The sequence below is a fragment of the Nicotiana tomentosiformis genome, chromosome 1 (assembly GCF_000390325.3).
Source record: "Nicotiana tomentosiformis chromosome 1, ASM39032v3, whole genome shotgun sequence".
NCBI lineage: Eukaryota > Viridiplantae > Streptophyta > Magnoliopsida > Solanales > Solanaceae > Nicotiana > Nicotiana tomentosiformis.
In genome coordinates this window covers 98,574,116-98,646,204 of record NC_090812.1, presented here as the reverse complement: position 1 = coordinate 98,646,204, position 72,089 = coordinate 98,574,116, and the positions used below count along the sequence as shown (strand labels likewise).

General features: G+C 38.9%; 2 protein-coding genes and 2 pseudogenes across 5 annotated transcripts; 1 reads left to right on the top strand and 3 right to left on the bottom strand.

Annotated features, from left to right (window-relative positions):
- Positions 1-3,343: 3,343 nt before the first annotated feature.
- Positions 3,344-3,442, bottom strand: LOC117273732 (small nucleolar RNA R71; annotated as a pseudogene).
- A 34,635-nt stretch (positions 3,443-38,077) lies between these two features.
- LOC104121550 (zerumbone synthase-like) lies at positions 38,078-53,079 on the top strand (annotated as a pseudogene).
- LOC104121549 (auxin response factor 2-like) lies at positions 52,852-67,017 on the bottom strand. Of its 4 annotated transcripts, none has more exons than XM_009633566.4 (15): positions 64,949-67,017; positions 59,432-59,544; positions 57,976-58,071; positions 57,840-57,890; positions 56,890-57,051; positions 56,190-56,274; positions 55,924-56,014; positions 55,676-55,840; positions 55,415-55,549; positions 55,221-55,296; positions 54,964-55,126; positions 53,759-54,106; positions 53,535-53,620; positions 53,200-53,390; positions 52,852-53,115 (listed from the first exon to the last, which is right to left on the bottom strand). In XM_009633566.4, exons 1-15 carry the CDS (start codon positions 64,965-64,967, stop codon positions 53,040-53,042), a joined length of 1,857 nt encoding a protein of 618 aa, XP_009631861.1. In that variant the 5' UTR covers positions 64,968-67,017; the 3' UTR covers positions 52,852-53,039. The 4 variants fall into 4 exon arrangements, with proteins under 4 accessions (XP_009631861.1, XP_009631862.1, XP_009631858.1 ...); XM_009633567.4 differs by having other exon boundaries at positions 53,535-53,617; XM_009633563.4 differs by having other exon boundaries at positions 53,535-54,106.
- Positions 67,018-70,220: 3,203 nt separating this feature from the next.
- On the bottom strand, positions 70,221-71,213 carry LOC138907419 (uncharacterized). Its single transcript, XM_070198017.1, has one exon. The coding sequence runs from the start codon at positions 71,211-71,213 to the stop codon at positions 70,221-70,223; it is 993 nt and encodes a 330-aa protein (XP_070054118.1).
- Positions 71,214-72,089: the final 876 nt, after the last annotated feature.

The window sequence follows — 72,089 nt, the reverse complement described above, 5'->3', positions numbered from 1 at the left end:
CGCAATTTCTTCTGCGGCCGTAGAATTCCTTTTGCGGACCGCACATTTGTTCTTCTGCGCCCTTTATTGCTTTGTGCTTCGGAACACCCCTTTTTGAGTCGTATTTCATCTCGGGAGACCAAACTTCTAGCATTCCTATAATTTTGCACAATTTCATTAGTTTTGAGAACACAATTCAATTGCTTTTGGACTAAAACATAAGCTAAAAGGCGCTAATAAGTAGTCAAAATCCTCACTTATCAACTCCCCCAAACTTAAATCTTTTCTTGTTCTCAAGCAAATAAATTAGTTCCCACCTCCAAAAGTTAAGGGACATTTCAGCGAGTCAATGGTGAGCTATCCACAAATCAGTTGGGACCAACAATTACCCACACTACTCATGTATTATCAACAAGGCGACAAGTTAAACATTCATGCACATATATTTCTATTATAACATTCGAGCTTCAAGTATTGACTTTACTCATCAAGGACTCTTGCTCTATCATGTAGGTCATGGTGGACTCCAAACTATTCCTCCTCTACTTTCCATTTTCCTAGGTCACTTAAGACGTTTAGCACTCAATCCAAAAATTTATGAAAGGTTCACTTATCTCTCTCAAGAGAATGTCGCAAGTACGGCTTCAAGTACCATAGGCTTGCCCCTCATGTAGATTGCCACTAATGTAAGCTCACTCGGCTTGAAATCAAGTAGGACTTCTTTCAGGATGTAATGAAGGCTTTTGGATTAGGGTTGGATATAGTATGGGTGAGTGGTTACACCATTCCTTAAGCACTCTATTTTTTCATTTCTCGGCTCACACTTTGCCAATTCTTAGAGGACTTTCTTTTCATTGGGGACTAGAGAGACTTAACATCATTCATTCTTGATCATTTCAATCTTTTTCTCCCTTTTTGATTTCTCCATGTTTGGGATCATTACCTCTTTTTGAATTCCTTCAACCCTTTCACTTATTCACTTCTTGCATTCTTCTTTTTGTTCTTTTCTTTTCTTGCCTTCTCTTCGCATTGAGATCATTTCTTTTCTCTTTTTGTGCCTTGATACCTTTTTCAAGTTCCTCATCTCTCCCACAAACTTACGTTTTTAGCTATTTGCTACACAAGAGTGCAAAGAAAAGCTCGGGTGCCAAGAGAGGGTTGATGGTAGGCTATAATCTCAGGTTTTAGTCGCTTATTACACTCTAATTTACTGCACTTTACTCGTTTTGAGCTTTAATTGATAGTGTTTTGCACTTATTGTGTGTTTTATGCCTTGTAGGAGTGATTCCAAGCTATGTAGATGTTATAGAATGAATTTGAGTGATTTGGAGCTTTAAAGTCTGAGTAAAAGCCCAAGGGATTAAGTCGGGATCGTGTTCAGGGTCGAGGACCAAGTCTGGACGTCAAAAATCGAGATTTAATACGTACTCCGAGAAAAGTCCACTACCGCGGTGCATGGGGCATCGCGTCTACCCCAAATCTCTATTGCCTGTTAGAATCAACTCTCTGGATTTCCCCACTAATTCCCTGGATGGCGCTTCGCCCCATGCGGCGCGCCTGTGCAATTTTTACAAAGTGGAAATCCTAATTCGGCTAAGAGATGGTGATTTCATCTGGGCCCGACCCTACTTGGTATAAATACATGGAAAAATATTATTTTCTGGACTTTTGACACATATTCGACCTAAGGAGGCTAAGAAGGAGTTGGAAGAACACGAACACAAGGATTTCATCATTCCTTCCTCACTCAAGACACGAGTTTGGATTGAATTTATGTTTTTCTATACTTTATATTTATTTGTGATGAATTGCTCTGTATTTATGGAGTAGTTCTCCTTAGGGTTTGATGGAGTTGGTATATTGATGATTCTTTGTGGATTATAACTCTAGTTTTATGTATTGAAATATTCTTAGATGATTTAACTGTTGCATCTATATTTACTAGTTCATATAATCAAGAGAGGCATAACTTGTGATATCTTTACATTATATTATTGGTCGAGTTCATTAATTCTTCTTAGTAATCGAAATAGGCTAGTTGAATCATTTATTAAATCTAGTTAGTAGAATAATCGAGAGAGGTTCTCCTAAAGACCAATCCACTACGCATTGCTGCATATCTTCACAGGGCTTAAATTGGTTCGTCTTGTGAGGTTGAGACTTAATCGAGAGAGGAGTTTCTACTAAACGTTTGAACTAGTAATTGAGTGAATTCGAAAGACTCACTTGAACATTAGAAGTGAATTATCTAGAGTTAGATTCAGAACAATTATCTTGCACCTATCCTATCAAAACCCTATCTTCTCCCATTTATAACCTTCTTTGTTTATTCCTTGTTTAGATAGTCATTAGTCAATAGATTTAGATTCTTAGTTAATTTTAGTTATTAATCATATAAATTTCAATTGTTGATTCTCATGGATAGCAATCAAGCTAGAAACTACGAAAATATTGTTTAACTCCAATCCAAGTGGATACGATATTATATTATACTATCTTTGACTAGCGAGCATAATTTAAGTGTGTGTTTCGAGCTCGTCAAATTTTGGCGTCGTTGCCAGGGATTGGCAATCAATAATGTTTGAAATAGTTTTTAGTGCTAATTCAGGAACTTTTCTTTTTATTTTATTTTATTTTTCCCTTTTTACGTTTGGTTTTCTTTGACTGTGCGCATGTGACAGGTATAGAGTGGTGCATGACTCAAGCTTCTGCGAAAGAAGTGCTACCATATGAGCCAGAAATTGAAAAATAACTGCGATAGCTGAGGAAGGAAAGGTTGGGCAATCCTCAACCAAAGAAACTATGGTTGGAAACGGTGATGATAATGTAGATATGGCTGCGATAGAAGGAACCCAACGACGATAACAAGTTGCACGGGATGCTGAGGAAGCAGCTATCAGAGATGCACAGATTATCTATGAAGAAGAGAGGTGTCGTAGAATTGCTCAAAATCAACCCTTGAGTGCAGACCAGTTCGAAAATATAGCTCCCATGCCTTGGAGACCACTTGGAGATTATGCTAGACTGGTTTGCAATCAAGGATTATCAAGTGAAACCACCTCCAATTGCAGCTAACAATTTCGAATTGAATAAAGGGTTGCTTCAAACTCTTCAAAATTGTTGTGTCTTCAGAGGGAAGCCAAACGAAGATCCAAACACACATCTAATGGACTTTGAGGAGATTATGAACATCTTTCAATATAATGGTGTGTTACAAGATGCAGTATACTTGAGGGCATTCCACTTTTCTCTTAAAAATGATGCAAAACAGTGGCTTCAAAGCTTACCCACAGGGTCGATTAGAACATGGGAGGAGATGACCGGAAAATTTCTTGATAAATGTTTCTCCTTAGCTAAAACGGGTAAGTTTAGAAGAGAAATCCATAACTTCTGCCAGAAAGATACTGAAACTATTTTTGAAGGATGGGAGAGGTTTAAGGAGATTACTCGAAAGTGTCAACATAGAGGAATTGAACTCTGGATGCAACTCCAGGACTTTTGGGATGGATTAACACCGGGCTCGCATAGAATATTGAGCAATGCAGCTGGACGCCCATTGATGAAGAAGACTCCAAAGAAGATAGTTACAATTCTTGATAAGCTATCTGAAGATACTAATCAATGGCCCTCTGAGAGTGCGGAAAGAAGAAGATCAACTGGTGTTCACCAGGTTGATGCTAACACATCTGTGCAGGTACAGCTTTATGATATGGCCAAAGAGATAAGGAAGCTGACCTTAGCCTCGATACAAAGTGAGTCTCGCGCAGATTGTGATATATATGGAAGATGACACCCCACTCATGAGTGTCAAGCCTCAACTAAGGAAGTAAATGATGTGGGAAACGACAATTTCAATGCAATGGGTCAGAGGCACCCTGATTTTTCATGGAGTTCACCTGGAAGTACTACGAATGCTTGGCAGCAATATAAATCTAGATCATAGGGACAAGGAGCTCCAACATACCAAAATCAGCGAAGGCAATAATTTTCGCCTCAACAGCCTGTTCAGCCTGGTCTAGAGGATCTAATGAAGGCTTTCGTTGTCAAGACAGATGAAAGGTTGGACGCTCAAGGAGCAGCTATCAAAGAATTGGGAACTGGTCTTCGAAACCTGGAGAGACAAGTGGGACAAATTACAACAATATTATCTGAGAGGGTTCCAGGCACTCTCTCCACTGACACTGAAAAGAATCCCAAAGAAACGGTGAATTATGTAACTCTGAGAAGTGGGCAAGTGTTGAAAGATCCCATATCGGTCCAAAAAGAGGTGATACTTAAAAAAGAAAGTGGGGAGTAACTAAAGAATGATGTTGATAAAAAGAAGAAAGGCCCGATGAAAGCGGAGAAAAAGAAAAAGGAAGAAAATTCGAGAAGGGAGAAACATGATGAGAGCGAGCATATGCCTGCTCTACCTTTCCCTCAAAATCTATCTAGAGAAAAGTTAGACAAGCAGTTTGGGAGATTTCTAGATGTGCTGAAACAGGCTCATGTGAACTTACCATTCACAGAAGTGCTCTCATAGATGCCTGCTTATGCTAAATTCTTTAAGGATATCCATACAAAGAAGAGGAAGATCCCTCTTATCCTAGGAAAACCATTATTAGCTATGGGCATAGCGATACTGGATATACACGAGAGAAAACCCATGCTTTGAGTGGGTGAGGAAATTGTGACGTTTAAGATGCATGGAGAAAATAGGGTACAAAAAGGAAAACCAGTTGCAAGTGTTGAGTGGAAAGTGAAGGGCTCGAAAGAGAAGGTTGCAGTGAGCAAGGAAGAAAAGTGTGGGGTGTACCCCAAGAAAGCAGAGAAGAAGTTGTCTGCATGGATGTGCGCATAAGTTCGAAAGCGAGGAATGGAGCCCGACTTCGACTCAGACCCTGACAAGATGATCAGGGAAGTTTCCTTTACCTTATGCTTTTTAATTGTGTGTCATGGGGACATGCCACAACTTAAAGTGTGGGGTGGGGGATAAGTTGTATGTATGTAAATTAGTTTTATTTATAGTTTTTGTTAATTGTAGTTGTTAGAGTCATGACAAAACGGGTAAAGGCTTATAACATGGTTATCAAATGATAAAGGCTAGAGACTCAAAGTGGTTGACTAGGGATAATGACATTGTTTGGCAATAGATGACTCAAACGGGCCAAGGAGGGCCTACAATCACTTGTCAAACCAAGCAAACTTAGGATTTCGCCTTGAAATACATTCGGGGCAAGTTCTAGACACTTTGCACGGATACTTGGACTAGCAACAATTAATCTCACCCCTCACGCAACCGGATTGCTAAAGAGGACAGAGTCGAGAGCCCATAACGACCACACTCAAGTTTAAAAATCACTATGTTCCAATTGAACCACTCGATAATTTCCAAAGTCAATACAAGAGTCACGAAGTCAATAACTAGAGTTATTTCTTTCAGAAAACTTGTTTTTAACCATAATCACGTAGTTAAGTGTGTTGGTACCAATTGAAGAATATTTGACTCTTCGAGCATGAATTAATTAGGTCTTTTTATTCATTACTACTACTATTATTACCAAAAGACCAAACACGGACTCATTCCCTTAAGAAGGTTGTCACGCCATCAATCGTTGAAACGAGTCACTCGGTTCATACAAATACTATCTTTGGAAATAACCGTGGCATTAAGAAAATCAAAGGCTTATTATCTACTAAAAAATAAAAAGAAGCTACTAAATCAAACAAAGAAGCTACTAAATCAAACAAAGAACTAATAAAGAAACAAAAATAAAGAAGCTACTAAGCAAAAACTACTGAAGATAGAATGAATGTACATAATGAGAGAAAGAGAGAGACTATATACATAATAAGAAAAGATAGAATAACATCAAGTTATTACAGGCCAATTATCTCAAAATGTATCAAATTTGATCAATAAACGCCACCCCCACCCCCTACCCTGAATAAAGATAAGCATTGTCCCCAATGCTTAATAAAATAAGATTAAAAGAAGGGAAAGAGGGAAGAAAACTCCCTATGGCTCCTTGGACATCTCTGTGTCCCCAGAAATGTCACCGCCCTCAGTCTCATCCAACTGAATCTCATCATCTTCAACTCTGGGTGGGCTGGGTTGGTGAATATCTGACTACCTCGACAGTATCGGTAGCAAGATTTGGCTCCTCAGACTGGCCAACTGATGCCACCGGTGTTGTTGGTGCTGTAGGATCTGGGCCTGAATGGTGTGGGTCAATCAGCATGTTAAATGGCAGATCTCCCACTGTACCAAGCCTGGTCACTTGTCTGCGGAGCTTTTCCACTGACTTCTTGCTAGCTTGGGACTTTCTCATCTTCTTTACTTCTTTTCCCAGCTCTTCGATCACTGACCCGTGCTGCACCAAGGTCGCCATAATGGTGTTCTGGTTCTCTAGGATCTTCTTCAATGTCTCCTCAACTGTCGGGGGAAAATGAGGTGCCTGAGTAGTAGACTATGCTGCAACAGTACTAGATAAGTCAGACAGCTTTGTAGTTGCTGTCTGCATCCAGTTGTTGATGTTCGTCGATGTTTGGGAGACTGGCAACGCAGAAAGAAGCAAACCAAGACTGTCCGAGGAATCAAAAGTTAAGTCTCATTCTGGGACGGGTCCAGTCTGCTGCAAACAAAATTTTTCCACCCCTTCGCCTCACAACTCAGCGTGCTCCTGTGAATAGGAACCCCAGCGGTAATCCATGGTGATGGTGGCCCTGGTGCTGCTAGAATCTCTGGTAACCAGGGTCGGGCTGCATCTCCCATCTCAAGCTTCTCCAAATATTACTTTGGCTCAATATCTTCAAAACCCAAGTATGTGTTGAGTGTATGCTGATCAAATCTTAATTTGAGGTTACACATTTTGGTGACCGTTGTCCCATTTTTGATATGCGCCACATTGGCGTAGAATTCACGGACAAGGTACTTTTTGACATCCACGACACTCTGGGTGCACCACATCTACCCTTTGCATTCCTTAAACTATCTCAACACTACTGGGTTGTACCGCTCCAAATCTTTCAGCTGAAACTGTCGCTCAAGAATAAGCGACCTCACTGGCCACCATGTACGAAAGTTAGTCGTGTATATGTGGGTTTAGGATAGGGAAAATATGAATTGCCAAATCTGTCCAGAGCTGAAGCCCGTTGGCCGCACCTGCGGAAAAACCCTTGCAGGTGCGGTTCCGCAGATGCGGATGCCTGATCGCAGAAGCGAAGATTGGTGGAAAATGGCTATTCCGCAGAAGCGGCCAAAAGAACGCTGAAGCGCGTCCGCAGAAGCGGTCTTCAAGCGCAGAAGCGGTTCATCAATCGCATATGCAATTTCTGTTTTGCAAGTCTCATTCAGCAGATGCGGACCTTTTCTCGCAGATGCGAGACCGGAGATGCGGACCTGCCTGCGCATATGCGATTCCACTGGAAATATTTTCACTTCTTTTACTCGTTTTTGCAACATTTCACTTCATTTGATCTCAACTCTCTTCAAGGTTCATTGTACCTAAAAATCTAGCAATGTACACTATAAATCACCTCATTTTATAATTAAAGGACACAAAAATAAAAGAAAATAGACTAGAATAAATGGTAAAATCACCACTCATTAACACCCCCAACTTAAAGCTTTTGCTTGTCCTCAAGCAAATCAAAACCAAATACTCAATGAGGCTCTAACATTTAAAGCTCAATTAGCATCGCTATCATCTTCAAATCACATTCTCTAATTAAGCACAATACGTATGGTTTTGGTTGGTACTAATAATTAGACTCAAGCATGTGAACTTCAACCAAACAACTCCCTCATTTAAAACAATCTCAAGAATGCAATAGAGTTTCAAAATAATCAAGTGACAACAACCAAACCTCAAGAAGTGACTGAAAAGTACTAGTCTACTACATATGCTCAATTTACTTAATTCGGAATATATCAATGTCACCAATCCATCATAATCCATGTGCCCTCAAAAGAATGAAAGTCCCAAAATCACCACATTTACAATAACAATACAAGGGACAAATGCACAAAGACACTCACTCTCAACAAAGAGTTTCAAGTGTTACAAAATATCATGCCATAAGCTTGCCCTTATTTTAATTCGCCGCATATTCAAGAATATTCGGTTAGAGATCCCATAAGGACTCTTTAAGCTAGTAATGTAGGCTTAGGAAAGGGTATAATAAGCATTTGGGATACAAGTGACTACACCCTCCTTGAACACTACTCACATTTGTCTTTCTTTTTGCACTTTGCTTCTTTTTAAACCACATAGACCTTATTGACATCTAGTTACCCACATAGAACCACCTTAAAAGTATCTCTCTTATTTTCTCAAGACTCCATATTTATATATTATTTTTATACAACTATTTTCTTTTGGAGCTTGAGTATCTTCCTATAAACAACTTTGCGTTATATGTTTTTACACACAATGTACATCTTCACCATTTCCCAATTAATACCAACACCTCCAACTTAGGCTTTTAGCCTCATTCTTAACATTCAAGGAGGGACGGGTTCAAAAGAGGGAATTATTTCACAAAAAAAAGGTAAAGGTTTGTAATGAGGTAGCCAAAGAAAAGGTTAAAGGCTCAAATGGGGTTAACTAGTGATAGTATTTATGCAACAGTAGGCTCGAAAGGCTAAAGAGGCTTTTCTAAAGATCACAAAGAATTCCTAAGGTCATCCCTCCAACCAAACATAATTAACATTAGCATTGAAAGACAACCCGGGCAAGTTCTAGATGATAAAAGTAAACACAAGAATTATTTTTTAACAAAAACTAACACACATGGCACATGAACTAATCAAGACGGATAAATTTCACTTCTTAATAAGAACAATTAGAGCAATATCATGCCAACTAGTGGGCAAAGAGTCAAAAAATGAGCCAAAATATTATCACAAAAATTATTCTTCCCCATGCAACTTACTTTTCCAATTTACATTCAAAAGTTGGAGAGGTATTCTTAATTCACACATCAAATACAAAAGACTAATTTTATTAGTACCAAATAATCCAAAAGTCTCCACATAAAAAAAACAAGACTAATTCCCTTAAGAAAGTTTTCATCATAGGGAAAAGTCACCCGCTTCAACACAAAAATATTCCTCGGGAAAGAATCGTAGCATAAAAAAAAACCAAGGAAATTTATTGAAAAGTATACTACTACTAAAGAGAAAAAAATAATATAAACTAAAAACTACTAAAGAAATAAAATAAAAACTAAAGGAATAAAAATAAAATAACTAAAAACTACTAAGAAAATAAATTTAAAAAAATAACAAAAACGAATAATACTAAAGGAACAGAAATAACATAAACTAAAAACTACTAAAGAAAATAAATAAATAAATAAATAAAGAAAGAAAGAAAGAAAAATAAAATAGACTAACAAAAGCAACTACTGCCTGTGAGGAGGACCCCTCACCTACAACAATCTCCATTTTCCTCTTCTTGCTTTTTACCAAGCTGCCTTCTCCTATTACTCTCAATGGGTGAAAGGGCTTGTCTGCCAGTATCAAATGATCTCCATTCCATTCCTCAACCTGCGCACGCTTGCACAACTCTGTAATCATGCAAATATCAATGTCGAGCCACCTTGAAGCACATACTCGTTCAGCTCCTGAACGATGTAATGACCAACATTCACTGAAATTCCATCAAGTATGCAAGCAATTATCAGGGCCCTAGTATATGTGACATCAGACACGTTCCCACAAGGAGATACTCTGCTCGCAATGATATACAACCACATTTTTGCTTCAGCTGTGAAATCACCACATTTGATGCTTTTTTTTCTTTTTAGCCCAAGTTACTGTGTGACCTGTAGAATGAAGCTTTGAGACTAGCCAATCACCATTGTTGCATGTATCTCTTTCTCGCATTGGCTCGAGCGGATGATTTTGAAGCCCATAGACATCATTTATCTCCTCAACTCCAAATTTTACATTCTTGCCCCTTATTGTAAGTTCATGATTTTGGAAATGTGTATGCTTTAAGTTGGCATAAAACTCCCTAATCCATTCTTCATTGGCCTTGCATGGAGTGGGGATGAAGCAGGTCTAGCCACTTGAAACTAGCCGGCGATGGAATCCGGAAGGAGCTCGGCTACTTTATCATCGGCAATTTCTTTCTCAAGATTGAGCTTCTTCGTGAGGAGATCATCATAATACCGGTTTTGGCACTCGGAAGACATGAATCTGCTAGCATCATAGGTCAAATCCTCAACAACTTCTTCAATTTCATGATTAACCGCCGCATTATCGTTCATGTCCGGGTCCATTTTAAGTTCAAAGTACCTTAAAAAATCAAAATAAAGTTAGTCGGGCAATAGAACCATGTTAAGAAATTCAAAACAATGCAATTAGGCCAAATAATCAAGCCAAACGGGCTCCGGAATCTCCAGCTGCAAAGCTACTGGAATTGCAAATTTCTGCCAGCCATCGCACATGTGGAAGGTTTGTTACAGGTGAGGGTGTGCGTCTGCGAAAGGTTTTTCACTTATGCGAACTTCCACTTTTGAATAGAGATCGCACCTGCGGAATAGGCATCGCAGGTGCTAGGCCACATTGCGGCCCTTTTTGCGCATCTGCAGTGTTCATCATAGGGTTCAAAAACCCAACAACTGCCGAATTCTTTTACTTTCAAACCTGATTTTGGCACATAATTTATACTCAAAAATTCTAAATTAGTGCACTACATGAATATACGACTTGATTAAACATGATTTTAAGGTACTTAGCAACAAAATTTATTTCGGATAATTTGTCGAACACATGACAAGCACTGAGTGATTTTAGATTCTTTGAAGCAATTGGGTACTCAGACTTCCCCAATTTATTTCAATAATAACATCATACACAACTATACTCAACTAATTTCTCTCACCCCTAAAGCTTACAATAATCGAGAAAGGAAAACAAGGGCCATGGAAAAATGGCCATGGAAGCCCAGAAGAAGAAGAAGAAGAAGAAGAAGAAGAAGAAGAAGAAGAAGAAGAAGAACAAGAAAGAAGAGGAACAAGAAAGAAGAAGAAGAAGAAGAAGAAGAAGAAGAAGAAAGAAGAAGAAAGAAGAAAGAAGAAGAAGAAGAAGAAGAAGGAGAAGGAGAAGGAGAAGGAGGAGGAGGAGGAGGGGGAAGAGAGAACTGAAGATAGTACCTATGTATCTTGTGTGAGAGCAATAGAATCTGAGACCAGCAGATTGTGTGAGAGATGATAGGGAGTTTTGAGTTTGGGGGAAAAGGATTGTGAATTTTACTTGATGAAAGACCGTGGATCTTTAAAATTTACCTAATGGACCGCATCTACAGAAATTATACCGCTTCTGTGACCACTCTTTTGCGGCTTGCGAACCGCTTCTGCGAATTTACCGTATCTGCGGTGTAAAACATGCTTCTGCATGAGCGCTCCTGTGAAGAAAAGATCGCTTCTGCGATAGAGGCGCATCTGTGATGCCCTAGGCACTTCTGCGGGGCTGCATCTGCGTTAAAAGTTTTGCAGATGCGGGTTCGCTAGATTTCTCAATGCCATAATTGGGCAGCCACTGTTTTTGTTCACTCCAACACTTCAAACTCCTCAATTCAACTCTAGAAAATCTGAAACTTGGCAGATTAGTCAAAAATAACATAATAAACTATTCTAAAAAAGAAAATTTAACGACTAAAAATTTGAAAATGATGGGTTGCCTCCCACAAGCGCCATTTACTGTCGTGGCACAACGTGAATCAACTTTATCACTTTTCTCCACACTTGGACGATATGAATTGGGCACCTAACTGGGAATCAAGCTTGTGAACGCGAGCGAAGGGAGGTGGTAAGTAGATGATCAAGCCAAAAATCAATTTCTTCATTTTGCACTTATTGGCTTTCTTTTGAGGAATGTCATTTTGCGTTCTTGAATATTCAAATTGCAAGATGTATGGCTCTTGTATTTCTTCTTTACACTCCCACATAGATTCACATGGTTCAATTCTCATATTACCATACAAGTCCAAAGTTGAAAAATGCATGGAATGAGATAATTGTCTCCCAACTTGTAACTTTTTTCGAATTTTGACATCCTCTTTTTCCCCCGAACTAGAGTCATTTTCAACCATCTTTTCAACTACATTGGTTGACTCTAATTCCGTATTTTTCTTGGCATCATCAACAAGCATGGAGTCGGTTGGTGGATGTTCAATTCTTGATTCCTCGAAATAAAGCTCACTTTCTTCCTCGAAGTTGGACTCTTCTTGACCACTTTCCACACTCTCAAGTTGGTGGGCATAATGAGCCTCAACCAATATTTTCATTTGATCTTCCAAGGTACGGGTATTCTCATCATTTTGAGTTAGTGTTTATTTTAAGTCCTCGAGTGTCAAGTTGTGCTTCTCCTCATTTTCAAGAATGGCCTCCAGCATGAGCATCATCCTCTCATTTTGAGCATTTGAGAGTTCTTCTTGATTTTTATCAAGTGCCAAAGAAGGATTTTCGGCTTCAACCTCTAAGAAGGTTCTTGGCTATCATTCACTTCCGAGGCTTTTTGGACCTCTAAAGCTTCAGGCATTTCTCCCATTTGTGAGCTCAACCTTTCAAGCGTCAAATCATTTTGGGGACTATTTTCCAAAAGCTCCTCCAAGGTATTTTGCTCTATGTTTCCTCCTTTAAGTAGGCATTCTATCATGATCTTGAACTCTCCATTTTGACTATGCTCACTTTCTTCCACTCCCATATCCATATACTTGTTATCACAAAAAGTAGAATCATCATAGCAGGGGTTCGGGTAAGGGAAGGACAAATAAGTACAATTATCCCAATGCCCATTTTGACCATCACACATATCACAAATACTCCACTCATGGGTTTGAGATTGTGCGCACAATCCTCCCCGGGAGAATTTAAACAATTATCACGAATATGGTCCTCCACAATAAGGGCAAGGGTCATCAAAGTATGAATAACTACCATCCGGCTAATTTTCATTACATGATGCGATTTTTCAAAAACAATAAGAAAATAAACAAGAAAATCAACAAGAAAACAATTAAGAAGATAAAAAAAAAGATAAGAAAATAATTACACAAATATTCACAAGTTTAGACCAAAGCACATACGCTTATTTTTCAAACAACATAAATACGCCAAATTGTTCCCCGGCAACGGCGCCAAAATTGATGACGTCCAAATCCACTACTAAAAAGTAAATGGACACTGTCGCATGCAATATAATTTACCCAACTATGAGTCGGGGTCGAATCCCACAGAGAATAATATGTAGGTGATTAGGCGTGTAAGAGAATTACCACTTATTATGCTAAGCCAAACACTTAGAAAGGTTTTGAGAAAATATTTAATAACTAATTGCGAAAATATAAACTAACCTAGAAAGGAAGTAAAATGATCAATGGCTACAAGCATGGATGCATTGGGAATCATACTCAAGTAACGATCCAATGTATTTCACGATTTTATAAATATGAGCGAGTTTATGTTAATTAGCCTCGGGTAATAAGTCTATATTAGCTTCTTCTGAAGACTAACAAGACTTCCTAATTGAATTATCCCTAAAACAATTAAGAGATTAAGCACACCCGAATATGGATACAAGTAGTTCAATCCTATCCCTAGGTAGAATATATAAAGTGAGGGTTAACGCCTCAAGTTCTTGTTAATTAATCTTTTCCAACCCCAAATTATCTTTACCAAATTTAATTTGAAGTGAATGGGCGAGTCCTAGGGTTAGCTAATCCCTTTGGAAATATTAAAGAACAAGAATAATTAAAGAAATAATAACTCACTTCATAATAAATAAAAATCGTTCAATACATAAGCACAACAAGATATTTAATCCACACTTTAAATATGAATATTCCCATAAACAAGATTCAAGTGTTGGAAAAAATACTACACACTTAGATATTCAATACAAAGCAAGGAAATGAAGAAAAGAACATAAATGGGTAAGAAATTCTCAACCAAAAGCTTCAGATCTTCAAGACTCAAGTGTGTGTGAAAGAACCCTAGCTCCCAAAACTTGTGTTCACTCTCAAGAGATGTTAAAGATGTGCAGAGACGGGCCAAATATGCCAAAGATATTTTACAAATGAGCTAGGTCGTGTATTTGTGGGTTTGGGATAGGGAAAATGTGAATTGCCAAATCTGTCCGGAGTTGAAGCCCGTTGGCCGTACCTGCGGAACAACCCTCGTAGGTGAGGTTCCGCAAATGTGGATTCCTACTCACAGAAGCGATGATTGGTGGAAAATGGCTATTCCGCAGAAGCAGCCAAAAGAACGCAAAAGCGCGTCTGCATAAGTGGTCTTCAAGCGCAGAGGCGCGACAGCAGAAGCAGTTTATCAATCCCATATGTGATTTCTGTCTTGCAAGTCTCATTCCGGAGATGCGGACCTTTTCTCACAGATGCGGACCTGCTTGCGCAGATGCGATTCCACTGGAAATATTTTCACTTCTTTTACTCTTTTTTACACAATTTCACTTCATTTGATCTCAAATCTCTTCAAGGTTCATTGTACCTGAAAATCTAGCAATGCGCACCATAAATCACCTCATTTTATAATTAAATGACACAAAAACTAAAGAAAAGAGACTAGAATAAATGGTAAAATCACCATTCATCATCGGCTGCTCTTGAACAGAGGCTGAGTTTCCCTTTGATGCTTCCCTAAGCAGGACATAAGAGCTCGTCTCGGAGAGATCTGCACCTCTCCCTCTGCCGGTTGTATCTTTCTTTGTTATCGTCCTTTGTTGGCCAAGGGGTAAGGCACTCTTGCCTCAACCCCTAGAAGGTTCACCCATCCCTTTAGAAGTGTCGCCTCTGCCTCTAGATCAAACCATTATCTGTATCAAGCAGAAGCGATTGTTAGTTGCAATTCAATGTTCAATCAAACAAGGAGCTATGCAAGTATACACCAAGAACACGGTGGGGGCCACAGTTTAATCATGCTTGCTGGATAAGGATCTGTGGTCCGCACAATTTTCTTGTGGCCACAGATGAGGCCTTGCGGACCGCATAATTTTGTCTTGCGACCGCAAAAAGTGAAGTGCGGTCCGCACAATTTAACTTGCGGCCACAACTTAGAAGTCCAAAATATGCCAACTCCCTGATGACATAGAATTGGTTGTTATGTGGCTGCAACATGATTTCTGCGGTCCGCATAATTAGACCTATGGTCGCACATTTGAGCCACAATTTTGTAGACTCTCTGATGATAGTAAAAGGGATGTTTTGTGGCCGCAATGGAAATTTTGCGGTCCGCACATTTTACCTTGCGACCGCATACCCCTTCCTCACTAATGTTGCCCTAGATCAACTTTTGTGGACCGCACAATTTTAGGTGCGGCCACAGAATTCAAAAGAACTACGAACGGTCCAGTATATCTATTTAGGTTTTGTAATTTTTTTGTGCAAATTTTGATATGGTAACAGCACAAAGGCATGAAAATACATTGACTCATTCCTCATAGACCATGTACTAGTTAACCCACTACAGATTTACCCCCACATGAATGCCCAACTGAATTCTATTGACAAATGGCCAAAAAATGACTAAAAATATACAAATTAAAAGAAAACGATTAACAAGAAATTGAAGTATACCAGATGAATGAGTGTGAGAAATAACTGATCAAAGATGTTGTATGTGTGTACAGACAGATTCACCAGAAAATTTCAAGAGATTACTGTGTTTGTGCTCAGAGAGGGGAAAAAATGTAACAGTTGCCCTTAGCCCTCTATTTATACTACTTGGTTTTCTAAGGGAAGGAGGGGAGAGTGCAGCCACACAAATTCATGTGCGGTCCGCACTCTGCTACCTGGTGAGCTTAAGTCGGCATCTTGTCTGCGGTCCGCAAAAATTTTGTGTGCGACCGCAGATTTCCTTTTGCCGCCGCAGATTGACCTTTTCTCTGACAGATCAAACTTTAGAGAGTTAAAATTTTCCACCTCCCATTTGTGCGGTCCGCAAGATAATTGTGCAGCCGTAGTGCACTTTTGTTGCAGTAACTATAAATGTGTGGTCTGCACAAATCAACTGCGGGCCGCAATTCTTTCAACACTTAGCCATATTTTTGTCCACAGTTCCTGTAAAACACACTCAGCCGTGTAGCATACTTCAAATCAAGTTAGCACAAAAATAAGACCTAACTACAAAAGAAGAAAAGAAACATGAGTTGCCTCCCGAGAAACGCCTGATTTGACGTCGCAGCACGACGCAGAATACCATCAATTAAAATGAATGACCGCCACGACGTGGCTATCTCCAACTTTTCCCAAATAGTGTTTCACTCGGTGACTATTGACTCGGAATACTTCATTGTTTTTGTTCTCCATGTCCAATACACCAAAAGGTGTCACACCCAAAATTTCAAAAGGACCGTTCCATTTAGACTTTAGCTTCCTGGGAAACATCCTCAACCTTGAGTTGAATAATAATACAAGATCGCCCACCTTGAACTCTTTGTTCCAAATGTATTTGTCATGAAGATATTTCATCTTTTCTTTGTATAGGGATAAACTTGCATAAGAATGGTACCGGAACTCATCCAATTCAGTTAAATGTGCAACCCTCAAGTTAGCGGCTACATCCCAATCAAGATTTAACTTCTTTAGAGCCCACATGGCCTACTGCTCTAGTTCCACAGGAAGATGACAAGATTCTTTGAACACCAACCAGTATGGTGACATTTCGATAGGTATTTTGTAAGTCATCCGGTAAGCCCATAGTGCATCATCAGGCTTCTTGGACCAATCCGTCCGATTAGCATTCACCGTTTTGGACAAAATACTCTTTGTCTCCTAGTTGGAGACTTCCACTTGACCTCTAGCTTGTAGATAATAGGGAGTTGTGACTTTATGAGTAACACCATACTTGCCAAGTAAAATGTTGAAAACCTTGTTGTAAAAATGTGACCACCCCCTCCCCAATCGCTTATAATAGCCCACAGAGTACCAAACCTTGTGAAAATATTCTTCTTCAAGAATGCCACCACATTTCTCGCCTCATCATTGGGTAAAGCAATGGCCTCAACCCACTTGGAAACATAATCAACCGCGACCAAGATGTAGGTGTTTTCACAAGAACTCACAAAAGGACCCATGAACTCAATACCCCATATATCAAAAATATCAATCTCCAGAATGGTAGTGGGAGGCATTTAATTTTCTTTGAGATTCCACCGGCCCGTTGACACTTATCACATCTTTTCACTAGCTCACTAGCATACTTATAAAGAGTGGACCAATAGAAACTGCAACTTAGCACTTTGGCCGTCGTTCTTGCTCCACCAAGACAAGCCCCAAGAATTTTACCTTGCTCTTCTTCCGCTACACATCTTCTAATCACCCTATCCGTACAAATCCGGAAAAGGTATGGTTTATCCCAATAATAATATTGACAATCCTGTTTGAGTTTCTTCCTTTGGTTTGAAGAGAACTCATCCGGGATGATTCCACACACAAGAAAAATTTCTAGATCCGCGAACCATGGAACCTCTTTCGTTGAAATAGATAAGAGTTGCTCATCGGGGAAGGAGTCATTAATTTCAAGGGCATCATGCGGCCTCCCCTCCTCCTCCAAACGAGACAAGTGGTCCGCCACTTGGTTTTCACTCTCTTTTCTATCTTGGATGCCAACATCAAACTCTTGCAATAAAAGCATCCATCTCATCAACTGAGCTTTGGAATCTTTCTTGCTCAGAAGATAACGAAGTGTTGCATGATGCGTGTGGACAATGACCTTTGCACCCATCAAGTACCGGCAGGACTTCTCAATTGAAAAGACAATGGCAAGGAGCTATTTATCCATAATGGTGTATTTGACTTGGGCACTATTCATAATCTTACTAGCATAGTAGACCGGGTGAAAAATCTTGTTGATGCGTTGCCCCAAAACAGCCCCAACTACTATGTCACTTGCATCACATATGAGTTCAAAAGGGACACTCCAATTTGGAGTGGTGATGATGGGAGTAGTTGTTAACTTGAACTTTAACAATTCAAAAGCTCTCATGCAATCATCATCGAAGTTAAACTTAACATCTTTCTCAAGAAGCTTGCACAACGGGTTCACCACCTTAGAGAAATCTTTGATGAAACGCCGGTAAAATCCCGCGTGGCCTAAAAAACTCCGCACACCCTTCACTGAAGTTGGAGGTGGAATTTTTGGAATCACCTCAATCTTTGCCTTATCAACACTTTGAGATTTTATGTCCAAGGACAGTGCCTTCCTCGACCATGAAATGACATTTCTCTCAATTGAGCACCAAATTTGTTTCTTCACATCTTGCCAACACTTTATCAAAGTTTGCAAGACAATCATCAAAAGAATCTCCAACCACCGAGAAGTCATCCATGAAAACTTCGAGGTAGTCCTCCACCATATCCGTGAAGATAGCTACCATACACTGTTGAAAAGTCGTTGGTGCATTTCACAAACCAAATGGCATCCGCTCGAAGGCAAAAGTACCATAGGGACATGTAAAGGTTGTTTTCTATTGATCCTATGGAGCAATAAGAATTTGGTTGCATCCTGAATACCCATCAATAAAGCAATACAAAGCACGGTCGGCAAATCTATCAAGCATTTGATGTAAGAAAGAAAGTGGAAAATGATCCTTCCTTGTGACTTTGTTGAGCTTCCGATAGTCCATACACACCCTCCATATGGTCACCATTCTTGTAGGAATCAACTCATTCTTGTCATTGGTGACCACCGTCATGCCCCCCCTTCTTCGGGACACATTGAACCAGAGAAGTCCACGAACTATCGGAGATGGGGTAGACAACCCCGGCATCTGACCACTTGATAATATCCTTTTTGACAACTTCTTGCATAGCCTCATTGAGTCTCTTTTTGATGTTCAATAGATAGTTTGGTGCCTTCCTCCAAGTTGATCTTATGCATGCAAAAGGCGGTGCTTATTCCCCGAATATCCTTCAATGTTCACCCAATAGCCTTCTTCTTCTTTTGTAGCACCGCCAATGTAGAATCTACCTCCACGTTAGTCAAACAAGAGGAAAGAATAACCAGTAGAGTAGAGCAAGGGCCAAGAAATTCATACCGAAGATGTGGAGGAAATGGCTTCAACTCCAAGGTAGGAGGCTCTTCAATGGAAGGCTTTGTAGGAGGAGTTGTCCTATTTTCAAGATCCAAAGATAATTTTCGGGGTGCATAATTGTATGACCCCATTCCTTGCAAAGAGTTCACACATTCCATGAAGCCATCCATATCGTCATCATCAAAGTTGAGAAATACGACCTCCAACATATCACCAACATTGATCATAGCATTTGTGTCATCAACAATAGCATCGGTCACCAAGTCCATAAAAGAGCACACCTCATTGCTATTTGGTTGCCGTGTGGACTTACACACATGGAACACCACTTTTTTATCACTAACCCGGAAAGTGAGTTCTCCGACTTCAACATCACAAAAAGCTTTCCCCGTAGCAAGGAAAGGTCTTCCGAGAATAATCGGCACCTCATAATCAACTTCACAATCCAGAATGGCAAAATCCATCGGAAGAATGAATTTATCAACACGAACCATGACATCTTCAATCACTCCCAAAGGTCTCCTCATAGTACGATCAACCATTTGAAATCTCATAGAGGTGGGTCTTGGTTTCCCAATTCCCAAGGTCTTGAAAACCGAATAGGGCATCAAATTGATACTCGCCCCAAGATCACAAAGAGCTTTAGCAAACTCGGCACTTCCAACTGTACAAGGAATCGTGAAAGCACCGGGATCCTCTAAATTAGGTGCCATTGAATGCATTATTACACTCACTTGATGAGTGACTTTGATAGTTTTAAAATTTATTGATCGCTTCTTTGTCACGAGATCCTTTTAGACTTTGCATAATTGGTCATTTGCTCCAAATCTTCAACTAATGGCACATTGCTTGAGAGACTCTTCATCATTTGAATGAACTTCTTGAATTGATTCTCGTCATTTTGCTTGGCAAGTCTTTGCGGGTATGGAGGTGGAGGCTTAGGTAATGGTGCCTTAGCCTTTTGCACTACCGGCTTCGATATGTCAATAATGTAATCCCTAGACGAGTTCACCTCCTCTTGAGTCTCTTCCACGCTTTCATCAATATCAATCCGAACTTCATCATTTGATTGCACCACATTGTTCGGAACCTCTTATTTTTGTACTACTTGTTCATCATCCACAAGTTGTTTTTGACTTGAGGTGGGTGCATTCCCACCTCTTCTTGTAGTAACGGCCATGGCATGCCCCGTGTTATTTCCACCCTTTGGGTTTACTATCGTATCACTTGGTAGTGCCCCCTTATGATGAGAATTTAGAGATTGAGAGATTTGCCCCATTTGAACTTCTAAGTTGCGGATCGATGTGTTGTGTGAGACAAGTTGGGCATCCAAATCGGCATGGTTTTCCATCATTTGTTTGAACATGTTCTCAATACGTCACATCTCATTGTTTGAAGAACTTGGACCATGGGAAAGATAAAAAGGTGGGTTGCTCGGTTGTTGATACAACGAGGGCCTTTGAAAACCCGACCCCCGATTTCCTTAATTATTGTTCCATATGCCTTGATTGTTACCCCCCCCCCCCCAATTTCCTTGATTATTGCCACTCCAATTTCCTTGGTTGTTAGAATTCCAATTGCCTTGATTGTTTTGAGGTCGCCATTGTTGTTGGTTTGGGCCTTGGAAGTTGTTCTGTTTCCCTTGAAAGTTGTTCACGTATTGCACTTCCTCTTCTTGTTCATTGTAAGAATAACCTTGATCAAAATCACTATCTTCTTGCACATAATTCTCCACTCGATGTTGCACTTGTGGACCCTTGGTACTTCTTTTTTCACCATCATGTTCACTCCCTCCATGGCATTGACTTGCTTAGGATTTTGCATTTGTTGAAGTTGAGCCTTAGCTAATTGATTCATGGTGGTATTCAATTCGGCAATGGCTTGCCCATGGTCATGCAACTCTTTGTGAAGGTGGATCACGTTCGGATCACCTTATGGAACATTAGACTGGGATTTCCACGCCGATGATGTTTCCGCCTTTTTATCTAAAATCTCACACGCCTCCGCATAAGGCGTAGTCATGAAGTTCCCACTGGCAAGTTGACTCACTACATATTGGTTGGTTATGTTAATCCCACGATAGAAAGTTTGTTGAATCATATTCTCCGTCATATCGTTGTTGGGACATTCCTTAACTATTTTTCTATAACGTTCTCATATCTCATGTAGTGGTTCATTTGGCTCTTGCTTGAATGCCAAAATCTCATCCCGAAGTGTAGCCATGTGCCCCGGAGAGAAGAACTTAGAAATACACTTTTCCATCAACTCATCCCAATTGTAAATGGAATGGTTCGGCAAACGTTCCAACCAATCTAAAGCTCTTCCTTATAGAGAGAAGGTAAAAAACCTTAGACTCAATGCATCCTCGGAGACATTTGTTTGTTTTCTCCCCCAACACGTGTCCACAAACCCCTTCAAATGTTTGTATGCATTTTGACTTGGAGCACCGGTGAAGAAATCTCGTTGCACTAGCAAAGTGAGCATCACATTGGTGATTGGAAAGTTTTTCGCCCTAATACGGGGAGGGACTATTGCACTAACATATCCTTTATTGGGTAACAACCGATGTGGAATTGCTCATGGTGGGGGTGGGGGTGAAGCAGGGACATTATCATGAGGCACTCAGCCTCTTCTATTGACTTGAGGTTCAAGAGGAACCTCATCAACTTGGTCATCCTCGACATCCACATCCCCCAAAGGCAAATTTCCAAGCTCATTGTTTGCCATGGTTGTACCTACGATTTCTCAAACAAGTTAGTAACATGGAAGGAAAAGAAGATATTCCAAACACACACCTAAATATATAGCTAACACCGTTTTTAACTCCCCGGCAACGGCGCCAAAATTTGATCACTTCCAAACCACACCTCAATAGAAATATGAAACGGTCGTATGCAATAATAAATACCCAACTAAGAGACGGGGTCGAATCCATTGGGAGCTAGGATGGGAGTTAGAGGTATATATTTCAATTGAGGAATTGGATTATCTATATTACACTTCCACAACAAGGATTTGTTTTCTATTTCTATTGTTAACCTAATGATTGCAAAATAAAGAAAATAGACTAGAGATAATTGTTTTTAGGGTTTTTCCAAATGGATAAAAGGCCTAGAGCTGTAACCATAATCTAGGTGTTTGCCTAATGGGACAAAAATGTTAATGTTTGTTTTGTTGATTAGGGTGTATTATAGCTCTCAACTCTACATTAACCACTCAATACCTCTCGGTCAGAGAGTGGTTTTGCCCAATTTGGCTTTCTCAAGACCAAATGGGTATCACCCAAAACAATTGATAAGAGCTCAAGTCGAGTTATTACTATCTCTAGGCTGAACCCTTTAATTGGGTTAATCAATATTTTAATTGACCCAATTACTTGTTAGCTAAGTTATCCTAGACTATGTCCCTCTTTATTTAGTAGAGACTAAGTCAAATAGGCATGAACTAATGTTTGCAACCATTAATTCTACAATTAAAGCATGAACTAATATAAATAATCAATGCCCAATCATAAACAAGCACTAAATTAGATACTCATAAGGTTTACACACTAGGGTTGGGTCACAACCCTAGTAAAAGTCTAGCTACTCATAATGGGATTTGAAGAAAATAAGGAAGAAAAACTAATTAAACTCATAATGGAAGCTTAAAATGATTAAATCTAATGTAAATACACCAAAGCAATGTAAAACTTCCTAAAGTTGTAAAGAAAAATGGCTACAGCAACTTCAGATATTCAAACTTGACCTAATTTTGTGAAACTAGTCTATTTATACAAGGCTGAAAATCTCGGACAAAAATACCCCTCGGGATGTTCTACGGCCGCACAATTCCATGTGCGGTCCACAGATTTCTTCATCTAGAAGGAAGTAGAGTTCTGCGGCCGCACATTTCTGAACTGCGGCCGCGAAGCAATCTTTTGTGGACGCACATTTCTGGGTTGAGACCGCAAGGAAAATCTTCTGCAGCCGCACAATTCTTGTGCGGTCCGCAATTCATAGAGGCTTCTGGACTTTGTCTTTTTGCATACTCTGTGATCTTCGATTCTCAGCCCAGTTTTGTGGCCGCACAATTCATGTACGGTCCGCACTTTGTGCAAAGTTCTGTTAAACTTTTCTCCTTTGTTTACGGTCACAGATGGAATTCTGCGGTCCGCAATTTCTTCTGCGGACCGCACATTTGTGCTTCTGCTCCCTTTATTGCCTTGTGCTTCGGAACACCCCTTTTTTTAGTCGGATTTCATCTCGGGAGACCAAACTTCCAGCATTCCTGCAATTTTGCACAATTTTATTAGTTTCAGGAACACAATTCAATTGCTTTTGGACTAAAACATAAGCTAAAAGGCACTAATAAGCAGTCAAAATCCCCACTTATCATTCATCCAAACTCATTACTACACACAATAAACACGTAATGAGCCTATTTTATCTTTATAAATATGTAATATCCCGCAACTCACATATAAAATAATATGAAGCTATCCCAAAATCATGCATTTTTCATTATTTATCACTACCCCACACTTAAACTCTTGCTCGTCCTCGAACAACTTAAAATTAAGCACATCGGCGAGTAACACAATTCCAAAATACACTCAAGCATAATATCAATGATAATGGTTTATATCAATGCTTAGAACCGAACATATGCACTCTTCACACTTTTTCTCATTATTAGACCAATGCCAAGACTATTTAAAATATTTGCGTGACTCTTCTAACATCTTAGCCTCAAAAATTGACTCCAATATATTCCATACTATGACTTGCTTCTTGTGCCAACTCAAAATCAAGGACTTTACCAATCCTTTGCAAATCATGTGCCCTCACCAGTAAACTACATTGAGAAAATAGTCCACACACTCAAATATAAGTTCAAGTATAGTCTAAGAACTCAAATATTGAAAGAATTTGCTCACTCTCACAAAGAAACTCCTATGCCACCCAAGTTCGTACCATAGGCTTTCCCGTAGTGTAAGACTCGGCTAATTTAAGCTTGCAAAGTCTAGGATCAAGTAGGACTTTATAGGTTGTAATGTAGGCAAAGGGATGGATAGGATATATATATATATATATATATATATATATATATATAGAGAGAGAGAGAGAGAGAGAGAGAGAGAGAGAAAAATATTGACTAACCCTCCTAAGCACTTTAATATACCACACTTTCAAGAACATTCTTATCATGACCAATTCAATATTTTGTCGTGAAACCATACACAATTAAGCCCTTCTTCATTAAGCACATTAACATATAGATACTAACTAGCTCAAACAAATATATCGGGGGCAATTCATTTTTCATTTTTTTTCTTTTGTGTTTTTTTCTCTTTTGTTTTACACTCTCCTTTATTTGGTATTTCATGCTGGTAAGGTTTTATCCACAAGTGCACATTGACGGCCTCTCAATGGTTCTACTCAAAAGCTACCCAATCTCTTTCTTTACTCTTTTAGCAACTTAAGTACTTTCGGAGGTAAAGGGTGAACAAGATATGATTTAGAACAAAATAGGGAATGGCTCGTAATGTGGATGCCAAAGAAAATGGTCTACAGGCTCAAAAGAGCTGACTGCGGATAATGTTATCACTGGTAGGCAAATAGGCTTAAGGGTCAATCAAAGAAATGCCTATATCATTTCCTAGACTCACAAGACTTAATCATTTCGTTTCAACTCACACACGGTGCAAGTTGTAGACTAACAAGGGATGGCACAGAATACAACAAAAATCTCACCTCACACAATGCACATAACATACTCAGGACGTCTCGGACCTGACTCTCAAGCTAAAGCAACTAACACAGTCATCATATAATACAAACACATAGGAAGTAACAACAGGAGTCAATAGATGAGTCCAAGTGTCAAATGAAAGCCGCATATATTCTCAAGGCATATAGTCATAATAATTAAGAAGAAAGTACTCACCGCAAATGCTCCGGACCTAAGCCCCGATATAAACCATGTCAACAGCATAGACACTCAAGTTTTTCCCATTCCATTTTCAGTTGAAAAAAAAGAAATTTTTTTTTTTTGTATTTTTCTTTAAACTTTAAAACCCTCAAGAAACTGTCTAGGAAGTCCATTGTTGGGAAAAGTCCAAAAGTTTTTTAAAATTCTACCTACAAAAAAAAATATATGACCCGGTTCAAAGAGTCATCCCTTGTAAAAGAACTGTGGCCATAAAAAAAACCAAGAAGGAATATTTCTACCTAATTATTTTTTATTTCAACACACATAAAATAGCACAACTAAAATAGCATAGAAAATTACCCAAACAGTCTCTTCACCCCACACTTAAAATTATGTATATTGTCCCTAATACACACCCATAAATACAAGAGGGTTACAGAAACTCCCTGGTAGGCCAAAGGCTGAAGCATTAGCAGCTCATGAATTACTCAGACTTCTCCAAGACTTGGTTCTTTCTGCGGGCACCCCACACTTAGTTCTAACCATCTCGCTAGCTTTTGCTTTCTTCCAATGGCTTTGCTTTCTATGCTCCTAGAAAATAAAAAATGACATTACAAGAATAATACAGTAATTTAAAAAATTAAAAAATTAAAAATAAAAGAAAGCAGTAAAGTCGGGTTGCCTCCCAACAAGCGCATGATGTATCGTCGCGGCACGACGTGAATCACTTTCTGCCTCTACTTTGAGCTTATGAATTGAACCCCATGTTTTGCTTCAAGTTTTCGGTTATGCTCCAAGGGTGGTGGAACAAATCTAATTGGCCCAAACAACCATAGTACTATTCTACACTTCTTGGCCTTTAGATAAGGTATGTAATCCTGTCTTTCTTGCACGAAAAATTCTAGAATGTAAGGACCCTGTTCCTCATTCCTTGATTCCTCAATTGGCTCAGATAACTTTATTTTCATATCATCAGCCAAATAAAATGTGAAAAATGCTTGGAATGAGGACCAAGTGCTCAAAGACATAAACTCCAGGACTTTCAATATCCTCAACACCAATGGCACTAGAATCAATCAAATATGTATCCATACTATCCTTGGTTGACTCTAGTATCACGTCTTCAACATCGGCATCCTCAAATTCTAGTTGGTTAGGTTGTTGATATTCTACTCTAATCTCCTCTATCAGAGTGTCAACTGCTGACTTTAATTCATATTATTTTGGCTACTATCCATCATATTGACTTATTGAACATTCAAAGCTTCAACCATTTGACTCACTTGAGCCTTCAAGTTGTGAATAGTTGCCTCTTGCCTTTGTATCCGTAATTGTGTGTCATTATTTTATTACAAAAGGCACATTAGCATATCCTTGATCTCTTTCAGGTCATCATCCACGGGTTATTTGTTCCTACTAACTTCACACAAAAAAGTAGAATCATCATAGTAAGGGGTTGGGGGAGGATAAGGTATGTAAGCACAACCATAAAAGTGACCATCTTAACCACCACGCGTATCACACACATACGATTGAGTTGGTGCACATAACTCGCTCTCATGAACATTTGATAATTCTGCCACGGGTGGTCTCCTTCACAATATGTATAGTATCAAATGTAGAATTACCAACACCTAAACTCCCATAATTTCAAGATGTCATGTTTCTTAAATCAACAAGTAGAATAAAATAAAAAAATAAATAAATAAAATAGAAGTTCAAACTTGAAACCTAGCAATATATACATATACAACTACACCGTTAGTTCACCGGCAACGGCGCCAAAATTTGATCACGCCCAACTATATTCCTAAAGAGGATAAGGGGTCGCTGAAAATATAATCTGGTCTAAGAGTCCGGAGTCGAATCTCACAGAGAACTAAGGTTTCGCTATAGCTGTTCAATATCACTAAGAAGACAAGCTCGAATAAATTCCTAAGCTATAAAGATTAAGATTCTTATATATAACTAATTAACTAACAAATTAAAGTAGTAAAATAACAGTTAAAGATACTAAGGGTTGGAGACAAGATTAAGGAGGCCTAGAGGAATCCTTCCCTCTATGTCTCCTACAATTTTGCCTAAGTATTCTCTACTGATCATGAGCACTCGACTTATCCTAATTCTCTCTCGAGCAACTACAATAATGTACTAGTCATATTGTAACGACTCGGCCGGTTGTTTTGAGTATAATAACCTTGTTTCCCCATTTATTACTTAATTTATGCTTTATAGTTGTTTTATGACTAACCGGAGTAGTTGGTTCAGGTCCGGAAGGAATTCGGAGTGAAATGAGATACTTAGTCTCATAATTGAAAATTTTAAGTTAGAAAAATAGACCGGATGTGGACTTATGTGTAAAAGACCTCAGATTTAAATTTTGATGATTCCAATAGCTCTGTATGGTGAGTTTTGGATGGTTAACGGATCAAAATATTACACTACAACAACTGCTGCAATTTCCTTCTGCTGGAAATTTCTTCTGCCAGAATCGAGCCCGGAATCGAGCGCAAAATTTGAGCCCAAAATCAAGCCACGATCGAGCCCAAGATCGAGGGCCATGATAAAAGGCAGGGTCGAGGATCAGGATTGAAGCCATGATCGAGCATAGGGACGAGGGCCACGATCGAAGATCAGGGTCGAAGACATGATGGAAGGTCAAGGTCGAAGACCAGGGTCGAAGACATGATCGAAGGCCAGGGTTGAGAACTATAATCGAGGCCCAGGATCGAGGCCCGAGATCGAGGCCCAGGATCGAGGACCGAGATCGAAGGCCAAGATCGAGGCAGAATCGAGGCTGTATGGGCAGTATTATAAAACAGGGACTTCGTCCCATTCGCCATTTTTGACAAATTGGAACTTGAGGAGAGGCAATTTTTGATAGATTTTCAAGGAAAACTTGAGGTAAGTCCCTTGTGATCATTTTTACTCCATAATATTGAATTATAATCGAATAATCCGACTAGATTACATGATTTTGAGATGTAAATCGGAGATTGGAACTTAGAAATTTGGAAATAAGATTTGTAGATTTGAGGGTTGAGGTCGGATTTTGGTAAAATTGGTATGGGTAGACTCGTGGTTGAATGGGCTTTCGGATTTTGTAACTTTTGTCGGGTTCCGAGACGTGGGCCCCACGGGCGATTTTTGAGCTAAAATTTAGATTTTTATGAAAAATTAGCATTTTCTTATGAAATTAATTTCAATGAATTTTATCGACTGAAACGAATTATTTATGGCTAGATTCGATGCGTTTGGAGGCCAATTCATGAGGAAAGGACATTGCAGAATAAGAATTTCACGGCTTGAGGTAAGTAACAGTTATAAATCTGGTCCTGAGGGTATGAAACCCCAGAATTTTGTGTCATGTGAATATTTTGGAGGTGAAGCACATGCTAGGTGACGGGCACGTGGGCGTGCACCGAGGGGATTGTGACTTGGTCCGTCCCGTGAAACTATAAAGTTGAATAACTTGTTGTTAGCTATATGCTCTCTATGTGTTGAAGAAATTTGACTGTAAATCATGTTAGAAATCATGCTTAGGCTATGTGATAGTACTGTTGGAACCCACAGAGGTCACATACTTGTTGAATTATTTGCTAATTGCTATCTTGTGCTCAGTCATGATTTTACTTGCGTATCATACCTCAGTCTTTCTTGATATTTGTTGATGCATTATGTTATCTTTGTTTGGGCTGATCTTTGTGATTTCTGAGAGCCCGAGAGACTAGGGAGGTTGAGGACTAAGTAAGTCCGAAGTAAGGAAATTATGGCATGTGAGTTGTCCGTACAGGATATTATAGCACGTGAGTTGTCCGTACAGGATATTATAGCACGTGAGTTGTCCGTGCAGGATATTATAGCACGTGAGTTGTCCGTGCAGATTATGGCGCTTGGGTTGTAGGAGCCTCTCAGGAGTGTGTACACCCCCAGTGAGCACGGGTACCCATTGAGTGTGAGTATTGAGGGCTGAGAGTCGAGTGGTTGAGTTGTTGTGATGAGTTGAGTGACTGTTGCCTGAGAGGCTGTACTTGCTTTGCATTTGTTGTTGCACCTAGTTGCTATCTGTCATTGTTGTGAAATCTCTAAAATATTTTATATCCGGATTACATGAACTTGAACTTTATAAAATTGATTTGACTTAAACTGCCGGATTTGAAAGCAAGTCTATTCTTTGCTGGAATTACTGAAAGTGAACTATAACTGTGTAGCTCGTCATTATCTTGAGTTCCTTAGTTATTATTGTTACTTGCTGAGTTGGTTGTACTCATACTACACCCTGCACTTTGTGTGCAGATCCAGGTGTTCCCGGACATAGCAGGTGTTGATCATTTCGCGCAGTTGATTTTCAGGAGATTTTGAGGTAGATGCCGTGTTCTGCAGACCTTGTCTCTCCTTCTCTATCTCCTTGTTTACTATATTTTGTCTCAGACTATTATAGACCATATTTTCTAGACTTGAATTTATATTAGATGCTCATGTACTCAGTGACACCAGATTTTGGGGAGTGTTCGTATCAATATTTTATGGGATTTTGTATTGTCTTTAAATATTATATTTTCAAACTTAAGAAAAATTATTGTTTATTGAGATTATCGGCTTGCCTAGTATTGAGATAGGCGCCATCATGACAGGTTGGGATTTTGGATCGTGACAAGTTGGTATCAGAGCCCTAGGTTACATATGTCTCACGAGTCATGAGCAGGTTTAGTAGAGTCTTGCGGATCGGTACGGAGACGTCTGTACTAATCTTCAAGTGGCTGCAGAACCCTTAGGAAAAATTTACTTTCTTGTATTCTGTCGTGCGAATTTGTTGATTCTGGGAACTAAATTTCTGTTATTTTATTCTCTCACAGATGGTGAGAACATGTACTACCGGATCGGACGGTCAGCCACCAGTGCCACCAGTTAGGGCCGCGAGAGGCCGGGGTCGAGGTAGAGGTCGAGGTGTAGCTCGTACCACAGTTGGACCAGCACCTGTAGTACCACCAGTTACTCTAGCTCAGGAGAAGATTCCAGATATAGCTGAGCCGACAGGATCAGCTCAGGCACCAATTGTGCCTATTGAGATTCCAAGCCTTCAAGAGACTTTGGCCAAGATATTGGTAGCTTGCACTGGTCTTGCTCAGGTGGTTTTGGCTCAGGCCGCACCTGCCACTTCTCAGGACAGGGGAGGTACTCATACCCCTGTTTCCCGTACTCCAGACCAGGTAGTATAGGGACTTCATGTACCGGGTAGTATAGGGACTTCATATACCGGGAGCACTACCAACCCAGTCGGCTACAGCTACTCAGGCCCCGGTAGTTCCTGTTATGGCAGATAATGAGCAGAGGAGACTTGAGAGATTTGAGAGGCTTAGACCTCTACCTTTTAGCGATGCTGAGTCAGAGGATTACCAAGGTTTTCTGGATAAGTGTCAGCGGATTCTTCGGACAGTGGGTATTCTAGAGACCAGTGGGGTCTCATTCATTACTTTTCAGTTTTCTGGGGCTGCCTTCAGATGATGGGAGTCTTACGAGAGGTGTAGGCCGGTCAGTGCAGCACCCCTTACCTGGCAGCAGTTCTCCGGTCTATTCCTGGAGAAGTTCATGCCTCAGTCCCGCAGAGAGGAGCTACGCAGGTAGTTCGAGTAGCTTCATTAGGGCGATATGTCTGTGACACAGTATGAGATGAAATTTTCAGAACTGGCCCGTCATGCTATCTGGTTGATTCCCACAGACAGGGAAAGGATCAGGAGATTCATAGATGGCCTCACTTTTCAGCTGCGATTACTCATGACTATAGAGAGAGTGCCTGGTGCTACTTTCAACGAGGTTGTTGACATTTCTTGTCAGATTGAGATGGTTCGCAGCCAGGAGCGAATTGAGAGGGAGGCAAAGAGGCCTCGTGGTTCCTGTGATTTCAGCGGTGTTCCTTCAGGGGGTCAGTTTTACCACGGTAGGGGCCGTTCTTATAGACACGCTCGGGCGGGTCGTCCAGCTCATAGTGGTGCATCAGCTAGCCATGGTTCTTTCAGTGTGCACTCAGGCCAGTCTTCATTCAGTGTGCTACCAGCGAAGAGTTCTAATCATGCCTCGTCTACTCAGGCTTCTATAGGTAATTCTTTGAGTTATCAGGAGCAGCAGTTCCGTCAGAGAAGAGGTTGTTTCGAGTGTAGAGAATTGGGTCATTTTAACAGAGATTGTCCTAGGTTGTTGAGTGGGACTCCACAATAGAGTTCTCGACTAACGGCACCAGCACCAGCAGTTACACCACCCGCCCAGCCAGCTCGGGTAGGGGTCAGGCAGCTAGGGGTCGCCCAAGAGGGGGAGGCCGATCAGGTGGCAGGCAGGCTCGATTCTATGCTTTTCCTGCCAAGCCAGATGTTGTTGCCTCAGATGCAGTGCTCACAGATATTGTTTCAGTATGCCACAGGGAGGCTTCTATATTATTTTACCCTGGTTCCACTTATTCATATGTATCATCGTATTTTACCCATTATCTGGATATGCCCTATGAGTCCTTAGTTTTACATGTTTGTGTATCTACACGATGGGCGATATTATTACTGTGGATCGTGTGTATCGGTCGTGTATGGTAACTATTGGGGAACTAGAGACTAGAGTTGATCTCTTATTACTCGGTATGGTTGATTTTGATGTAATCCTGGGTATGGATTGGTTGTCTCTATGTCATGTTATTCTGGACTGTCACGCAAAAATTGTGACATTGACGATGTCGGGGTTGCCCAAGGTCGAATGGAGGGGTTCTCTAGATCTTGTTCCTAGCAGGGTAATTTCTTATTTGAAGGCCCAACATATGGTTGTAAAGGGATGTCTGTCATATTTGGACTTTGTGAAATATGTTGATGCAGATACTCCTATTATTGATTCAGTATCGATCGTGCGAGACTTTTTGGATGTATTTCCTGCAGACCTGCCGGGTATGCCACCCGATAGGGATATTGATTTTGGTATTGACTTGGTGCAGGGCACTCCGCTTATTTCTATTCCTCTGTATCGTATGGCATCAGCTGAGTTAAAAGAATTGAAAGAGCAACTTCAGGAACTCCTTGAGAAGGGGTTTATTAGGCCTAGTGTGTCACCTTGGGGTGCACCAGTTCTGTTTGTGGAAAAAGAAAGATGGTACTATGCGGATGTGCATTGATTATAGGCAGTTGAACAAAGTTACAATCAAGAATAAATATCCATTGCCGCGTATTGATGATTTATTTGACCAGCTTCAGGGAGCGAGGGTGTTCTCCAAAATTGATTTGAGATCTGGGTATCACCAGTTGAAAATTCGGGATTCGGATATTCTGAAGACGACATTCAGAACTTATTATAGCCACTATGAATTTCTTGTGATGTCTTTTGGGATAACCAATGCCCCAGCACCATTTATGCATTTGATGAATAGTGTATTTCAGCCATATCTTGATTTATTTGTCGTGGTATTTATCGATGATATTCTGGTGTACTCACGTAGCCAGGAAGAGCATGCACAACACTTGGGTATTGTATTATAGAGGCTGAGAGAGGAGAGATTTTATGCTAAATTCTCTAAGTGTGAGTTCTGGCATATTCGGTGGCATTCTTAGGACATATAGTGTCCAGTGAAGGAATTAAGGTGGATCCGAAGAAAATAGAGGCAGTTCAGAATTGGCCCAAACCATCTTCAGTTACTAAGATTTGGAGTTTTCTCGGCTTGGCCGGTTATTATCATCGCTTCGTGGAGGGTTTCTCATCTATTACATCGCCTATGACTAAGTTTACCCAGAAAGGTGCTCCGTTCAGGTGGTCGGATGAATGTGAGGAGAGCTTTCAGAAGCTCAAGATAGCTTTGACTACAGCTCCAGTATTGGTGTTGCCTACAGGTTCAGAGTCTTATATTGTGTATTGTGACGTGTCGCGTATTGGTCTCGGTGCAGTGCTGATACAAGATGGTAGGGTGATTGCCTATGCGGTTAGACAGTTAAAGGTACATGAGAAAAATTATCCAGTCCACGATCTTGAGTTAGCAGCTATTGTTCATGCCTTGAAAATTTGACGGCATTACTTGTACGGTGTCCAGTCTGAGGTATATACTGATCATCGGAGTCTACAACATTTATTTAAACAGAAGGATCTTAATTTGCGACAGTGGAGGTGGTTAGAGTTTCTTAAGGATTATGAAATTACCATTCTCTATCATCCCGGAAAGGCCAATGTGGTGGCCGATGCCTTGAGTCGTAAGGCAGAGAGTTTGGGCAGCTTAGCATACTTACCGGTAGTAGAGAGGCCTTTAGCCTTGGATGTTCATGCCTTGGCTAATCAGTTTATTAGATTGGATCTTTCCGAGCCGAATCGAGTTTTGGCATGTGTGTTTTTTCGGTCTTCTTTATATGATCGTATTAGAGAACGTCAATATGATGACCCACATCTGCTTGTCCTTAAGGACACGGTTCAACACAGTGATGCCAAGGAAGTAACTATTGGAGAGGACAATGTAGTACGGATGCAGGGCAGGCTATGTGTGCCTAATATAGATGGTTTGCGTGAGTTGATTCTCCAGGAAGCTCACAGTTCACGGTACTCCATTCATCCAGGTGTCGCGAAAATGTATCAAGATTTGAGGCAGCACTATAAGTGGAGGCGGATCAAGAAAGATATAGTTGGGTTTGTAGCTCAGTGTTTAAATTGTCAACAGGCAAAGTATGAGCATCAGAAACCGGTGGATTACTTCAGATACTTGAAATTCCGGAGTGGAAATGGGAGCGTATTACCATGAATTTCGTAGTTGGGCTCCCACGGACCTTGAGAAAGTTCGATGCTATTTTGGTAATTGTAGATCGGCTGACCAAGTCCACACATTTTATTCCAGTTGGTACTAATTATTCTTCGGAGCGATTGGCTGGGATTTATATTCGCGAGATTGTTCGCCTACACGGTGTGCCGGTGTCCATTATTTTTGATCGGGGTACGCAGTTTACCTCACAGTTTTGGAGGGTAGTGCAGCAAGAATTGGGCACACAGGTTCAGTTGAGTACAACATTTCACCCTCAGACAGACGGACAGTCCAAGCGCACTATTCAGATATTGGAGGATATGTTACGCGCTTGTGTCATTGATTTTGGGGGTTCTTGGGATCAATTTCTGCCACTCGCAGAGTTTGCTTACAATAACAGCTACCAGTCGAGTATTCAGATGGCTCCATATGAGTCTTTGTATGGGAGACGGTGCCGATCTCCGGTGGGTTGGTTTGAGCCGGATGAGGCTAGGCTATTGGGTACTGACTTGGTTCAGGATGCTTTAGAGAAGGTCAAAGTAATTTAGGAACGGCTTCGCACGGCATAGTCTAGACATAAGAGTTATACCGACAGGAAGGTTCATGATGTTGTTTACATGGTTGGGGAGAAGGTTCTGCTCAAGATTACACCGATGAAGGGTGAGTTGAGGTTCGATAAGAAGGGCAAGTTGAGCCCTCGGTATATTGGGCCTTTTGAGATACTTAAGAAAATTGGGGAGATGGCTTATGAACTTGCTTTGCGACCTAGTTTATCAGGTGTTCATCCAGTGTTTCATATATCCATGCTCTGAAAGTATGTCGGGGATCCGTCTCATATTCTGGATTTCAGTACAGTACAACTGGGCAGTAATTTGACTTATGCTGTGGAGCTGGTGGCTATTTTAGACCGACAGGTTAGAAAGCTGAGGTCAAAGAGCATAGCATCAGTGAAGGTACAGTGGAGAGGCTAACCAATCGGAGAGGCTACTTGGGAGATTGAGAAGGAGATGCGGAACAAATATCCACACATATTTGATACTCCAGGTATGATTCTAAACTCGTTCGAGGATGAATGTTTGTTTAAGAGGGGAAGAATGTAACGACACGGCCGGTCGTTTTGAGTATAATAACCCTATTTCCCCATTTACTGCTTAATTTATGCTTTGTAGTTGTTTTATGACTTGCCGGGGTAGTTGGTTCGAGTCCGGAAAGAATTCGGAGTGAAATCAGACACTTAGTCTCATAATTGAAAATTTTAAGTTAGAAAAATAGATTGGATGTGGACTTATGTGTAAACGACCTCGGATTTGAATTTTGATGATTCCAATAGCTCCGTATGGTGAGTTTTGGATGGTTAACGGATCAAAAACGTGAACTACAACAGCTGCTGCAATTTCCTTCTGCTGGAATTTCTTCTGCCAGAATCGAACCCGGAATCGAGCACAAAAATCGAGCCCAGAATCAAGCCACGATCGAGCCCAAGATCGAGGGCCATGATCGAAGGCAGGGTCGAAGATCAGGATCGAAGCCATGATCGAGCACAGGGTCGAGGGCCATGATCGAAGATCAGGGTCGAAGACATGATCGTAGGCCAGGGTCGAGAGCCATAATCGAGGCCCAGGATCGAGGACCCCGATCGAAGGCCAAGATTGAGGCAGAATCGAGGCTGTATGGGCAGTATTATAAAATAGGGACTTCGTCCCATTCACTATTTTTGACAAATTGAAGCTTGAGAAGAGGCGATTTTTGATAGATTTTCAAGGAAAACTGGAGGTAAGTCCCTTGTGATTATTTCTACTCCATAATATTGAATTATCATCGAATAATCCGACTAGATTACATGATTTTGAGGTGTAAATCGAAGATTGGAACTTAGAAATTTGGAAATAAGATTTGTAGATTTGAGGGTTGAGTTGAGGTCGGATTTTGGTAAAATTGGTATGGGTAGACTCGTGGTTGAATGGGCTTTCGGATTTTGTAACTTTTGTCGGGTTCTGAGACGTGGGCCCCTCGGGCGATTTTTGAGCTAAAATTTAGATTTTTATGAAAAATTAGCATTTTCTTATGGAATTAATTTCAATGAATTTTATCGACTGAAACGAATTATTTATGGATAGATTCGATGCGTTTGGAGTCCAATTCACGAGGAAAGGACATTACAGAATAAGAATTTCACGGGTTGAGGTAAGTAACAGTTATAAATCTGGTCCTAAGGGTATGAAACCCCAGAATTTTGTGTCATGTGAATATTTTGGAGGTGAAGCACATGCTAGGTGACGGGCGTGTGGGCATGCACCGAGGGGATTGTGACTTGGTCCGTCCCGTGAAACTATAAAGTTGAATAACTTGTTGTTAGCTATATGCTCTCTATGTGTTGAAGAAATTTGACTGTAAATCATGTTAGAAATCATGCTAAGACTATGTGATAGTACTGTTGGAACCCACAGAGGTCACATACTTGTTGAATTATTTGCTAATTGCTATCTTGTGCTCAATCATGATTTTACTTACGCATCATACCTCAGTCTTTCTTGATATTTGTTGATGCATTATGTTATCTTTGTTTGGGCTGATCTTTGTGATTTCTCAGAGCCCGAGAGACTAGAGAGGTTGAGGACTGGGTAAGGCCGAGGGTCTGTCGGTGAGGTAAGGATATTATGGCACGTGAGTTGTCCGTGTAGGATATTATAGCATGTGAGTTGTCCGTGCAGCACGTGAGTTGTCCGTGCAAATTATGGCGCTTGGGCTTTAGGAGCCCCTCCGAAGTCTGTACACCCCCAGTGAGCACGGGTACCTATTGAGTGTGAGTGCTGAGGACTGAGAGCCGAGTGGTTGAGTTGTTGTGATGAGTTGAGTGACTGTTGCCTGAGAGGTTGTACTTGCTTTGCATTTGTAGTTGCACTTGGTTGCTATCTGTCATTATTGTGAAATCTCTGAAAGATTTTATATCTGGATTACATGAATTTGAACTGTATAAAATTGATTTGACTTAAACTGCCGGATTTGAAAGCATGTCTATTCTTTGCTGGAATTACTGAAAGTGAACTATAACTGTGTAGCTCGTCATTATCTTGAGTTCCTTTGTTATTATTGCTATTTGCTGAGTTAGTTGTACTTATACTACACCCTGCATTTCGTGTGCATATCCAGGTGTTCCCGGACATAGCGAGTGTTAATCATTTCGCGCAGTTAATTTTCAGGAGATTTTGAGGTAGTTGCAGTGTTCCGCAGACCTTGTCTCTCCTTCTCTATCTCCTTGTTTACTGTATTTGGTCTCAGACTATTATAAACCGTATTTTCCATAATTGAATTTATATTAGATGCTCATGTACTCAGTGACACCAGATTTTGGGGAGTGTTCATATCAGTATTTATGGGATTTTGTATTGTATTTAAATATTATATTTTCAAACTTAGCAAAATTATGGTTTATTGAGATTATCGGCTTGTCTAGTATCGAGATAGGCGCTATCACGACAGGTTGTGATTTTGGGTCGTGACACATATTCTCTCGAATTACGCTAGCTCGCATTTTTTCACCGCTCACTATGATCACGTCAAAGCTTCGTTATCTCTAATCCCGCTTTTAAACTCGTCGTATTGATCTCCCATATACCTTGGGAGTAATGTTGTTCGACAACAACCTATATATGCACTTTTTCTCAAGCAGTATACACGAAATAGGCACAATCAATTAATGGCCATTCAATCAAATGAAATAAGCACGTAGTTGAACAAGTAGATATATCTAACGGCTAAATTATATTAAAACATAACAAGAATTCATCCTCCAAGAGGTTCCATCAAAACTCTAGATAATAAATTAGCTACTCATAATAGTATGAAAAATTATAATACTAAAAATCATAACCAACAATGAAAAATAGGAAGAAAAAATGGTTGAATCTTCCTCCTTGCTCCTAGCATGTTCTCGCCTCCTTAGGTATTGTCTCACCCTAAAGTAGTGTTTCTTTCCTCAAAAGGACGTTTTATGATGTATTTATATCAACTAGGGTTTATGTTGGGCGTCCTTGATCTCTCCTAATTCGCAAAGAAAAAGTTGAGTCGCGTGCTGGGGTTAGTGCAACGCGTGACCCCTAGGCACGCTCCTAGCTATTCTTTTCTTCTTTGTTTCTTTCCTGTGCCAGGTCCAGTGCCAAAGTGCCATACTTCACTGGTTTTCATTCATTTTCTAGGCCATTTCGCGCCTACCTTTCATGCAATGCACTAATTGTGCCACGTTCCTAGCTCTGAGCCTATTTTATGTTTATAAATATGTAATATCCCGCAACTCACGTACAAAATGATATGAAGCTATACCCAAAATCATACATTTTTCATCATTTATCAACGACTTATAGGTAGTAACAATAAAATATGGAGAATATTATTTTATTCGCATGGATAGCATTGCATGTCAGGTTATTTTTACAATATCAGGTCATCATTATCTGTTGTATAGCAGGTAACTTGATTTATTTTCAAAATTACAAAATCTCACTTTTTAGAAATGACGTGATAGTATAAAATAAAAAAATTACAATAGGGGTATTTAACTTAAACTTGATTAATAATAGACGAGGAGTGAGTAGTTTTTGCATCTTCCTTTGTTTGGCAAAGAAGAGACTATTTAAAGGTCAGAAACGCAATATTTTTTTTCATACATATGGAATATAAAATTTAAGATTCATTAAGATGCGCGTAAATTTGGCATGATTCTCTCATCCCCCATTCATATTATTGAACTATGTAAATAACCTCATTTAAAATTTAAAATATCAGAGATTATTATATACCATTTCACTTTAATGTGATTCAATCGCAGTATAAAGATATTATGAAGACTATTGAGGATTATAACTAGTTGTTGTTTGTTGGAGGCCTGATCAGAATTGTGTTCTCTATATGTATAATTACTTTTTATGTTAATGGTAATATTTACAGTTGTTACAGAAAAAGAAAAAAACTTAGTTTGAGCTTGAAATGATGTATGTAAAGGCATTCAGAGACTGATGCTGAGGTTTAGACACAACCAAACCTGTATGAAACAAGAAATGATGAATTCTAGTCCAAAAGAAAGTAATGTTGTGAATATATAAGGAAACTAGAAGGCAAAGTGGCGCTGATAACAGGGGCAGCAAGTGGCATTGGAAAAGAAACTGCAGCGAAATCTATAAACAACGGCGCCAATTAGGTTATAATTGCAGATATACAGGAGCAACTCGGCCAAGAAACGGCCTCCGAGCTACCTAACGCCACCTTTGTGGTCTGCGATGCTACAAAAGAATCTGACGTCTCCAACACCGTGGATTTTGCCGTCTCCAACCATGGACAGCTCGATATAATGGACAATAATGCAGGTATTCAAAGGCGAATTCAGTACATCAACGGTACAATTAAACAGTGTTTACCGGTAAAAAAGTACAATTAAATTTGTTACGTGATTTATAGACAAGCGAACTGGTTTGATCCAAAAATGATAAAGAAATAAGATTAAAAATAAAATTTAGCAATTGAAATTGAAGAAGATGACAAGCCCGACTCCGAGCGTAATGCCTCCGAGGACAAAAGTGAAAGCAATGATAAAGAGCAAGTAAATTTGTTTAATTGAGAGCAAAAGTAAAATACAACATATGTTTGCAAAGAATTTTGTGTCCTTACAATGGCTGTTGAACCTACTATTTATAGCTTTACCTAGGGAAACAAGATCCTAGGATCAAGCTCCTCTTAAATAATAATAAAAGAGTCATTGATGAATATGTAACGGCAGGTCATGAATGCAAATATTCTCTGCAAGGGTCGCTCATTTAATGTTAGAGAATATTCTCTAATCGAATGTTATCTGATGGCAAACTCTTGATCTCCTCCGTTAAATTTGCTGCCTTCGGGATTTACCCGGTGTCGATTACATTCCTTGTGTCTGGTATTGGTTGATGACTGAATTGCCTTTTTTCTTACTTTCGGTTCCACGTGTCATGCTACCATTCGACCATCTATTATAAACTAATTTTACCCCATGCTACACTAAGGTGTTACCAGAAAGTTGGTGAAGATTTCTTTCTTGGCGCAAAAGTTCATGGACAGTCTTTGATGCTTGAAAAGATGCACGTCTTCTCGCATTTAATACCCCGAACATGTGTTGCCCCACGATTCAGCAAATATTTTTGCCGGCTCTCGAGATAATCATGATCACGATTTTTGTCGTCTCTAACTCCCCTTCTACTTATTAGTTTTACTTCTTTACTTCTAAAATTTTCATAAGTCTTTTTTCTTCCTTGCATTTGCTTAGAAATTTTTCTATCTCCTCCAACTTCCTTAGCAAAACTTTTACTGACCTTTTGCTACCATGGCTTCTTTCACTACTTTCTTTGGAAATACTGATCTTCTCTCCGGTGGAGGCCACAAGAAAAATAAGGATAAGAAAGTCGATGTCGATTCTAATCCTCCTACTGTAAGCACCATCATACCACAACATCTCAGCACTACTAATGACTTTCAAGAGAAGTCCACTTCTACATCTTGGCGGACTTGGCCTATTAGTAAATATCCCTTCTCCATTCGCCCTTCTAGTATCCCTACTGTGAAGGAGAACTACAACTGCCCCAATCTTGAAATCCTTGCACACATGATTAATCTTTACTCTCCCAAACCGAGTCCCTCTTCCTTTTGTATTTGTGCAAACACATGTAATTTCATGAAAAGGTTGTTAACTCCATTTTTGTTTGATACAGGACTTCCACAGGGCTCTGTCGTTTGCCCTGAAATCGATATTTTAGAGGACCCAGAGGAGGCTAGAAGGATATTTCAAGGCGCCCTTTCCCGAAGCAGATATCGTGGATCTGCTTCTAGTGAGGGTGCCTCCTCTCGGAGTCCCCAGCCCAAGAACAAGCAACCAAAAAGACGACGCTCTTCCTCGGTGGGGACTCAAAATAAGAAGATAAAGAAAACAACAACCAAGTGGGCCGCAGTGGTCCTCGTTAATGAAGGGGAAGCCAGTGGTGAAGAGAATCCCCTTCAAAGGAGGAAAGGATCTTCGCCAGCTCAACCGTATGCTTAGCCAGGAGAGCTTCAAAACCCAACGTTGGATGAAGTTGATGCGCTTTGGGGCGAGATGAGCTTGATCCAGAACATTGATTCTCGTTGCCCGGCACCATTTGTTACCTCCGGTCCAGGGGGTTCAGACCTTGGGCATCTTCTACCTCCGACCACTGAGCCAATAACAGTCAACATTTCTTCTGCCACCCCCGCTTCTTCACCTTCTATACTGATGAGTTCACGCCCATCGACACTAGTTGCACCTTCACCACCGACAACAACTACCATTACTCTACCGGTACCATCTGAGCAAGAAAGGGGGGCTTCTCCTCCTCTGTCTCTCGACCACGGGAATTTGGGGCACAATTATTCAACCCCCTCCCCAGATCCTCGAGGGAGGAGAAGTGCCACTTTTTTGATTTCAAAAGGAGTCCATCTTTGGCCAAACCGGTGGAGCTTGCGAATTACCTGAAGTCGTTAGCTTCAAAGAAAGATTAGAAGAAAATGCACTCCCTTTTCGGGGAGTGCCTGATAAACAATAATATGCACAGCACGACGTAGGTACCGTACTACTTTCCTCATATCTTCTTTTATATTCACATGTTGCAATGGAAATCCTAACTTTGATATTATTTTTTGCATGCTAAATTTATTGCTTATGAAGGCCTACAAAGGTTGATTCTTGACAAGCAAGGACTCGAAGGGATTATATTTTCGCCGAGAAGAACTATAATATTGCGCCTCCCGGTATTGGAAGCAAAAGCTACTGATATGGGCGAGCTTAAGGCTCGGTTGTAACAGAGCGAGCAAGCTAAAATGGCCCGCAATCAAGAAGTTTCTCAATTGCACGAAAAGCTTCAAGAGGTCAAGGCTAAGTGGGCCGAGTTACATGGCAATGTGCTTGCTGTTATCGAGCGTGAGTCTGTCTTGGAGGATCAAATAAATAACTTGAAGGCAGAGTTGAACTCTAAAATCGAGGAAGCCAATGCTGCCTAGGAGAAGAGAGCCAAAATGGAAGAGCGATTTAAGAGAATCATGGAGCAAAATCGGATTCACCTATCTACAACTATTAAGCTTGATTTTCGCCTCAACGCCATGAGATCTGAAAGGGATGGCCTTCAGGCCGAAATTGATAGACTCAAAGCAAAACTCCAGTACCAAGAGGATTCCCTCGTATTTGAGAAGACTTATGTTATATATCATATGATGAGAAAAACTTTGTAAGAGGCCAAAATGGGCATCGTCAATATTGATGATTGCAACATCAAGGCCCGAGAACTGGAGTTAACTGCTCGTGAAAATCTTCATGCTCGGCCCACTGCAACTGACTCTTCGAGTACCTGTTCTGATTACTCGGGAATCAAATGGGAGATTGAATAAAATGAAGATGAAGGTCCATGCCCCGAACTGGTAGTATATCCGCCTCCCTCCACCGGGGGAAATATAGACCCATCTCTCTCTTCGGGTTCCGGCGACAATGACGTTTAAATTCTTCTTCTTTTTTATATCTTGTAATTATGCCAAACATTTCACCGAGTTTGGCAGTTTGATAAATAAAGAAGTGTTGTACAAAATATATTCCTTTTGCGGTGAATTACTTAAAGCTTTGGGTATATTTTTATCCGATAGCTTTTGATTTCGTGCATGAATTCTTCCGGAATCAACCCTTTACTATGAGGATTTCATAAGAAAGGGTCCTCTTATGTTTATTGTGCTCTTAAAGAGGAGGTCTCCTGTTCATTCTAGTACAGCATTTGAATTTATGTTAACTTTCAAATGATAAAATAAACTCATCATTTGGCAAGAAATAAGATAAAAATAAAAGGACTTTATTTTACTCCTTCTATCTTTAAAAGTACATAAGCATTAATTTTTTAAAGTAAAAACTGCCAATACATGTGCCTAACTTGTACAACTTATTTCTATGGTGCTGATCATGCAGTCATGAAATAGTGATCCCGATTCTCGCAGTCCCAATTTTCATGGCACTCGTGCCGTATCAGATATTTTTCTCCCTCAGTGTTCGAATGCAAAATATGCGAATTTGAACACTGGGAGTCTTGCTTCACCAGTGGAAACGATTTATGAATGATTAAATAATCCTTTTTTAGTGATGGAAGGCAAAGCTTGCCATTGAACCAAAGATTATTTAACCATCTATATAGCCATTTTTCATCGATTTGAAAATCTTGGTGCCTTAGTGTCTAATGGTCTTTCCTTTTGTCGATGACATTTCCTTCGTAGTATGATTTTTGTTGCTGCTTCGTTAAAAACCTTGCCAGAAAACCCCAATTGGGACAAAAACTAGTTGAAGGAAAAAAGAGTACAGTATATACTTTCAGTATTGGTAGCATCCATGAGCAACTTTTGAGGTGAGTCACATAGAAATTGTTGGGCAACTTGTCTCCATCTTGATTCTCCAACTCGTACGACCCTTTACCGGTAATAGCTGAAACCCAGTAAGGACCTTCCCATGTTGGACCCAGCTTCCTGGCACTGACTTTGCGAGTGCTCTGAGTTACCTTTCTCAAAACTAAATCTCCCACTTTGAAGTAGCGGATATTGGCCCTCTGATTATAATATATTCCCATCATTTGCTTTTGATTCACCATCCTCACGTACGCCAAGTCTCTGTGTTCGCCTAGCAAGTCCAGCCTCACCAGCAGTGCTTCATTGTTTGCTTCTTCGTTTGATCGGGAAAACCTTAAAGTTGGTTCCCCTAATTTCACTGGTATTAGAGCTTCCACGCCATATATGAGAGATAAAGGTGTTTCTCCCGTGCTCGACTTCGCTATTGTCCGGTATGCCCGTAGTACACCTAGTAGCTCTTCGGGCCATTTGCCCTTAACAACATCTAGCTTCTTTTTAAGGTTCTGGATAATCACCTTATTTGTTGATTATGCTTGTTTGTTAGCACTTGGATGGTACGGTGAAGATGTAATTCTCTTGATTTTTAAATATTCTAAAAAGTTTGTGACTTTTGAGCCTATGAATTGCTGCGTGTTGTCACAGGCAATCTCCTTTGGTATTCTGAATCGGTAAATTATGTGGTCCCATATGAAGTCAACCACTTAGCGACCACTAATCTTCTTGTAAGGACCTTCTTCAACCCATTTAGTGAAGTAGTCAGTTAAAACCAAAAGAAATTTTACCTTTCTGAGGCCCGCTGGCAAAGGACCGACTATGTCCATTTCCCATTTCATGAACGGCCATGGGAACAATACCGAATGAAAGAGTTCTACTGGTTGATGTACTAACTGTGCATGGCGTTGACATTTGTCATACTTTTGTACGAATGCCTTTGCATCCTGCTCCATCCGGGGCCAATAGTAACCTGCCCTAACCAGCTTTAGAACTAACGAATCTGCGGTGGAATGGTTCCCGCAAATTCCTTCATGGACATCTCTCATCACGTAGTCCCCCTCCAAGGCTCCCAGACATCGGGCCAATGGTCCTCGGTATGATCTTCTATATAATTTCCCATCCATGAGGTTATAACAAGTTGCTTTGGTTCGTAGTGCCCGGGACACCTTCGGGTAATTTTCCATGCCTAAGATATTCGACGAACTCATTCCTCCAATCCCAGACTAGATTGGTTGAATTGACTTCACAATAACCATCCACATTCAACACCGAATGTAAAAGTTGAACGAAAGTATCGGAGTCAGATCCTTTTATCTCCGTAGATGACCCCAAATTGGCCAATGCATCTGCTTTCACATTTTCTTCCCCTGGAATGTGTATGATCGATCATTGCCTAAATTATGCGAGCAATGCCTTAACCTTATTCACATATTGTTGCATGTGCTCTTCCTTCGTATCAAAAATACGTATACTTGGTTTACTACCAGCTGGGAATCGCACTTTATCTCGATGACCTCAGAGCCAAGTCCACGGGCTAGTTCAAGTCCTGCAACCAAAGCCTCATACTCGGCTTCATTGTTAGTTAATGGAACAGTCTTAATGGTCTGTCTTAGGGTTTCTTTTGAGGGCATGACTAGAACTATCCCGATACCAGACCTTTTTACATTGAAAGCTCTATCCATAAATAGGGTCCAGACTCTGTATGTCTTTTCCGACACCAGAACTGCTTCCTTAGCATCCAAGGGCATTAACTCGGACTGAAATCGGCCAAAAAGTCGGTCAAAACTTGTGACTTGATTGCAGTCTTGGGTTTGTACTCAATGTCGAACTCACTAATTTTGATTGCCCATTTAGTCAAACGTCCTGACAACTCAGGCTTGTGAAGGACATTCCTTAAGTGAAAGATTATCACAACGGCTATCGGGTGGTACTAAAAATAAGGCCTAAGCTTTCAAGAGGCGACTACGAGATCTAAGGCCCGCTTTCTGAGGTGCGGATAGAGAGTCTTCTCTCCCGATAATATTTTACTAACATAATAAATAGAAAATTATGTACCTTCTTCCTCTCGGACTATAACGACACTTACCGCTACTTCTGAGCCCGCTAGATATATTAGAAATTGCTTGCCTTCCCCTAGTTTTGATAGTAACGGGGGTCTTGATAGGTACCTTTTTAGGTCTTTCAAGGCCTATTGGTATTCCGGAGTCCATTCGAAATTGTTCTTCTTTTTTCAGAAGTAAAAAGAAGTGATGGCATTTTTCAGAGGATCTCGAGATGAATCTACTTAGAGCCGCCAATCTTCCAGTCAGCCTCTATACCTCCTTTATATTTTTCAATTGGTCTGTAATGTCATCGATATCTTTGATTTTGTCGGGATTTACTCAGTCCCTCTTTGCGAGACCAGGAACCCTAAGAATTTTTCGGAACCAACCCCGAACACATATTTTTTCGGGTTGAGTTTCATGTTATGCTTCCTCAAGATATTAAAAGTCTCATGGAGGTGTTTCAAATTATCTCCTGCATTCAAAGACTTGAGTAATATGTCATCAATTTATACCTCCATTTTTTTGCCTATCTGATTTTCAAACATTTTATTAACGAGCCTCTGAGAAGTGGCTCCAGCGTTCTTAAGCCCAAATGACATCATATTATAGCAATATGTGCCAAAGTTCATTATGAAAGAAGTTTTTTCCTGATCCTCCGAGGTCATCTTGATTTGATTATACCCGGAGTAAGTATCAAGGAAACTCATTAACTCGTATCCGACAGTAGCATCAATCATTTGATTAATATATGGCAATGGAAACAGTCTTTAGTGCATGCCTTATTTAAATCCTTATAGTCTACACACATTCTAAACTTGTTATTCTTTTTTGGTAATACAACTACATTGGCTAACTATTCTGGATATTTTACCTTTCAGATGGAACCAATATTGAGTAATCGGGTTACCTCCTCTTTAATAAACTTGTTCCTGACCTCTGCAATCGGGCATTTATTTTGCCTTACCGGTGGGAAGTTCAAATCCAGGCCTAGCTTGTACATGGCCACTTCTAAAGGGATACCTGTCATATCTGAGTGGGACCACGCAAAGCAATCTGTATTAGTTTTAAGAAAATTTATAAATTCTAACCTGTGTTCGGGATTGAGTCATGTTCCCAAGTGAAAACTTTCTTGCCAAAAACTCTTCGAATAGGGCCATTTGCTCGAGTTCTTCTGCAGTGAACTTGGTCGCATCCGTCTCCTCCAGTGCTTGAAAAAATCTCGGTATGTGGTGGGATTTCTACGACTCCTCGCCTTTATCGTCTTCGTTCGGATAGGAAGAAGGCATCGGTTTCTGTAATTACTATTTGGTGGGATCCTTCCCTTTGTTGCTGGAAATAGTTACAGCGTTCTTCTCCCTTGCAGCCAGTTGATCTCCTTTTATCTTCTTGATTCCTTTTGGAGTTGGGAATTTCAACAATTGATGATACGTTGATGGCATAGCCTTCATCTCGTGTATCCACGGCCTTCCAAGGATTATATTGTAACCCATATCTCCATCTGCCACTTCGAATAGAGTGCTTTTGATAAATCCTTTGGCATTTGTGGGCAGCAAAATCTCTCCTCGAGTTGTCACACTTGTTAAGTTGAATCCAGCTAAAAGCTTTGCCGTCGGATTGATACTTCCGGCCAGCTTTGCTTGCTTCAGCACTCTCCATTAGATGATGTTGGCTGAGCTTCTTGGGTCAACCAAAATACATTTAATTTTGAAATTTACAACATTGAGAGAGATTACCAAGCATCATTGTGTGGCAGGAGGAGTCCGTCAACATCTTTCTCTGTGAAGGTGATATCAACTTTCGCGACCTTCTGGAGTCTCTTGTTGTGAGTCACTGATATCTTTGTTTTCTTGACTGCTGAGAAGGTCACACCATTAACTTCATTCCCTCTGAAAATCATGTTGATAGTCAACCGAGGGGAGCCCTCCGCTACTTTTGAAGGTTCGACATTGTCCCGGCTTCGGCCATAATTGTTCTTGGCTCGCCACTTAAGAATTCTCTGAGATGGCCATTCTTCAACAATGTCGCCACCTCTTCACGTAGATGCCAACAGTCCCCAGTTCTGTGTCCGTGATTCCCATGGTATTCACTCCACAAAATGGTATCCCTCTGGCTAGGATCGGATTGGCTTCGGGAACCGTGCTTCTTTGATATTCCTTATCGCCGATACTAACTCTACTAAGCTGATCTTGAAGTTGTAATCTGATAACCTGGGATATGCAGGGTCTCGGGTCCCTGGTATCTCCTTCTCTTGTAATGATATATTGCTACGGCCCTGATCGGTTCTTCTATCGGGAGCGAACCTATCCGACAACTGAAACCCTTTGTTGTTCCAACCTTCGGCTCTTTCATATGGAAAAAACGACCTCTAGAAGACCGTTGATCCGCATCAAAGTCGCTTTTAACTTTATCCTGATTTTTGTCTCAATCCCGTCCCTTGATTGATACCGGGAACCCGAGCTTATCATCCTTTATCCTTACTTTTGACTCATAACGGTTATGGACATCCGCGTACGTGGTTGCTTGGAATTCGAACAAACTTTCCTTCAATTTTCGGGAGGCGTTGGAATTCCGTGGATTCAAACCCTTTGTGAATGCCTCCACTACCCACTCACCTAGTACAGCCGGTAACAACATCCTCTCTTTCTAGAACATGATCATAAATTCTCGCAGCAATTTTGACTCAACCTGAATAAGTTCGCCTTCCTGGCTTGGACCTTCCTTGCCCCGGCATGGGCCTTAATGAATGAATCTGCAAGCATTTCAAAAGAGTCAATCGATCTTACTAAAGAAGTTTGGAGAAACCCTTACAAATAGTCGATTCGATCTCATGTTGAGCCAAATCATTCCCTTTCGCAGTCGTGGTGTAGGTTGTGATGTGCTCTTGCAGATCCGAAGTCCCATCATATTTTGGTATGTCCGACATCTTGAACCTCTTTGGAATTAACTCTGGTGTTACGCTCAGTTTAAACGGCAATTGTGTGTATTTTTTTGGAATCTGGGCCTTTTAGTATTTGTGGTGCGCACAAAATATGATCTAGTCGAGTGTGAAACTCTTATGCATTTTGATCCATTCGTTTGTTCATTTCGCTCATAAATCTCATGATCTCGGTTAAAGGGATCATTCCCATTATTGTTTCCATATCCGCTATCGGTCCCTCCGGCTTCGTCGAAACCATCCTCGCCTCTTGGGGTGTTGTTGTCGACCCTCTAAGCCGTTTGGTTTGCAGGAGCACTGGGAGGAGCTGGGCCCCTTTCGTTCGTGTTATTGGAGGCACCTGACAAAGCTTGTTTCAACTCCGTCACTACCTGATCCTTCCTTGAGAGGAGTTTCATGATTGTTTTTTGTTGTTCTCTTAAGATTTTTACTGTTTCCACGACATGTTCCTCCTCCGCATCATCGGGAGTTGGCTCCCGCACATACCTAGGGTACCGCCCTTCACGAACAGGTGTCGTTTCACCACCTTCATTATGGGTGTCGCTGATTGAATCATTATGGTGGATAATTCTTCGTGCCCATCTACGTTGTGCGTGATATTGACATCATTAGAAGCCATATCCTTTTTTTTTGCTAAGGAACTAATCAAAACGAGTTAGTAATAAACGTAAGGATCAAAGCAATTACGCAGTTATCTAAGCCCGACGGTGGGCGTCAAAGAATTTAACCGTAAAATGGTACAGTTAAATTTGTTACGTGATTTATACACAAGCGAACTTATTTGATCCAACAATGATAGATAAATAAGATTAAAAATAAAATTTAGCAATTGAAAGTGAAGAAGATGACAAGCCTGGCTCCGAGTGCAATGCCTCCGAGGACGAAAGTGAAAGCAATGATAAAGAGCAAGCAAAGTTGTTTAATTGAGAGCAAAAGTAAAATAGAGCATATGTTTGCAAAGAATCTCATGTCCTTACAATGGCTGGTGAGCTTAATATTTATAGTTTTACCTAGGGAAACAAGATCCTAGGATCAAGCTCCTCTTAAATGATAATAAAAGAGTCATTGATGAATATGTAACGGCAGGCCACGAATGCAAATATTCTTCGCAACGGTCATTCATTTAATGTTAGAGAATATTCCCTCATTGAATGCTATCCAATGGCAAACCCGTGATCTCCTTCGTTAAATATGCTCCCTTCGGGATTTATCCGGTGTCGATTACATTCGTTGTGTCCGGTATTGACCGTTGCCTGACTTGCCTTTTTTCTTACCTTCGGTTCCACGTGTCATGCTACCATTCGAACATCTATTATAAATTAATTTTACCCCATACAAACAGTGTAATGCCACATAATTTTAAACTTGAGCTCTATATATATACATTGCACCCAAAAAAGTGAAATATCGTTTTGTATGTATGTAAATTTTGAAGGATTTCAGTGCATTTTAACTTGTGATAACATGTTAAATATACTAAAGTTTATCAGCTTACCTATTTCTGAAGTTTATCATACAGACTTAACCCATCATTATAATTGTATAAATATTATACGTCCATAGAACTTACACTTATTTATAAATTCTAAAGCCCTCCCTATATGTAGGTGTTGCATGCCGTACTCCACGGAACATCGTCGACCTTGACCTCGATCAGGGGTGGCCCAATAGTAAAGCAGCTAAAGCAATTGTTTTGGGCTAGCCTGAAATTTCCTATAGGTATCAATTTTTCTGTAAGAACATTAAGTATTTGGAAGAAAAAAAGGGTACAATTTTCATGAAAAATGGAAAGACTGGACTGTTGCAGAAATGTTTGGCCCCTAAACTTGAAAACTTTTGTTTAGTTCCTCCTTAAATTTCATATAGTCTTTAGTACCTCCTGAACTTGGAAATTTGATACTCTTGACCTCCCCCAGATGCTGATGTGGCAAAGATCGTGGATACACTCTCGTTTTGGCGCGTGAGAGCGAAGAAAAATCAAAAAATCAGCTTCCAAGTAGGGTATTTTTCAAATATTAATTACCACATAATCAAATATAATGATTTATTTGTTCCATTTGTATTTTTTATTATTTTTTCTTAATATGCATTACATATTTTATCCTAATTGTATTTTTTTAGATACAATGAATATATATTTCATAATGCATTTTTTATCTTTTTTCGGTCCAAATCTATAAAAGTTAATTAAAACTCTATTTATTTTAGCAATATAAAAAGAAGATTTGGCCAGAGTAATGAAGTTCAAGTGGCTCATTTTCTAGAAAAAGAAAAAAATATTGTGTAATTTTATTTTTATTTTCATGCAATGACTATTTATTTAAACTATGCATTTTTTCTTTTCAAGTCAAATTTGCAAATATTTATTTAGAATGTTACTATTCTTAGCTAAAATATTTATTTAGCCAATATATGGAGTTCCAATAACGTATTTTTAATTTTAATTTTTTAGATGTAATGAATAATATGTTCTAACTGTGTATTCCTTTTATTCTGACCAAATATGTAAAAGTAACTTGATTAAAATATTATTATCTTCAGCCAAATAAAAGATTATAGTTAAAATAACATTGTTTCAAGTTTGTTTTACAAATTTTGGCACAAAAAAATAATTTAAATAGTTGGTGGACTTAATAAGATAAAAAAATATATATTTTATTATTAAAAAAAATACCACATGGACAAAACAACTCTATTTGGCAGTGCGGGTGTCACACTCCCATGAATTGTCAGCGTCCAGGGGGGTCGAGGCTATGAAATGTTCAGGGAGGACATTAAAGACCACGTAAAGTTTAAGAGGAAACTAAATAAAAGTTGTCAAGTTCAGGCGAACTATTCTGCCGAGAAAAAATGGTAAACCAACAATATTTTTGGGATTCACTCCCCTATTTGTCTTATTTCATACACATTCATCATTATTAATGGGTTCACATCATTTTCTCTTAGTATTACCTTTCTCTTCAAGTCTTACTAAGTCACTATCTCATAAACTATTCTAAAAAGTAAGAGTGGAAAAAATCAATTGTCAAACTCGTTTGTTTGTTCTCAAGTTTTCTGGAGTTGCATCAAAAGTATTGAAGCATCGATAGTGTATCACGTATTCAAGTTATCTATTTGGTGAACTAGGTTTGATTGTTCTATATTTTTATTATTTTGCATTTAAAATTTGTTAGTTTTTTTAAACTTTTTCTATGTAAGCATAGATTGTCTTTTTAGTTATTTTATTTAAATTTTAATATATCAACTAGAACAAATAAATTTGGGTGTTTAAAATGCCAAAAAGGAGAAGGATTGAAACTTTAATATAATCCCAAAAAGGAGCCTTTGATAAATTTTTAACAAATAACAAAAAATGCTAAATAAGAAAATATGAAAGAATGTATGGTGGATGAACAAATCACCAATATAATTGAGCTACACGACAATAAAAGGAGAAGAAGTTGGTGAGAAATCTAACATAGATCCTCAAGAACATCCGAAAGTTCTAAATAAATTGAATAGTTGTATTCCTAGAAACATATATGATCCTAATCATTGGTCTATAACTAAATTAATAGAAATTGATAATAATAAACATTATTAATAATTTACATTCAAAAAGCTCGAAAAATAAATTTCAAATAAAATTTTATATGATATTTTTTTCTTGTAACAAGAAGCTTAAGGCCCCTCGTTAAAGTTTGGCTTTAGGTCACAAATATCATTGAGCCGCCCCTGCCTCGATGCGTTCGACCAAGTCATGGCTATCAACGTTAGAGGGATGGTGGCAGGAATTAAGCACGCAGCTCGGGTGATGATCCCACGGAAAACTGGTTCCATTTTGTGCACGGCTAGAGTCACAGGCGCCACATATTCAACCCAAATCCTGCGCGATCGAAATCATGAGATCCGTAATAGCAGAACTATGCAAGAATGGGATCAGAATCAATTGCATATCGCCCTTTGCAATTCCAACACCGTTTTATATTGACGAGGTGAAAGCGTATTACCCTGGAGTGGATCCTCAAGTTCTTTGTTAACATGTTGTATAGCTCAAGTGAGTTGAAAGGAGCCTACTGTGAGCCAATTGATGTGGCCAATGCTGCTCTATATTTGGCCAGTGATGATGCAAGTATATTAGTGGCCAAAACCTGGTGGTAGACGGAGGTTTCACCTCCTATAAAAGTTTAAAATTTCCCACGTCTGATCAGGACTAATAACATTAGTAGTTGGTACTCGTAAACCAAAGATATTGCCACAAAAAATATTGCAAGTTGACCAAAAAAAGAACTGGGCTAACTCTTGACATGCAGAAATTTTGTCATCACACAGGAGATTGTTAAGTGGGAAAGTTTTCACACCCAACGTTTACATCAAATCAAATAATTAACCCTAAAAGTATCCAATCAAGGTTAAGAGATAAAAGTTTGTGAAGGAATCCTTCATCAGTTGTTTCAAAAAAAAGGATTGATAGAATGGTCTTATTATAACAATTCATGGTTCATATGCTTAGTTAGAATGAATAATCTAATGCAATTCATGGATTTGCAATAGACATGCCGTGCATTATTAATTTGCTTGGTGCAAATACGGGTTCGAGTAAGTTTCTCCGAGTGAAGTGGCCCTCAGTTTTGAAGTGTGGCTAATATCGACCAGTTGCAGAAAGAGAAACACCGATTACACTTCTACACTTTAGTGATTACGACAGATGCATTTATTCCTCGCCAAATACATAAAGATGATGGCAAAATATTCCATCCCACATTAGGCAAGAGCAGGTATGCTAATTTATCAAGCATGGAGGTATAAGCTCCGCTTCACAGAAGATATTCATAAAATACATTAACTTAACAGGCAAATTATTCAGTTTTGCTTTTTTCTGATACATACTAGTAAATCAGTGTTTTATGAGTATGTGACCCAAAAAGATCAATGTGATTGACTATGTGATCCCTAAAGCATTTTTGTCAGTTGAAGAGATGCAAGTGAGCTAACTATTTAGTTTCAGAAGCTTCTGTCAGCCAGGTAATCAGCTCCTATTGGACAAATAAACATCTTTCGCACCATGGCCTGGAAATCCCTGCATGTTAGTTTGAAATAAGATTATAATCAAGATTCATGGAAAGAAGCATTATATATGAACTAAGTTGGATTTAATACTGACGACCAAGGATAATCTCCTAGTAACTTTGTGTTTCCTTCTCTATCTTGATAGGTTACATGCCAATCCTTGCTACCATCCAGAAGAGACCCTTCAAATCCAAACAGCTTGTCGAGTTCAGAAATGAGTTCCCCATACCCCTTTACACGTGACATGTCAATAGATCTTCCAAGAGCACATCCATACTTGAGTACCTAAAAGGAGACGGGATAAAAAAGACTTCAGTCAAAGACAGCTGTTCACGTGTTCAAAGTTTATCATAGGCTGAACTCTTCTCGGAATTGTAAAATGTTAATTTTGTTGATTAAAAACATAATCCAGAACACAATCCAGATTACCTTTGTGCAACTGCGACTGCATTGGGTGTCTGAATTGCCAGAAGTGCTTTTACTCTGTTCCAGAAAATTAACGGTCTTAGAAGCTGCTGGAAAAGAACCAAAATGTGTAAGTTTACTTCCATGTTGGGAAGGGGACTCAGGACCATTTAGTATATCCACTCCAAATAGCTTTAATTTGCTTCCACCAGTGGGTTGGCTCCCCATAACTTCTGATTCGACATTACCTTTAGAATTTGAATTTCTGTAATCGACAATCTTTGGAATAGACAAAGATTCACTTGCAAAGGATGGTATTTTTGAAGACTGTAAATTGGAAAATCCATTACTGGAAGGACTTGTGCCATGAACTTCCTTTCCAATAAAGTCTAACCACGGATCAAGAATATGGTTATGCTGCTGATTCTCCAATCTAACTTGTCCTCGCCTCCATCTAAGTTTTCGCTGTGGTGGTTGACGCAAATCATGAGGTCGTCTGAAGGCATTCTCTTCATAAGCATTTACAGCTTTTTCTTGACCTTGCAAGACCCTAGAGTTCCAAGGAGGTGAATGCTCAACTGAACTCTTCATCAAGCCTTTGGGATACATGAAGGAACCATTTTATCATTTAGGATTTAGGCAATTACTTAATATAATGATGCATTAAGTCAATACATAAGGTAGCAGGAAAAGGCATGAAGCTATGTTCTGGTTTCCTCTCAGCTAGAAATATACAATTTCAAGTGCCTATAACAAAGACAAATCTCCTATTTCATTATTTCATAACCTTTTCTATTTCGCAAGAAAGATCTTCCAAATATATCTCCATTATCTGTCTAGCTAGTTGCCTCTCAAAAGATGGCGTCTGTCAAATATCCTAGGCAGATCGACTGGGCTACAGAGGATGATTTGATGGCACCTTCTTCTCACGTCATCATTTTATTCCGGTGGAAATAGGTACTGTGCTTATTTAATATCCTAAGAGTTTGATATCATTTTCAAATTCAAGTATAACAGGAAGCAGAAGTATAAAGTGATATAATGAGAACTCTTCCAAACATTACATCTTCACCCCGTTACATCCCCAACCCATCTCCCTTCTCCTATATTTTCTTTTTTATCATTATTGTTATTTTTGATTCGCTTAAAAGTTGTATTATATACAGCTTCAGTAGAAGTGCTATGCATACATTTCGAAATATTAAAAAAAAAACAAGAGAAATCTTATTCATCTCCTGATTGATTCTACCTCTTCCCTCATCCCTGACTCTCCACCACTTGTCTTTCTTAGTAGGTAGAGTAGCACCTACTAGCCCTCATGAGCCTAGAAAATGTTATTGCCTATGCAACATGTACTTCATGATCATGTCTTTTGGCAGAATCTTCCAGTTAATATCAAAATAAAACTTCATATAAATTAGAATCTGTTTGAAGAAATGTCTTATTTACTTACAGTCCTTGACACCGAATGGATTTGCTGGATCAAGAGGCTGTGCTTTGCTGGGATAGGAAGAAAAAGACCTCCTTTTTCTTTTGGTTATTCCTATGGCTACAATGCTCCAAGGAGATACCCTTTCTGGACGAACTGGCATTAGTTTTGCATGATTCCATTTCACCTTAGAGCAAGTTCACAAAATGGATGGTATCATAGCCGGAGTACAAGTGTGAAAGAAAGAAGTGCAAGTGAATCACAATGAAGGACCTCCTTACTTTGAGACACCTCCAATCTGAACCAGGCCATCTAATGGGGTCAAAATCTTTAACATCAACAATGGTACCTGAAAATCTGGTTATGAAATTGTATTTCCACAAATCAGATTTGCTCAAGATGTCCTGTGAATGAAAAAAAATAACTTTTTGAGAGTATTGCCAGTGATGTTGCTTAACGTCAGACCAACACTCACATTGGGCATACTGTTCTGCCGCAGTCTAGTTCGTGGCTTTCAAATGGCATGTTGAAAGTCATCCCAACCTCATAATCGATTTCAGAGGCCTTCATATATTGATTGTAAGGAATTATGAACGCAGCAGGACAAGTCCTGATGCATTTTGTAGACAGAGGAACCATCAAGTATTAAAGAAACAAAATTATTTGCTCAAAGATCATTTACCAGATAAAATTACTACATTCTCAAAAGCCATTCGAAAAGGAAACACAAGCTTACCAAGGGCGGTAGTAAATGGTGAACATTGTCCCAGAGGAAACAGCATGGTAGGCATTAGACAACATGCCGTGTTGCATGTAGTGGCTTGATAAGATAGATGTTGATGAGCTGGTTTGTTGTTTTTTTGCACGGCGAACAGCAACATATAATTCATAATTTTTTCCTCTATGAAAATAAGTTTAGCTGTTAGGCAAACAACTTGTAGCATATGTATCTCACCAAGAACATTGGAGGGAGAACAGAGTAACCTGACAAATATAAGGGTATCCCCTGCAACAAGCTTCTTCGCACTTACAAACCTACTCCAACCGTTACTTATGAGGTGACGCCTTGACTGACCTACATTTAATAAAATGTAAAGAACATAGACTAATGTGAATGATAAGAAAGCCAAATAAAACCAAATATTAGAAGTTTTGTCTAAAGATATACAGCAAACTAGAAGAATGTGCAAGCCAAGTTGATGAATAATGCATGATGATTGATGATAACATAGTAGGATTTTTGGGAATACCTCGATAAACATGGCGGAACTTCCATTCTAAACCATTCAGATCCTTTGCAACTAAATCCTGTGCTGGGAAATCCTGATCATTATTCTGCCACGAGAAGTAACCAACCAGTAAGTTATTGAGCTGCAAAGGTGATATCTCTCTTCTCACCAATTTCAACATTTGATGAACTAAAGAGAGGAATGAGATCAACAAGTTTCATATTATGAGCTAGGTGTGGTACTAATCCATTTTTCAGTAAGCCGCCCAATCTGCCCAAACTGTTGGATTATGACCTGTTTGTTAACATGAAATGACCTATAAGACTCTCGGCTCAATAGTGTAACCCAATGGATCAAAATGCATTCCAAATCCAAACATACAAAATCAAATTTGGAGATTGACAAGTATATAAATTTGAAAGAACTTAAGCTAGTACTTTAAGAAGAATATATGTAGCTTTTAATTTCCTTTCTTTTCTTAAAAAACAAAATAACATTGAGGAAGGTTTGGTCATGTTGGGACTTGGGTAGGTTGAATTATGACCATTATTTGACCCATCTTAACCCAACTCGTGTTGACCCAAATAAATTACAGGTTGAATCATGAACCATATATTGATTTGACCCGTTCAAGTATGACCCAACCCCAATTACCACCTATAGCATGGGCATAGTTCAGACAAGAAAAAGGATAAACGAGCACAGCTACAAGATATCTAACCAGTGGCGGAAAGCATTCATCCGCCAGTTGCTTTGGAATGGAGAGTCCACCATGCGTGTTTACATCAGATGGAGTGAGTTTCTTGCTATATGTATGCACATCACTTTTAGCACGCGAAAATAAAGGAGAGCGTTCTGCCAAAATTGGCTCCCTCGTCCCTAGCTGCAAGCATGAAGTGAACAAAACACAACTCATTTAAGATTCTGCAATTATGGCATGGACAAGATTGAACTTATACGCCCACAGGCAATTGATGTGAAGAGGAAGCTTTCAAAACTAGAAGATTGTCAGGTTAAAAAACTGACATTTGGAGAAATTTTCGGTATCAATTTTCATAACAGAGAGCTAAGAATGAATGAATGATAATGCCAGGAGGCATTTAGACATTGCAGCCAAATTGTAATGAAAACATGCGAACCTCCAAAGCTTAAAATGTTGTTAATTTCAAGTATGGTCAATGAACTTTAATCACTCTAGCACTAAGGTTTCAAAATTATTTTTTGTTAAATTAAAGTAACGAACATTTGCCCATTATAATAATAAAGTTACTATACTATTTTTTGTCACATGAAAGTTCACCTTTAACTTTAACTGAACTTCACCCACTATATTGGTAAAGTTATAGAACCTGATGGGTACGTTGTGTCGTTATAGTGGGTAAAGCTTAGTAACTTCACTGTTAGTCTGTTATAGTGATAAAGGATTGTTACTCTAATGAGATAAAAAATAGTTTGATGATTTTACTGTTATAGTGGGTAAAGCTTAGTAACTTTACTGTTATAGACTTTATAGTAGGTCAAGTTCAATTACTTTAATGTGATAAAATAAGTCTTGTGACTTTACTGTATAGTGATAAAGTTCAGTGACTCCACATAAATTTAGCTGTACTTGCTGGCTTAATTTTTGAGAAACTACCTACAAAGTTAATACGATAAAGTTCAATACTTTACATGTGGAAGCAAAGTAATTTCTGCAAACACTTCATCTGTATTGGATTCAGCCTGCAGACCATAAATACGAGCGTTTGAGACTACCATAAAAATAAGTTCACAAATTATAGACGAAATTTGTAAGAAATTTTTTTACCTGTAGCCTGACAGAAACAACCCTACAAAGAATTTTATATGGTACATTGTATGCTGGCATTGGCATAAGTCCATCTTCATTCATGCACGCCTCAATCTGCATTTGGCTTCATATTAAGTGCTAGTAATATCAAAAGATAATCAAATTCTAGGTAAAAATTGTTGTATGGTTTGTAATATTGAAGTGAAAATAATAAGGAGATTTCAAGAGTCCCATATTAAAAATGAATTAAAAATGAAATTGAAAATATAAGTCTGCAAATACTCATCCATCCTTTTCCTATTAGAAAGTACTTGTCCATTATACATGATATTTATAAAATGATAGATAAAGATAATATTTGTATTTATCATTCGTGACTTGGACTTGGACTTGGACTTGAAAATTTTAAATAACTCCTTATATTCTATTTTCGTATAACTATTATTACTATGGTCGTTGTTGTTGTTGTTTTAATAGTTAAATTTCTAAAGGACATGTACGTTCTAAGAAGTTTGAAGTCTGTCCAACCGAAATTAACTCTGGACATGAGAATGTTGTTTCACTTAAAATCAATCACTTCAAAACTATATGATAACAGGCTAGTTGTATCCACAAAGAACATTGTCTGTTACCCATAAAAGTCAGGCAATCATTATTTTGATTTATTAGAAAAAATAATGGAGAAAGAAGGAAAAAAGTAGACAGTGATATAACGTCTGAATCTTCTTCTATCTTCTCTTTTCCTTCTTTCTTTATTATTTTTTCTAGGAAATATAAAGGGGTCGTTTGGTTACAAAGCAAGTTATGCAGGGATTAATAACGCAGGATTTTTTTCTTTTTTGATAAGGAAACTATACAGATAGTAATGCAGGACTGTAATGCAGGGATTATAATGTAGGGATTAGTTATGAAGGATTGTAATACACGGTGTACCTTATAGAGATTGTAATGAAGAGATTATTTTATTATTGAAAGTCTAGTTTCTTGTATTAGATATAACTATGTAGTGTATATTTTAAGATACATTTTTATGTTTTAACAAAATAAAATATTGGTTACTACGTACATGAAGGGTTATTTTTGTCATTTAATAGCTTTATCCATGTATTACTAAAATTATTTAATACATGTATTATATTAGCTTATGCAGCAAATCAAACAGGCCCTAAGTACTTTACATGTGTCATATCAGTTGAGGCATAAGATTGCTGCACCAAAACTTAGTTTCCCTTCAATATGGCTCATTGCACGTTAAGTCAACAAAGTAGTCCAGATACAGACCATCTGTGTTTACCTCTGTAATCGGCCAACTAATTGACTAAATCCTTCTTTAACTTGATGAGAACATCCACAGTTTAATAAATATACATCTTATCCGCCATTTAAAGTACCGAATGAACTTTTTTTTGTCCATATTTCCAAAGTACACGAAAATGAGATTACATCAAAGCAAATTAAATGAGTAGAGCAAAACCTGTTCAATGTGACCTTGAGGATAATAGAAGACCATATCACCACTGCTTGGAACAATAACCAGTGGACCAGAACAAGCAAGCCATAGTTCCCTATGCAAGCCACTATTTCTACCTAAGGAAGACCACAGAGCGATTTTAGAAAGGCTGAAGCCAGCACTGAACAATTCGAAGGAAAGCACACAGCTTCTTGAACTTTAGAATTTAAAAAAATTAAATAAGGGAACCATTAAGCACCTAATCATATAATATTCAGAGCTCAAGAATCAGTTTCAGACAACGAGATTTGAGTTGTTCAAGATGTATGGAATTATTTCTTATATTAATTCTATGTAGTGGTAAAAAAATTGATATTACTAGGCAATGAAATTTGAAGAGAGAAAAATCACGTGAATGATAGAGATGCGTGCAAGATGGATCAAACACCATCTTCATAAATAAATTCAGCTAAAAACATTCTCAAACTTTATTAAATAAATTCAAATCTCTTATTGAAGTTCGCTTTTAAATCAGTACTTTTATCAAGCCACCCCAGCAAATGATCACGTACAAGAAGCTGGTGGAAGAACATTGAGTAACAGTGTAACACGATAAGTGGTACTTATAAAATTATAACCACTTCCACCAAACCAAAAAGAAACATATAAAACAAATCATAACCACTGATCAGCAAAGCGTCATGCTGAAAGCAAGATTATGAATGTTACGCCAAAATACTGGATCAGTTAGAAACCAAAACATGTAGAAACCGCTGATAAAAAATGCTAGGTGGTCCTTTCATCTGCCTAAACTTTTGTGGGTAAAGTTACCCGGTATCTGTTGGTGAGAGGTAGCAGGTATCTAATAAAATAGTTGAGTCGTGCACAAGCTGACCGAACATCACCATTAAAACACCTATGGCTAACTCATTTGTGAGTCATAACTAAGGTGCAAAGTTGAATGCAACAATAAGTTTGATCAGAAGAAAAAAACAAAAGGGAATAAATCAAGTAAAAACAATCCAAAAGGGGTAAAAATGACCGGAGAGCCGGCCCGGCAAGGTAAGAGGATAGGATGGAGGATTGGGGGTGGCATGTCCCCTAAAGTGCCGTATTTGAGAAATCTTTTAATATCGTCTCTAATTGAGATTTTATGACCAGAAAATTTTGGTAAATCATTCTCCAATCCCTTCATGCAATGAAACCAACACCACTTATACAACAGAACATAAAAGAGGAATCCAAGAGTTGATACAGAACAGGAAAAAGCTCAAAGAAGGCAAAAGATTAAAGAAAACTGTAAGCTTTAATGAAGTGATGAAGTCCTGACCTTGTCTATGATCACTTTCGTAGATCTTAGACATCTCAATGCCTTTACCTCTATCGCGCATCGTAAAACCAAAATGGGTGATAGCCAAGAATGTGCAAGAGAATTAGAAGGGTGGAAAGAATGAAAGCTATAAACAGAACTCAAATGGCAATCAGATGAACACCGTTAAGGTAGTCATTGTACATATATATATATATATATATATATATATATATATATATATATATATATATATATATATATACACACACACACCTGTTGTCTCCCACTATTCCACCTATATAGTACACTGTACACTTGACTACACAAAGAGACAAGCCTCTATTTTCTTTGCTTCTCTGATTTTTCATCTCTTTCTTTTCTTATTTTCTTTTTCTACAATAAACACAAATTCCCTTTAACGATTATTAACATATATACACCACAGAGAGTTTTTCAGAGACAATGACAGGAGGTGTGTTTCATGAGGTAAAAAAAGAGAATATATGTATAGAAGGGGTTAAAGGGGTGGGGTGGGGTAGGTAGAGCTGGGAGGTGACTGGAACATAGGGATGAACAATCGTTGCGGTGCTCTTCCGACACCATACACGAGTCGAGCTTACAGCAGTCAAGTGTCTCTTTCTCTTCTCAAATTCACTTATTTGCCACTTTTTGAACTTCCTCCCCTTAAATACTAGTACTACATACTTTCACAGTCCATGTCACCCATTTGATTTTATTGAGTTCCCTTTTTAGATTTAAAGAATATTTTACTCTATCAATAAAATTTAATCGGTCATGACAAGCCACTTATTTTTTTATTAGCCTAACTTTTTTTACACCGTATATATAATTATCAACACAATCATCTCGTTTAAAAGCTAATCATATGTACATATTTACACTAATATATAAATCAGTAACATGAAAAAAGTATGTAATATATTGCGGTCGATTAAATTATAATGGTGAAAAAACTCTTTACATTAGCGGTGTATATAATTTAACTTCTGTTTTTTTCTCTCACCCACTTTAATTTCTAAAATCATGTTATAGTTTACTCCGCCCCATATTTAATTTATAAAATCATATTAAAGATTTGGTTGACAATTTTTGAGAATAAAGATTTGGTTGGCAATTAATTACTCTCTTCATCTAAAAAAGAAATCAATGACGCGTGTTTGAAAATGGAGCATCAAAACATTTAATTCTCGATCTGAGTATAACATTGGTCCTTTAGATTTTTAGATAAGTTTATATACACTAAAAAATTACATTAAAAATATTATTTTTTATTGTGCATTTAACATCTGGTTTATAGTAATCTCCCATTCTCAATGTCAAGAAACTATAGTAACTACAAGATGCCAAAAACGAAAAATTGATTACTTTCTTCATTTTAATTTCTAAAATTATGTTAGTTAAAAATTAATTATTCTAGCCATCCACAAAAAGAAAAAATGACTTGTTTGGAAGTGTTACCATCAGAGCATTTAATTTTGAATTTGGATATGACAAGTAGATTTTTAACAAAAGTTTATGTGTTTAGAAATTACATACATATACGATTTTGATTGTGAATCTAATAACATCTAGATTACTAGTAATCTCAAATTTGCATTGTCAAGAAACTTTAACTTAATAACTATAACATGGCAGAAATGGGAAGTTGAGGTGGTTAAATTTGTACCACGAAATAGTTCCAGGATAAGAACATATGGTTTCATTTTAGTTGTTGTTGAAGGTACGCGTCCTTTTTTTTTTTTTTTTTGTGGAATAATATACGAGAAATTGATAGTCAACCTGTGACATCCCATAATGACACCAAAATAGCGAATATTGATACTATAATAATTAGTTTTTGTTTTGACACCTTTATTTTAGTGTCTAAAACTTTTTATTTTGTCAAAGTGCAATCACATAGTCGGCAGCTAGCCAACCGTTGTCTAAGGAGGTTAAGGCATAACCTAGAATAACAAGACCTAGGATCTCATGGAACGAAAAATACCAAGATGGAAGACCCTGGGAGGACTGAGTATGTTTTCAAGATGTGAACACAAATTGGAAAAAGCTGATTTGCCATGGAGATGTGTTATATTGATATTTGGTTCCTTTCAACTTAATCACGAACAAAGTGGAAGTCAACAGCATCATGTTTCATCCTGCTGTGGCAAACTGAATTTTTTTCTGAGGTATGTGATCCAATATTATCACATAGGAAAGTGGTTGTGTGCTTGGGAGGAAGGAAGAATTCACGAATACGGTTGGTTACCTAGTTAAATTTTGCCACAGCTCCAACAACAGCTTTGTATTATGCTTTAGTGGAAGAGCGCGCAACTATCGTTGTTTCTTGGTGTCGCACCCCAAATTTTCACTAAAGTGTTTGTTATGCAACAGTTTGGTAACTCAAAAGGGTTTTGAGAATGCTTTGGAGTCGCCACCCAACATAAATAAAGAGATCATCTTAACTAAGTATGTTGGGTTACTTAGTTAACCCAATTTTTAGAGAAAAGAGCATTTGATTTATATTAAAAACACTTTGGTAAAAGAAAGAGAAAGAAATTGACTCTGACGCAGTCTAAGAACACAAGAGAATGTGTTAGAGGTTCGCTTATCCGAGGAGAAGTTGTGAGGCACCGCTCGAGATCTTGTGATATGAGGTTACATTCCGATTTAAGTTGATTAGTTAAAGTATCCTATATATAAAGTTGCTACATGATTAAGCACTGAAGTATTTAAAGTTTTATTCTTAAAAGTCTAAGGTTTATCCTTGATACTAAAGGCCAAGCACTATCTAAAGGCTCCAAGTACATACCTTAAGATACTAACTAATTTATGTTATTCATGTATTTGTTTTACCCTATTTAAGTGATTATGTCCCACATTAATAGCCTGTTTGGCCAAGCTTCTAGCATGCCAAAAGTGCTTTTTTTTCAAAAAAGTGCTTTTTTCCTCAATTTGAGGTGTTTGGCCAAGCTTTTTTTTGAAAAAAAAGTGTTTTTGGCTAGAAACAGAAGCAGTTTTGAAAAAGCAGAAAAAAATAACTTCTCTCCGGAAGCAGAAGCAGTTTTGACTTTTCTTCCTACCAAAAATACCCTTTGCAAAATATTATATATACCAAAATAACCTTACTTAGTTTAAACTATTAAGTAATATAAAATGACTTTTGGGATGAACTTTCATATTTGTTGGATGATTTTTGATATATTTAAATTATCTTGAAAGAATAAAGTACCTTTCAATTTTATTTTTATATTTTACTTAAATAAAATAAAAAACTTAATAATTATCTTTAATAATAAAAATTTGTAATTATTTATCTACTTATATAATATTAACTATTAAGCAAATCTCTTCATGTCCTTATTTGTAATTTGACACATAAAAGCACTTTTTGAAAAGCTTCGCCAAACACAAATTATTGTTCAAAAGTGCTTTTCAAATTGATTAGCCAAACACAAACTGTTTTTCTCCAAAAGTACTTTTTTGAAAAACACTTTTGAAAAAAACACTTCTCAACATAAGCTGATTTTTCCAGCTTGGCCAAACAGGCTATAATTACTCTTAACAGAATTTAAATTTAACACACCAAGTCTCAGCTAAGTTAAGAAACATGCAATATACATATAAAACAACCAAGACAATATAGCAATAACACAAACAAAACATCAGGAGACTAAAGCTAAAGTTGGGTCGTTCATTGGCCTACAATCCCTTAAGTAAACTCGGCAATAGCCAAATTGTAAGGCTTTGAGCCTCGGCTTGACCCAACTTTTGATATTTAATTCAAGTGGGATCAATACCGGACGATGCAGGAAAAGGGCCCTAACTGGTAAGTATTCCCTCCATTTCACTTTGTATGATCATCAACTTTTAAGTGTTTCAAGACAAGATTGGAAAATAATTAAAGAGAGAAGACGAATTAAATAGTTTGAAACTTAAAATGTCATAATGTTTTAAAATGGTATGACAACTTTAATTATGAAAAGTAGTCTAATGATGTGAAGTGAAACGGGCTTGGATATTGAAGATAATGCAAAGTGCAAAATAGTTTAATATATTCGAATATGAAAACAGTACAAAGTATGACCATAGTATAAACTAGGAAAATCTCCAAAGTTTGAAAATAGTGTGAAAATCAAAGTTTAATAGTATTAAAATAGAAGAAAATGTCAAATCTTTATAACCCTTAAAAGAGTGACATATAAGTTTAAAAGGAGGGAGTAGCTAGCCTTTATCATCATTTCCCATGGGTACCTGGCCCGCCTTGGAAGACGGTTCCACTTGATTGTATGCAATGTCTGAGCTTCAAGTAACGCTTCCACTCGAGCGTATGCCATCATTGAGCTTCGCGCGACGATTCCACTTGATCAACAGTTTTCATGCAAAGAAATATTCAAAGCAGCGCGTAAAACAAAGAGGAAAGTGACAGCCTATTTAAACACTTAAATAGGCATGCTGAAAAGTTAAAGGTTCAACATGGTAACACAAACATATTACACAAAAATTGGACATCAAAAGCATTCTTAAGGACTTTATGAGTTATTTTATATATAAAGAATCCAAAGTAAGAGTCTAAGATAGTTTTTTTTAAAAATGCTTGTGTGATGTGCAGAGAAAAAGAAGATTTTTTTAAGGGAAAGAAGATGAATGCATTAGTAGAAGGAGAGATTGAGGATTTAGCAGAGAAACCCGAGGAGTTAAAGAAGAGTTCTAAATGTAAAGATCTTGATGTGTGACATTGTAATAATTTTGATAAACAAGAGCGACCTATTCGACTTTCAAAACCAAACAACCTTCTCAGATAAGGTCAAACAATAAAATGTTAATGTCTATTTTTGTGCTCTCTGTGCTCTCCCCTTAATAATTAAACCTGCAAATGTTATGTGGGAAAAAGCCGAAAAAGTACTTTACACCAGATGATGCTCTGTTGATTTAACTGAGGATGATATTAGCAAAAACACGCATTTGAACACCGGAGTTTTCTAGTCAATACACATCAAGAAGTTCATTAGCAGAGGAATTGTTTCTAATAGAATACATGAAGAAAATTTTTCATGTTGTGCTGTGCTATGGAACAGGTTGTCACATATGGCTACTGGACTGAGATTGCTAGATTAGTTCTACCAAAAGAGATATGAAGAGCTTAAAGGTTGCATATTCTTCAGAGTGGTGTTGGATCGGATTAAGCACTTCTCAATTCTCAAACCAAATCTGGTTGTTAAGTAACTATACTACTTTCTGGATGCACATTTTCAATCATATCAAGATGCCGAAGGAAGTAGAGTCAAAACTAAACAAAAAGTATGAGGCATGTGTCATTGTAACAAGGTTAAAACACTGAATCAATTTTACTCAAAGCATCTTAAAGTTGTATAGGTTGAGGAAAGACTTTGTGCAAAGCTAAATGAACCACTAAAAGCAGATAAGCTCAAGCCAGAACATAGGAGCCTAAACATAACTTTAAGAATATCTAGAACGGGCTCTGAGTTTAGAATTTTAAAATAAGCTTTCAAGAATATTAAGCTAATTAATAAAAACATTCATCAATAGTTCCACCCAATCAAAATGAGAAGGAAAAAATATGCAAAAGCAAAAAGTTCCACACAAGAGGCAACCAGCAGTATCTCAGCCTTACAAAAACAACTCACATTACTTAGGGCAATTCCAGAAAGAAACACCTTCTAGTACTATGGTTTAAAAAGATATTCTCTTTAAAGTATGATACTGAAAATCTACACATAAACACACAAACACTAACTAAAAGATTCAATATGTACATGGAAGAGAAACCAGAATTCTGCACTTTCCAAGTATTAAATGAACCAAAGACAGCTCTTTTTGGGTAAAGAACTTGTATTTTAAGATAAAATGAAGCTTCAAATAAACACGGAATATATAAAAAGAACATTGAGGATTAGAAAAAAAAAAAAAAAGAGGGTAAAATTCTTCTGTTAGCATTTGAGAAAATAAATTGCTATTGCATTTGATTGATTTACTCAACTTTGGGCTTCTGATTCTGTAAGCTATGCTTTCCAGAAAATAAACTGCTATTGGAATTTCAAACAGAAGAGAAACGTCGCCTGCGACAGCAACGCCAATGGAATCCTCGGTACGATTTTGGGGGAGGTGATTACTTCAGCAGCGCTTCATCGCTGGAGTTTGGGGGGTTTTCCACAATTACAATATTAAGAGAGCCGTTGGGACGGGATTCATGAGAAAAACAAAGTAGGCTTTTCTGCTTCGCAATATCAATATCCCTACTAACACATTTGAACAATAATGTAGTGACAGAGAATAATAGCAGTGGTGAAATAATAGTAGTAATATAGAATGTCAAACGGACAAAAACTGCTTATTCTGAAAAATAAATAGTCAATTGATTTAAGAAGTACTTTTGCAATATTTGGTAACAAAATGTGTTTGGCCAATCTTTGTAAAGAGTACTTTTGAGTGTCAAATTATCAAAAATGATAGTCAAATTACCAAGGTCTTATGATTATTTTTAAAAAAGAATAAACTTAAATATTTATCGTAATAAACTTTTATTATTTTTTATTTTATCTAATTAAAATATAAAATATAAAGTAAACATACATATTAAAGATTTAAATCAATTTAACATATATAGTTATACTAAAACATATAATATTATCTAGTATAATTACTTATTGTCGTCATTTAGGATGAATTAGAAGGCTATTCCACAAATTACTATATATTGATAGTCCACCATGAAATAATAAGCAAAGTCACTCACACATGGTAATATTTCTCAACAATTATCTCTAATTTGATCACACAACGCCTCCATATTAGTAGAACACTTGCCTTGCATTTCTAAATGAATACTAGAAGGCTCATTTCCTTCCTCAGTTTTTGCAGTAATGTCTTCATTAGCATAATAGTTGAATTCATTATCGGTAGAAGAACGTTGTCGGATGAAATTATTTATAGTCATGGTAGTTGTAACAAGATGATTCTGAGTGTCAAACTTGAAAGATGGCATTGAGCGTAAAATATAAATAATTTTAAATATATAAAAAATTATTGCTTTCGTAAAAAAAAAAATAGTTAAGTATGTTTAAATTCATATTCAAAATGGAGTAACTAATTATTAACAACACATAATGCATAATTTATTTATTTTTAAATTAAATTAAAAAAAACTAATTATTACCTAACCTAACTAACTTTCTCCTAAATTGCCAAGTGACCTATTGTGAGACTGTCACTTGACTTAATGTGGAGGCTTTTTCTTTTTTTTTTTTTTTAATAATATATCGATTACGCGATGCAATTGTAAATTATTACCTATTTGTAGGTAAATTTCACAAATTGATAATTGTTTTAAAGATTCGACAATTAATAGCCTATAAACAGAAAAAATTATAAATGATTATTTGTAGGAAGAGAATTGATAATCCAAAGAAGGATGTAGATAATTTGGAAAGTTACGAGACATTACACAAAGAAAAAATCAAAAACAAGAAAAGTCAAAAAAGAATTCGGAAAGTTACAATATATTCATATATGATATCTCTAATTTTAAAAGAATGGTAAAAACAACAACAACAACAACAACAACAACAACAACAACAACGACCTAGTAAAATCTCACAAAGTGGGGTATGGGGAGGATAGTGTGTACGCATACCTTACCCCGATGGGGCAGAGAGGCTATTTCCGATAGACCCTCAGCTCAGGAAGACGAAAATAAAACAAGAAGAAATAATTCATTAGTAACGTCACCAGAAACCATAGAAATAGTAATAGAAGCATAAAAACCATAAAATAGATGACATGCAATAACAATAACCAGTAATTAAGGCACGAGGCTATAATAAATAGAAAGGATAGTGTGGACCCAATATTAACCCCTAACCGTCTAAGATCTACCCTATCAAACCCGCCTCACCCCCGGTATGAAGTAGAAAAAGCTCGACTACCCCCTAACCTACAACTCTAATGCTTGACCTCCAGATCTTCCTATCAAGGGTCAGGTCCTCGAAAATCTACAGTCATGCCATGTCTTGCCTGATCACCTCACCCTAATACTTCTTAGGTCGCCCTCTACCTCTTCTCGTACTCACCAAAGCCAGCCGCTCACACCTCCTCACCGGGGCATCAAGGCTTCTTCTCCGCACATGCTCGAACCATCTGAGCCTCGCTTCCCGCATCTTGTCATCCATAGGGGCCACGCCCACCTTCTCCCGAAAATCCTCATTCCTAATCTTATCCGTCCTAGTGTGCCCGCACATCCACCTCAATATCCTCATCTCTGCTACCTTCATCTTCTGGATATGAGAGTTCTTGACCGGCCAACACTCTGCCCTATACAACATGGCCGGTCTAACCACAGCTCTATAAAACTTACCTTTGAATAGCGGTGGCATTATTTTGTCACATGGGACTCCAGATGCTAGCCTCAATTTCATCCAGCCTGCCCCTATACGGTGAGTGACGTCCTCGACGATCTCTCCATCCCCCTGGATAACCGACCCAAGGTACTTGAAACTACCTCTCTTGGGGATGACCTGTGATCCAAGCCTCACGTCCCTACCTACTTCCCTTGACTCAGCGCTGAAGTTACACTCCAGGTACTCAGTCTTAGTTCTGCTTAACTTGAAACCCTTAGACTCGAGGGCCTACCTCCAAGCCTCCAACCTCTCGTTAACATTGTCTCGCGTCTCATCAATTAGGACTATGTCATTAGCGAATAACATACACCATGGCACATCCCTTGAATATGGTTTGTCAATGCATACATCACCAATGTAAATAAGAACGGGCTAAGCGCAGAGCCTTGGTGTAGATCCATCCGAGTCGCCTAATCCTAACCTTAGTCGTAGCTCCATCATACATGTCCTTGATCGCTCTGATGTAAGCTACCGGCACACCCTTTACCTCAAGACATCTCCAGAGCACCTCCCTAGGGACCTTGTCATATGCTTTCTCCAAATCGATAAACACCATGTGTAGATCCTTCTTCTTATCCTTGTACTATTCTACCAACCTCCTAATAAGGTGGATAGCTTCCGTAGTCGAGCGACCCGGCATGAACCCAAAGTGGTTGTCGGATATAAATATTGTCTTCCTCACCCTCGCCTCTACCACCCTCTCCTAAACTTTCGTGGTATGACTTAGTAACTTGATACCCCTATAATTGTTACAACACTGGATATCATATTTGTTCTTGTACAACGGTACCACTGTACTCCACCTCCACTCATCTGGCATCTTCTTCGTCCTAAAAATTTCATTGAACAACCCGATTAGCCACTCCAAGCCTGCTCTACCCACACACTTCTAAAACTCAACCGGGATTACGTCTGGCTCGGAAGCTCTACCCCTACTCATCTTACACAAAGCCCAAGCGACTTCCTCCACCTTAATGCGCCTGCAAGACCTAAAGTCTCGGAGACTCTCCGAATGACCCAAATCCCCCGACACTATATCCTGGTCCCCCTCCTCATTTAAAAGACCATGAAAATATGTCTGCCATCATCTCTGCTGGATCTGGGATTCCCCCATCAATACTCTACCATCCTTGTCTTTGATGTACCTTACTTGGTCCAGATCCCAAGCTTTCCTCTCCCTCGCCTTAGCCAGCCAAAACAACTTCTTATCCCCGCCGTTTTCCCCCAATTCCTCGTACAGATGACCAAACGATGCATTTTTAGCCTCTGTGACCCCCAGCTTTGCCTCCTTCTTCGCTACCTTGTACCTCTCTCTATTCGCTATCCTCTCCTCCTCGCTTGTGCTCCCTGCCAACTTCATATACATTACCTTCTTCGTGTCCACTTTGCTTTGGACTACGTCATTCCACCACCAGTCACCTTGGTGCCTGCCAGAGTAACACTTCGATATCCCTAGAATGTCTCCCGCCACCTCCCTAACATAGTTCGTTGTCGTTGACCACATAGCGCTCGCATCCCCGCTACTCCTCCAGGCTCCCATAGCTGATAGCCTCCCCTCCAAATCCTGAGCTTTAACCTTAGTTAAGGCTCCCCATCTAATCCTCGATCGACCATGAGCATGCCTCTTCTTCCTCCTTATCATAATATTGACGTCCATTACCAGGAGCCTATGCTGAGTCTCGAGGGTCTCGCCCGGGATAACCTTGCAATCCTTGCAAAACCTTCTATCACACCTTATGAGGAGGAGGTAATCAATCTGAGTCTTCACCGCCGAACTTTGGAAAGTTACCAGATGCTCCTTCCTCTTCGGAAAAGTCGAGTTTGCAATCACCAGCTCGAAGGCCTTAGCGAAATCTAACATCGAGGTACCTCCTCCATTCCTATCCCCAAGGCCGAAGCCACTTTGCACCTCGCCATAGCCATCAGCAGCCGACCCAATATGGCCATTAAAGTCCCCTCCTATAAATAACCTCTCAGCAGGTGGAATACTATGCACAATCTCGTCCAAAACCCTCCCAGAAGCACCTTTTACCCTCCTCATCCAAGCCCGTTTGCGGCGCGTAAGAGCTAACGACATTGAGGGTGCACTCACTAATCACCAACTTAATAAACATTAGTCTATCATTCACTCGCCTAACCTCAACCACAGACTCTCTAAGATCCTTATCCACCAAGATACCCACTTCATTCTTACCATTCACAACCCCAGAGTACCACAACTTATACCCATCCACATTTCTCGCCTTCGACCCTACCCACCTAGTCTCCTGGACACAATCTATATTGGCATTCCTCTTCTGAAGAATCTTCGCCAATTCAATAGACTTACCCGTCAGCGTGCCTATGTTCCACGATCCAATCCTCAACCTACAAGCTTATTTTTTCCCCTTACCCTTCATGCCTCTCGTCCCACCCTCTGACCCCCTCCTCACCCCTTCTTACCCCCTGAGGACATGACCTTACTCTACCATCCCAGACCACAGCCACTATACCTACGACAGACTACGAAAAATCACTAACACATAATAGGACCCGACTAGAAGATAACAAGTAGCCTCTACAAGTACGCAAATAATATGCTTAAACTAATGCTAACTAAATTTCCACAATTTAACTATCACAAAGAGGGGGATAGGAAAGCAGGAGGTACCAACTCCCGATGGAAAGAACCTAGAGATATGACTTGGTGCACACCCGAGGTCACGGAATCTGTCGTGCGTCCTTCCAACTCTCACCAACCTTTGCATACACCAGCCGATGATGCTCCGCTCTGCTTGCCCGTACGCCTCACAACTAGTTCCCTGTGGTTGCTGGTGCCGGCAGTCACGCCAGTGGAATTATAGTAGATAGATAGAAGAGAGAACTAGCGGGGAGAGAGAAAGCGATGAGAGAGAGAGAGAAAGAGCCGTTGACAGTGCAGGGTAAGTAGTTCACATGTGTTGCGAGAGAAGGA

What these genes read in the sequence shown, in the direction of transcription:
- LOC104121549 (XM_009633563.4), bottom strand. An exon ending in GGCAGAACAGTATGCCCAAT is followed by an intron (nt 55,297 to 55,414) that starts GTGAGTGTTGGT and finishes TTTCATAACCAG; the next exon opens with ATTTTCAGGTACCATTGTTG. An exon ending in CAGATTGGAGGTGTCTCAAA is followed by an intron (nt 55,127 to 55,220) that starts GTAAGGAGGTCC and finishes ACTTGCTCTAAG; the next exon opens with GTGAAATGGAATCATGCAAA.
- LOC138907419 (XM_070198017.1), bottom strand. Translation starts at nt 71,213, where the DNA reads ATGTCGTTAGCTCTTACGCGCCGCAAACGGGCTTGGATGAGGAGGGTA.